Source organism: Girardinichthys multiradiatus, chromosome 6 (assembly GCF_021462225.1).
Source record: "Girardinichthys multiradiatus isolate DD_20200921_A chromosome 6, DD_fGirMul_XY1, whole genome shotgun sequence".
Lineage (NCBI taxonomy): Eukaryota > Metazoa > Chordata > Actinopteri > Cyprinodontiformes > Goodeidae > Girardinichthys > Girardinichthys multiradiatus.
Window position 1 is genome coordinate 32,229,968 of NC_061799.1, and position 56,285 is coordinate 32,286,252.

Consider the following 56,285-nt stretch of genomic DNA (forward strand, 5'->3'; position numbering starts at 1 on the left):
AATAGAATGCAATAAACTATTCACCTGGATACAATAGTCATAGTTAAAACAAATGAACTCCCTCTTATGACGTACAGTTATGTGAAAAAAACGGCAATATATTAAATGTTTAGTTCTTTATCAAGAAATGTTCACATATTGATGTCTAACCTTAATTTTATTAATATAAATCTATTTAAATGCAATTAAAGAGCAAAAAAAATCTGTTTCTACCCATTAAACAAAAGATTTAAAGAAAAATGAGACATCATTAAAGCCTTTACCAGAGTCATAAGATACTGCAGTCGTCTTTTGATCTTACCCTGGTGGTCCTTCTCCTTTAACAGCCAGGAGCGCACCAAACAAAATGTTTGAGGTTTAAACGCAGCTACTATGTTCTCATCAAACACACTGAGTTTGATTTTAAGTCATTTAAAGTGGGAATAATGTGAAGTTATCCTAATTTTATTCCTCACCAAATATTTCAATTTTTTACATGGTATTTTCAAAGTTACAAAAGGTGTTTTTTTCCATTTTAAATATAGTTTAAATAAAATTGATGTTAAAAATCATCAATATTTCCAAATGTTTTTGAAAGACACAGGCTTTTCTTTGACTGTAACTACTATAGGTACTTTAACAGTTAAAATCTGAATCTGTTTCAAGTTTCAAATATACAGAAAATCCTTCTTGTGTGGTATTAATTGTCAGTGTCCAACAACCACATGTAGACATTTACTGCAGAGGCAGATAAAATGAGCAAAATGAGTACATTTATAATATATTCTTATAAAACATGGTGTTTTAAATTAGTAAATCACCTATTCCCATTCACGCTTAATGTTTTTTTTCCCCCACACACACACGTATTAAATATATGTAATTGACTACCTGCCATGATTTCTGAGAGTTTGTGTCATTGGTTTACACACAGAGAGGACTTTGAAGTTTCATGTTGTGTTCAAGGGTCAGACACAAAAAGGAACAAAGGCCTATGGGATCCTGGAAGAAAATGGTGAGTTTGTTGCCAGGTTTTTATCTTGGTTTTGTTGTCAGTTCTGTGCTGTTTTTCTTTTAGCTATGCAGCTACTGAATTCCCTGGCAAACTGTAGTGAGTTTACTATTAGTATGTATTCGATCTGGAAGGGTCTGGTCAGTTCTATTTGACAGATTTAAAATGTATCAAAACACACACAGGGTGAGGTTTTTTGACAATTTAAATAATAAACCTGATACTAGTTATTTACTTTATAACACAATTGTTTGAATCCATGCAGTTTGGAGAGTCAGACTTTACTGACCAACAATTTATGGCTCTTGTTTTTTAAACGAAAATGCACCAGCACCTAATGGCCCTCAATGGTATTGCATATCAATTCACCAGTTACATGGTTGACAGGAGCTGTTGAGGGCATTTCTTTCTTCTGATTAATCCTACCTTTTGCTACCTAATTGGTTTCCATTTTATTTTATTATTTTTCAACAGTGATCATTTGTTTAATAGTCAGGGTCTCTTCTGTCTGACCTCGGGAACATGGAGTTTTTCGCCTAAAAATCAAATGAGGAAAGAAAGACAAGCAACAGACTGTACGCAGTGCATGCTGGATTTAAATGTATCCCATTGATACAAAAATGTTTTTCCTTTAGGGATGTCCGATCCAATCCCAGGTACTGACTTGGGGTCCCACTCAGGTCATTTTTAAATAAAAATCATTATCATTATCATTATCAGAAACCTTGACAAAACCCAACTGCAGCTACCTTTCATTGGTGTGTGATTTAATGCTTAGTTTTTAAAAATTATTGTAAATATTTATGTGTACAGTCTACAAAACTGTTATCTAACAATCAAGCAATTACGTACCCAGTAAAAGAGACTGTATTGGGTGCAGCTCCCAGTCTCTCTGTGTTCTGTAACCTGATCTGCACTATGTGCTTAGATATACGCAGCTGTCCAAGAGAGCTGCATAGATAGAAGCTGAAACACTACACATTTCATTACATGATCAAAATAAAACACTTAGTTTAAGAGTCAGGATGACGGGCGTGGCGTGTGGCGGAGCGGTAGAGAGCGCGACCTTTATACAGAGGCTTCAGTCCTTGACACAGCTGTCCCTGGTTTGAGTCCTGAACCCAGCAACCTGTGCTGCATGTCTTCCCCCTCTCTTCACCCCACTTCCTGTCTGCCGACTTTCAAATAAAAAGAAATAAAGGCCACTAGCGGTGCAAAGAAAAATCTTTACAAAAATCAGTAGCAGGATAACAACCTTTTCTATATATTTTATCCATGTGATGAACCAGAACTGCACTGAAATATGTTATTTCTTGAATAATTATTGTGGTGAATAAAAACACAGATTAAACTTGCTATTGATAGCCTAGCGAAAACATCATCAGATGAAGCATTATTTATTCACTATTCCCCAGGCTGTCAGAGTTTAGTTTTTGGGAAAATAATTTTCTTCATTGAAAACAGCACTAGCAAAGGTAGGTCTGAAACTGAGATGTTTTTGCATTTTCTTTCACAGTCCGAGTTAATCCAATACATGAGTGCCAAAGAAATGCACCAACCAATCAGCTAGAATCAAAATCAGCCAATTTGCCTTTAATTGGTTCTGATCCGGGATGTTTTCCCCATATTCAATAAACTGGTCGGAGTTCTTTCTCACAGTTGTGGTCTGGAAACTCATCAACCAGGAGCATACGCTCTGATGTACACTACTGGTCAACAGTTTTAGATACACTTTCTCACTTAATAGGTGCGTTTCTTTTCATGACTATTTACACTGTAGATTCTCACCATCAAACTATGAATGAACACACATGGAAATGTGTAGTAAACAAAAAGTGTGAAATAACTCTAAACATTTGTATATTTTAGATTCTTCAATATATCCACTCTGCTTTGATTACTGTGTTGCTCTCTTGGCATTCTCTCCATGAACTTCATGAGGTAGTCACCTGAAATGGTTTTCCAAAGAGTCTTGAAAGAACTTCCCAGACGTTCAGTGAGAGAGTCATCACAGCCAATTGCGGCTACTTTAAGGAATCTAAAATTTAAAACACATTTAAAGTTATTTTACTGTTTTTTGTTTGTTACATAAGTGCATATGTGTTCATTCACAGTTTTGATGCCTTCAGTGACAATCTAAGTACAATGTAAACAGGCATATAACTAAAGTAAACCATTTAATGAGAAAGTGTGTCTATAATTTTTGACTGGTAATGTACTTATGAGTTTAATAAAAATAATAATAAATTGGGGATAATATTGTTGTTCCATCTAAACTACATCCACTACAGTGGAACCTGAAGCACATGTTCTTTTAACTTTAATGTTCTTTACTCCTTAGAAGGAAAATCAAAATCAGTCAAGGAACCTCAAGGAAAACCAGAAGTTATCAACCAGGAAAAGCGTGATCGGTGCACCTCTATCTTGTAACTTCTATGGAGCACCTTTAATTTCTGGCATACTCATGTCTTCCTGTGGTTCCTCACAGATCTTTCTGCTGTGGGACTTATTCCAAACATCTCCAACCATCACATGCCCTCTTTGGTTCTTACAGTTCCTGCTGCTCCTCTTCATGTTAGTCTGCATTGGACTGTAAAGAATGCATTATAGCCTTAAGCGAGTTTTGTTCAACATTCTTAGCGTATATTTTCCCAACACCTTTCCTGGTTTTCTTGGCAATACTTCTCCTTCTGTCAGTGGGAATACCCTCATACCTAAATCTGAACATTGCCTGGCTCTGCTTTGTCAACCGCTTCCTGGTAGAGGTGTTTTATGTGCAGTCTGTCAACCCTTGCAGCCATCGTAGGGCTTGGCAGCATCTCTGCAGACAGCTCTTCTGAAAGGTGGTTTTAGTTAATTTTAGCCTGGATGCACAAGAAAAAACGCAGAACTTGAGACAGAAGAAGGAAAGCTGAAATGGAAGTAGCAAATTCTGCTTGGAAAATTGTATTTATAATGTTTTTCTCCCACAAAAAAAAGGAAAGGGGTTAAACTACAAGTAATTTCTGTTTTTTAAATCCACACTACACATGACTGTTCGGCAGTCTTGTGTACCATGAGTTTAGGTTACACTATAAATAAGACATAGGACAACTAGAGTGAATCAGGCACACTACCGTAATACCTGTATAGAGAAATCTAATAAAAGTACAATCCAAAGCCACCTTTTCAAATGCGAGGATTTTCTTTCCCTAAGAGAAGCTAAAGCAGTAAATATTTTTGCCTTGCAGCTTTAAAAAGACACAATCTTTTCTAAAGAGGTATGCAATATACAGAATCAAACAGCTACTCCATAACTATTGATTTGGAAGTTAAGGAATGATTAAAACAGGAAGAAGAATCATACTTCTTCAAGGCCAACTGTGGGAAAATCAGGAGTAAATTAAAATCAATGTCCATGTCCTCCACCTGTCTTAACTGAACAACATCATTATGTTTGAAACTGGCCTCTTAGTGATATCATGTATATACTCCAGGAATTAATGACTACTATTAGTTTGATCACCTTTAAAGTAAAGGATAAAATGCAGAAAATACTTTAGATATTTTTATTTCACTAGAATTGTTAGGGGTGCCAATAATTGGGGCACTGGTGATATTGTTAAAATAGTTCGGAAATTTACATAAAAGCTATGAATTTTCAGTCTTTATGTGATTCTTTTTTTAAAAATAGCTTCAATATGATTGGATGGAGAGCATCTGTGAAAGTAAATTTTCCAGTCTTGCCACAGATTTAGGTATGAACTTTGACTAGGCCATGTAAACATATGAACAAGCAAAACCATTTCAAACCATTTCATAGTAGCTCTGGTTGTGTGTTTGGGTCTGGAAGGTGAACATCTAGCCCAGTCTCAAGTCTTTTATAGTCTGTAACAGGTTTTCTTTCAGGGCTGACCTGCATTTATCCCCATCCAGCTTCCCTGTCTGAGCTGAAGAATCCCAACAGCATTTTGCATCATCATGGAGATTGAGTGGTGAAGGACACCCATTAAAACTTCTCCATAAATGAGTCCTTGACCAATCGAGAGTGTTCTTTGGTCTTCATGATGTTTGTTCACTAATCTTCTTCAACAAATCTCTAAGAAAGCCGCTGTATTGATACAGAGATAAAATCACACAGAGGTGGATTCTGTTCAGTGATTAGGTTACATCTGAAGGAAGGATGGTGGATTTTTTTTAAGAAGATCACAGTAAAAGGGTGCAGGAGTACAAATGCACATCAAACTTTTCCTTATGTTGCACTACTTCATGTTGGTAAATCACATAAAATCCTAATAAAATTGACTAAAGATCATGGTCTTAAAGTGTGAAAATGTGGAAAAAGGTGTATGAAACCCTCTGCAAGGCACTGAATGTTACTACAAGGCACTACAGTTACAGAAAAGTAATTTGGGAGTTAAACCTTTAGCTTCCTTTAATTGTCTGAATTTATTTCTAGTTTCACCTTACAGTAACTGTGAAGATTATAACATAACAGATTCATCTATTTCAATAATTCATTTCACATTTACATCCACCAATTTACATCTAAACCTGTTTCTGCTAAACACAAAGATCCCCACACCATTATGCTGCCACGTTACACTACTGTAAAATAGGTTGTATTTTAACTTTGACGTCACATCATAAAATGAGTCACTTACACTAAACTCTACAGATGTATTAATTTACTAATCAAATAAAAATGTAACTAATAATTTCATAATGTTATAGAAATTAAGAGATAATCTGCAACTCTGGAATGTAGGACAGCAAGTGAATGCATCTTACTTGTATTAAAACTTAATAAACTACAATCTATACTGAAGTTTTTCCAGATTAATTTAAAGTTAACAGTTGGTGTCCGTGTCCGACAAAAATGAACCGAAGACGACGCTAGTTTTGACACTACAGAACTTTACTTGAATTTGATCCAAGTTCATCGTCTATACAGGGTTTATTTACAAGATTTGAAATCAGGGAAGAAAAAAAAAAAAAAAACAAAAAAAAAAACACTAGATACAACTGAGGTATCGGCTAAAAGCATTTACAGGTATGTCATTTAATAATGATGCTCAACAGTTAGAGATGCAGTGTCCTCTGCTTTAAAAAAACATCTTATATCACAACATGAGGTAGGAGAACAGTGTCTCTAATTCATGCAAGAACAAAAAGTCTCATCACACTGTAGTATTGGCATAGTAGTATGAAATGGTCACACACACAGACACAGCGTTTCATGTTTCCAAGCAGCACTGATGAGAAAGCAACAGATTTAGGTTTCTTTTATTCAACCGTTTTTAACATGATGTGTAAATTCCAAAGTCTCCTGCAGTCATTTTGTGGCGCCTCCTTTTTATTTCAATCAGTTTGGCAAACCCCACACCTGTAGAAATCTCATCTAAGCTCTCAGGACGCCGCAAAAAACAAAACAAAAAAAGCCCAGCATGCCATCTTAAAAGGGATTTTTCCATCCGACTTGTTAGTAATAAATTCACACTTAAATAGACTAAACACTTGTTCATAAAAATGCAAACTACTCTGAAAAGTAGAAAAAAAAAACAATTTAGTTTTATTTTCTGCAGCAGAAGCAAATAGAGGAGTAAAAAGTAATACTGCTTAGCATGACGGGTTGATACATGATTTAAATGTGGGGACAGAAAATTAGATTTAAGTAAGACCCAAATATTCTACAGTTTACTAACTTCAATATGATACTCTGGCTTTATATCCTGGCCAGCATCTCAACCACTAGGGAAACTTTGCACATGTTCAATGATTCATGCAAAGGAGAATCAGTGGAGGAAAATCTTCAGTCTTTGTTTTTCTTAGTTTTTTCTAACAAACAGATTAGAACTTGGCGACACAAACTGTAAGGGCAGCAAAACATGCAAACAATTTTTTTCTTCGTTTCTTTTTTTCTCCAAAACGTTTTCTCGGAACAAATTTCTGATTTAGATTAAGGGAGAAGGTTCAAATAGCAAAAACAAAACAGTCTTTCATGATAAAATCCATAAAAACAACAGCGTCGGGTTCTGAAAGTGGAGTAAAAGTGTGTAACAAATATTTTTTTACTTTTTTCTTTTCTAGATTTTTTATTGTTGATGTCTAAGTAAACCATGCACTTCATTCCCCCACATCCACTCCAGAAAATCCATCTGAAAAGTCTTTTTTTTGTTTTTTTTAAATACAAGAAAGCAAAAGCATTTAGGCCCACTGAAGCCTTAGCTGTGGTCCAAATCATATAACCTTTTAAAGATTATCTATATAAGAACAGTTAATATATTAATGACTACTTTATTTACAAAGTGAATATAAACCTTTCGTTAATATGTTAAATATTTTCTTTCATCATCTTAATAAATGTTTTCAATGCAACAACAGTAGAGTGTACATGTGTTCCACCTGCACTCTGTCCGCTCCTTCAGGTCGGTCTCTGTAAAGGGAGGCTGTGTAAGAAAATCTGCATTGAACAGAATGGAGCACAGTGGAATGTCTTATCAATTTGCATTAATAGCAGATGCATAAAAAAAGAAGCTCAGAGTGTCGCCGAGGATGATCCCATTACACAGTTATTTACACACACACACACACACACACACACACTCGCTCACAAGGATCTTTTTATAGTGGCGATAAAAAAGAGCTTCAGCCTGGGCATGATGAGATTCCTCGTCTGCTCGCCCTCCTGGGCATCTGAGGGGATCTGGATGTGGGTCATCCACCAGAGGGTGGCTAGAGGGCCCCAGACATCAGCAGCTGCCTGGAACGGGGGCAGGGAGGGAAAGGGGGGTCCCCCAGTGCAGCCGGCGTCGGGGCCACCCAGCCTGCCATGAGTGAGGAGCGACAGCCTCAATGCTAAATGTCCTGGACACCCCCTCCTCCTCCTCCTCCACCCTGCTATACGCTGTTTGTTCAGCCAAGAAGAATAAGTGCAAAGAGGACCCGAAACTCTACTGAACCATCAGCTTTCACCTGCGACCCACATTCTTAGACGACAAGGGGGATAAAACCGTCCGCTAACAATGAAGTCAAAAAAAAGAGAAAGAGAGGAGCCCAGAGAGCAGTGACAGACTGTAGCTTTGATCATCTGCTGGGAACGCTGGGGCCACCGTTCCGCATGGATGCCCGCAGTGCGCTGACACACCTCGGTGTGTGCAGACGTGCCGGTTTTTCTATGGGTTGTCATGGTGACTCAGAAAAAGCTGCACCTGTGTCCAAACTAGGCACGGGCCGGAGTGAGATCTGAGTAAAAAATACCGCAGGTTAAAGGTCTTTACACATAAATCTAAAATAAACAAATTAAATATGAACTCCCAGCTTTTGTTTAAACTAGAAAAGCAACAATAACTCTTGCTGCTGCTGAAATAACATACCGAATATATTGATTTTGACAGTTCTGGTCATTTCGCCCGTCCTGCCATTTCCTACTTTCGCAGCTTATTCATACCCCATTTATTTTGGACCAAAAAGGAACCGTCTGCCACTAGATGTTTTACAGCTGCTGTGACAAGAGACAACTTAAAAAGTAATTTTCTTTATTCCTTCCAAAGACTACTTTAAGAAAATTTGGTCATATGACTTGAATAAATGTTATGCATTCTCAGTTATCTTGGTTTGATCAGGGGTTTTAATCTGTCATATTTACAGTGGATGAATGACGCCTTGAGAGCTCCTTATTCTGTGCAACCCCTTCTTCTTACACATCTACCCAAAGCTGTACATAACTTATCATTTACTTTGACTAGCCCTACAAGGCAATTGCTTTGCCTGCTGTCGCTACATTCTCTTAATGATTGATGCCTGGATAAACACTGTAAAGTCTGTAAGTTTCCTGGTTGGGTGTGGATTTGTTTTCCCCTCACAGCTTGTGGCGCTCCTTAGAAATTGGCGCCCTGAGCGGGAAGCCATGTTGCCCAAATCAGCAAATGAAGTGCTAATTTTATGTGAATCAACTGGAAATTGGCTGTAATACAAGTTTTTAATTACAAGGTTTTGAGAATTTAATGATTATTAATCTCTAAAATTAACTACAAATAAAAATAAGAAGCAAAGGTATAGGTAAAAATTCCCAAACTGCCGTGCAGCTATATTTACTAAAATATTTATTGTTATATTGATTTAATGCAGAGACTTGAGCAAAAATCTAGAATAATCACCTTCTTACTTTGTTAGTTTTGTTGTTCATTGAGTAGAATATTATACTTTTCATTCCTTCTGCTCTTTATACAGCAACTCATGACTTACAATAGCTGGTTTATTATTAGGGCCGTGACTTTTCAAGTTGGGTGGAACCAGAAATATTTCCAATCAGCCAATGTTGCCTTTCTTGTAAGCGAGGGGGAAAATGCAGTAGCCTACTTTCAGCCAGTTTACTGTCAGTGTGCAGCAACAAGTGGGGAAGGGGCAATGTTTTTTTTTAATCTACACTCTATACAGTTTGAGAAAACTCTGGTCACTTTCCCCTGGATCTCATGAAGGAATTTAATTCCTAGGAACAGTATGAGGGGACATGTTAGCAGTTTTGAAACAGGAACCTTTTAAAACTCCTAGGATACACCTTGATACCAGTAAATGACCCACGCCCAGACCGACTGCTCTTATATTAGATTCTGGATGAAGAAGACCAGTCAAGAAGCTGCGTGCTGCCTTGCTGATGAAACCAATCTGGGCTCCAGGCTGAAATATTTCATAGCAAGGATCTTGTACAAGTGGGATGAAGGGGGGAGGGGAGGACACACTCAGTCACTTCAGCGTCATTACTGGCATATTTTCATGAGCTTCTACAGCATCTGCAAATAACAAACGTCTGTTTTTGTACAGTAAAGGTCTTTTTACCTCCATAAAGACTTAATATTTTAATGTGTTTATATTTATTTATGTTTGTAAGGACTCCAAAAGAAAATATATATTTTTATATATATGTAGAGAGAGAGATGCCATTTTAATCTCCTCCACCCGCTGGTTCATGACGATTTGGGCTTCATGTTTATAAAGTCTGTAGGTACCGGCTGCCGTGCCAGGTAGTAGCATAAAGTGTCATCAGCAAGGAACAGAAAGTCCAAAATCCAGAGTCTTTAGTTCCAGGAACCAGGGAGCAGGAAGGATTATGATCTGGATGGGGACAGATAGTGATGGAACTTCCTGTCTCTAAAGCAGCTGTTAGTTCAGTAAAAACTATAAATTAAATCAAACATACATGCCCAAAAATCTTTAAATACTCTTTAAAGACAGGACTGGGAATAAAAAAAAAACATAAATCATATCATATTTTTTTTTTTTTAAATGGGAGAAGAAGGGGAGCCTGGGGAGGGTCAGGCTGGATTGCTTGTATCTGTTGGCGAGTGATAGGGAGAAAATTTAAGCAGGGATGGCATGTTGCAGTTACTTCAGGCCAGCCACTGCAGCCTCAGGCATGGAGGAAGAGCAGGGTGGAGAGTAGGCGTTCAGGGGTCCTGTGGAGGGGGTGAGAGGAGGAGATGGGCTGCCTCCCATTATACCAGACTGAGCCATCTGCTGTTTGAGCTGGGTGATGGTGTGCTCCAGCTTCTCCCGCGCCTCCCGCTCCCGGTGGAGCTCTTCCTGCAGCCCCTGCCGGTCGGCCTCGGCCTGCTCCAGCCTCTGCCGCAGCTCCGACAACTGGAAGGAGACACGGAGAGGTCGGGTTAGGACTAAACACGTCAAAATACAAGCTGCATACAAGCTCAGTTGCTTAAACCCATTTTAATTTAACAATCAAATGTAACAAACATTGACCATCAAAGGAAAAGTGAGCTGCTGGTGAAACATGGTGGTGGCAGCATCATGCAGCTTTGAGCTACAGTTTCACTGTTATGTCTCATTCATATTCAGAGTGAAGCAACTGGGACTGTTAAACATTAGTGATCACATTTCTCAGAAATGGACAGTGATGTAATCTTGTTTAGTTGGTGCCTCCGTCTCGTAAACAAGACAAATGCTGCATGTCTGTCAACTTGCACATCATAAAGCCAAACTATAAGAAATCTGTTTGATGATATTTCCTCATTTCTTTCTAGAGAGCTTTTTAATAAACCTGCAAGCACAACCTGGTTACTAACGGGCAGAGAAACTGAGTTAAAAGGCGGTGGGAGCGAGACAGGACGAAACTGGAGCCCTGAGTTCAGGCCAACATAACTCAGTCTGTCTCCAGGTTTAATCTTCTGAAAACCCAAACAACGGCCCGACTGTGTTTTTACATTCTTACCCAGCCCTCAGTGCAAATATTACTGGATACACATTACTAATATCTAGCATATGTATAGAAGACTGAGGGAAATATTTTTCTATTCAGCCAACATACAAAAAAGGTTTTCAAGATCAGAAATGGCCCATAAAATAGACACTGTGTATGTGGCTGCCTAAAAATGTCAACGTGACTTTTTTAAAACAAGTGATGCCTTCAGAGTGCATACCTGTGCAGCGTAGTGGGCCTCCTGCTGCCGTTGGGCCCCCGGCTCGCAGGCGCAGGCCTGCTGTCGCAGCTGTTCCAGACGGGTCTCCAGCTCCAGCTGCTCCTGGCGGGCCTGGCCGAGCTGCCGAGCCTGCTCGCTGTGCACCGCCTCCAGCTCGCTGCGAAGCTCCCGCTGCTCGGCGCTCAGCTCCCGTAGCCTCGCTGCTTCACCCCCGCGCAACGCCTCCAGCTCCTGAACACACAGATTTAAAGTCAGGAAAAATCATCATGATGATGATAAAAGTAACAACAGTGATCCATTAGACTGACCCTGTAGGAGAAACATTTTGCATTACAGCTTCTCCACAGGGAGGACAGATTTAATGCTTGTATTGCTGCCCAAAAACTGACAAAATCCAAAACTGTGTTCATACCCTCTGACTTGTATTTGCACATAGTTTTCAGCAATTTGTGCAATAAACACAGAGCTGTTAGCCACTTTTACTCTGATAAGCCTAAATAATTCAAGTATAAGCCTTCATAGTCCATCTACTACTGCTCTGTGAAGCCCTCAATTAGAGAACATTAGTGACAACCTCATCAGGGATGAAGTTGTAAAGATTAAAGCAGGGCGAGATTGCGAAACAATATCCCATTCTTTAAATAACTTACACACTGTTTATTCCCTCACCCTTTTGAAAATGGAAGAAGAACTGAAAACAGACAGGCAGGCCAGCATGCACCATGCCATTTGTGGAGAATAACGGACCCTGCACATCAACCCGAATACACAAGCTATATTGTGAAACGTGGTGGTGGCACCATTATGCTGTGGGGATGCTTTTCTTCAGCAGGGACAGCAAAAGTGGTCCGAGTGGATGAGAAGACAGATGGATTAAACTAAATACAGAACGATTCACATGCATGCCACACTTTTAAGATTTTTAATATTACATAAAATCCCTATTAAAATAAAAAAAGTTTTATATATATAAATATATATATATAGATATAGATAGAGCTTGTGGTTGTGACTTGACAAAATATGGAAAAAGTTCACGGAATATAATACTTTCCAAGGCACTGTCAAATTTGGTAAAAACAAAACAAGGGAAAAATAAATTAGTGGGTTTATATAGAAAAATATTTCCTAATGCATAAAATGTTTAATGTCCCTGGATGGAGAAATGGAGGGGTTGGGGGTGGGTGGAGATCACCTCCACGTCAAGGTTGTTTTTAATGATGGCAACAGTTACAGTCTGGTTTATCTTGTGCTCGTTTCTCTGTTTCCATCCACCAACTCACCATTTCCAGATGCAGCTGCTTCTGCAGGGTGGAGTTGAGCTTCTCATGCTGCCTGCTGTACATCTGCATGATCTCCACAACAATCCTGTCCTTGTCGTCCTCAACCCCCCCCACCATTGCGGCGGCGCTCATGTCCTTAGGCGCTGCTTCCGTTTCTGACGACATCAACGACACAGACCGAGGAAGAGATGCAGGAGGAGGAGTGTGGGAGGGGATGTGGGTGGCTTTCTTGCAGCATGGGCTGATCGTCTCCATGGAAACTGCCTGGGCTTGGCTTTCCCTCTCAGTGGCCAAGGCAGCTGCCGCACTCTGGGATTTGGCCTGATCGGTGCTGTCCATGACAGTAGGCGACGCATGGAGATCTGAGGAAGGGAAGAAGGAGAGCAGGATGAGGACCGGGGGAGAAAAAAAAACAAAAACAAAAGCGGAGGAAGTGGTTAAAAGACAAGACGAAGCGCGAGCTGTGTTGGTGTGCCAATGCTTAGTAACAACCTCACACAACCTCATGAAACCTCACTTATTCCGAGGAACCAAACACTCGCCCACAATTTCTGTGCGTTTGCCCTCAGACAGAAAAAGAAATAAAGGGTCATGTGTAGGAGCACTGCACCGATCCTCTCTGACTTCTCGCTTCTTTAAACTCTGGTTTGTTTCCCTGACTGCGGTCTTTAAGGTGTGCATCATGGGAAACATTAGGTAGAACGCTAATCTGTGGCACAACTCATCATTCAAATTGATTAAAAGCCTCAGAGCTGATATTAAATCCTCTATTCAAACCAGTAGTTTGGTAAAGAGGGAGGCGAGCACTGCACTACAATATGGCAGTTCACAGGTGACTATTTGGAGCATCTTAAAGAAGAAAAATCTAGATTGGTCTGGAAAACAGCAGGGAAGGAGGAGGCGTGGGCGGAGGGATTGACAGCAGACTGAGAGATGAAGGGCGCCAGAGAGGGAAGAGACAATGATGGATAGATAGAGGGAAGAGAAATATGGGAACAGACGGAGAGTTGGCTCAGAGAGGTTGATTTGCCGGCTGCCAGGAAAACAGAAAGAGGTGGAAGATAGAGAGAAAGAGCACAGATTGGTTGGAGAGGAGAAAAAGAAAGAGAGAAACATGCAGCCTGGCAGTCAGACGGCGCATTATTAACGTCAGACGGAAAACGTTCCTGCGATTCATCCTGTTTCTTTTATGTATACGAGAACGCACGGCGTGAAAGAGGAGGTCACTGGTGGTCCAGACATGCAGGAGCCTGCAGTGTCGCAATTCGAAGGTCAATTAATGATTCTGTATATCCGTGTGGGCTGCAGAGTTAAGTGCTGGAAGTTGCTGCTGAGCATGTGTCAGCTCCGAGTGAGCTGCCTGAACTTGATATGCCTGTCATTTATGCTTATGCTGCATGCAAACAGCTGCTGCTTGCTGTATTAATGTCAAGTATTTATAGTAGACGCACGTCAGGCTGTCCAATAGGCATACACAGGAGTACTAATTAAATATGAAGGACTTATTTAATGGGAAAATTGCGCTGGTAATGATTTACCATTAAATTAGACCAAATTAATATTAATGAACCTTCTGTGTTCCACTCTTGTATTTGTTAACCACTATTAAAACAAATGTTCTCTGCTTCATAATTATCATTTATATCAAGTGCATACAGATATGAACATATGGTAAATTCAACATGTATGTATGAGTTTGTGAGTTATGTGACAACACTGTGAACTGTAGAAAAATCTAAATTTTATTTTTATCCCTAACTTTAATAAAGGAAAGTGTTATTTCTACATATCATGGATGTTGCAAACAAAACTAAATATTTGTAAAATATTGTAAGAGAAAGAACTAAATCTACAAATGTTTCTGGTCTTAAAAATGATTCCATAATAATAACTAAACAAACACTATAAACTGCTAGAACTACAATAAAATGAAACTCAAGAAATTGAGTGTAAAAATGGTTTGCCCTATCATCAGGTTTATATTCTGCATTTTTCAGATTTTTTTATTCTTGCATGCCAATTTCTTTGGTGCAGCTAACTCTTTGCCTCAATTTTACCCTTAAAAATGAACAAACTTTGGGTTTAATCTAGCTATGTTTCTGCCAAAGACAGCAATAATAATCTGAAGATGTTCTACTTTTTGTACGCAGTAAATTATTCTCTGACGTAAACACTTTAAAGGCACAAATACACTTTGCATTGCTCACAGCTTGCTTGTTTGTGTCGCTACTGACCCATTGGTGGCTCTTCGTGACCCAGCATCCGGCGGCTATAGTGATGTTTGAGCAGCGCGCCCAGCATCTCGGGGCTCATCTCAGCCTCCCTCCTCAGAGAAACGTTGGGAGCCACCATCTTATCATACGTGTACAGGTAGTAACTAGGAAACAGAGGTACAGAGTTAAAAATTAGGCGTTTAAAAGTCAGAAGACAGATTACTTCTGTTTAACAGGGTCTTCAATTAGATGCCCTACCCTTTGAACTTGTTCTTATTGTGACATGCTTCAACCACAAACCTCTGTATTTGGTCAGGATTATATATGACAGACCAACACAAAGCAGCGCCGAATTGCAGATTCTGGGCAGCTTCCCTTCTCTTTCCAGTTCACAATCATACACCAGTCTGTGTTGTTCGATCACCTGACATTCAAAAATGCACTGAAGTTTGTGGTTTTAACATGACAAAATGTAAAAAAAAAAATAAGTCCAAGAGTTAGGAATTCTTTTGCAGGGTTCTGTGTAACAAGCTTAAAAATATCTCCCATTTTGCTCGGATTTTGCTTTCCTTTCTGTTTCTTTGCCAAAAACTATAAACAGTGAAGAGTTATGGACTGTATTGCTGTTTACAACAAACACGCCTGAAACAAAGAACAATCTCTGTTTGCCATCTCTTTTAGTTCAAAGAAACAGGACAAATCTGACAGCATGAGGTAAAAAAACCAAAAAAAACAAAAACAAAATGTGGAATATGGATATTCCTTATCGTGTGTAACCAGGATCTCAGCCTAAACAGACCTTCGGTTTATCACAGACATCCAGGTAGTGGGACACAACAGGGAGACAGATACTGCCTGGAGATGCTCTGAAGCCACTAAGCCAACACTGCGTCTGCATGGAAGTACATGGAGGAGAGAAGAGGGGCTGCGGCCCCCTCCCCCCACCAGCAGCCCTGCTTCAGACGGCGCTGAGGCTGGAGCAGTGAACTAGGTTAAGCCTGACAGCTCAGTGGGGCTGTGTTTAAAATTCTACCAACCAAGACATACTTCCTCTCCCTCTGGATGGAAACTACGCACTGCCTGTTTGCCTGTGTGGGAATATGAAGTTCCTTTGCTTAAAACAACTCCGACGTGATTGAATAATGCAAAGCAGGCTTGTATTAAGACACGTGGCCTGCTAATGGACCTCTGCGCATCCTAAAGTCAACTCTGTCTGGGTCTAAACGTGGTGCTCTAATCTGACCAGTGCATGACTCAACTGGTTTAAATTTGAAATCTCGTGATGCCACCAGGTGATCACGGCTGTAATCTCTCCTAACCAACCCCACCCCCCCTCTAATTTGTCTGGCCTGACGTCTACAAGAGCCTCATTGAGAAGCAGTCAGACGCTGCAGTGGCTCCATAAACCCTATAATTCCAGGCTTTAATCTGGGAGAGATTAGTGTTAGCTAAAATGGAGCTCAATCTAAACAGACTCTGGAGCAACTAGAGGCTGATGGAAGGAGAAGCAGAGAAGAAGAAACCAAGACCAGACCAGGTCAGACATGGGGCGGCTGTATTATGACATCTGGGGGGAAAATGGCACTGAAGTCACTGCAGAAACTAATTATATGCTTACAGTTTTGACTGTATCGTGTCTTAATAAAAGTAAAATAAGCAATATTATACAGATGGGCAAATATTAGACTTCAGATTGTGTCGCAGGTGAGTTGCAGTACCTGGGATGGACCAGGGTGGGGTGTCCTGGCTCCTCCTTGATGTCCGTGAAGAGACGGTTGAACACCAGGCCAGGTTGGGGTGGTTTCCCCTGTGGGAAAGGGACAAAACAAAAAGACCAGCATAAATATGACAAAAAAACACTGTCTTACTGAAGCACTATTATGGTTACAGATGTTCTACACTAAGTCACTGATCTGTGAAGAAAACTAGTGCAGATCGGATCAACACACAGAGAGAAACAGCAGAGGGAAATGGGAATATGCTATACTGCACATCGCTCTATCGGAGCCATTATCTAGTATGCATGCATACATGTAACACATGAGTGAGGGATTACCCATCAGGCATCACCTGGGCCGATGGGCGTCAGTGGATTTAGTGTGTGGGAGGGAGAGAGGGAGATAGGAGAAGAGGGTGCCGCCACAAATTAGTGAACACAGGGTGTGAAGAAGAGTAGAGGTGAGGGTCATGACCCTTAGAGTGGACCTTAGGGGGTGTGTACTAGATGATGATTGGGGGCAGGGGGCACCAACTGACCTTTCTCATAGGCTCTGCATCAGCTAACTTATCAGAAACGGAGTAAATTTCCATTGAGGACTTCCTCAGCTGGCTCTCCTCTTCCTCTCCCAACTTCTGAAACACATGAAGAGAGAGACGGCGGGTGAATTAACAAACAAACATGATCCAGTGCTGCCATAAAACGACGAACAAGCACTGAATAGACTCCTCGTGCTTTCATTAATAAAAGGAAAACACTGAATGCTCAGATTTAAAAGTGAGCAGCGGTCAAAGAAGCAGGATACAGCCGATTTAAAAAGACAGTTTTCCATCATACTGTTCCTAAAGTTTAAATTCCTTAATGAGATACCAAGGAAAGAGCCAGAGTGACTGGAGTTTTCCTCAGCTGTATAATAATGCCTCGCCTGACGCTGTGCACAGCCAGTCAGCTGGCTGAATTATCCTCCAACACTTTTTCCTCACCCACTTTGTGCAAGACTAAACAAGTCTAGAGGCTCACAGGCAGCGGTTGGTACTTCTTATAGCCCTCTTCCTCCAGAAGCTCGTGGAGGATCGGTTGGTCTAGACTAGGAGGGTGCCAGTTTTTATAAAGCTAGGGTTTCAAAAACGTTAAAATCTTTAGTCGGGCCATTCTACGGCTAAAATTCCTTTATGGGGCCCAAGATAGAGCCAGAATGAACAGAGTTTTCTCTGGCTGAATGGAACATAAAGTAAGTTACTGCTCCCTCCCCCACATGTTGCTGTGTTACTGCAGTCAGCTAACTGAAAGAACTGTTTTTACTCACAAGAAAGAAAAATGTGTCCGTCTTCTTGGTAGGAAGAGACTGACGGTATGGTGGAAAGTCTGGCACTTAAAAACTAGCCCTAAATTAAGCCTCTGTCAAAATAAATATAAATACATGATTAATATGTTATATTATTTTAGCAGCAATAGGAATAAGTGTAGCTTGCTCTCTTAAATATAACCAAAGGGACAATGTTAAACATTATTGTTTTGAAGTTTTGCGTAAATACTACAAAACTGTAGCATTTTTATGAAAGAAGTTCTAGCCTCGCTGTGATACAGCGCATTGGAATGGATAAAGTAAGGGAAAGCCTATAAATAAAACACAAGCAAAAGCCTTGCAGACAGGCGACATGTCTTGTTGTCAGGTGCTTCTGTGCAGACATGCGGCACAGCTGGAGTCAACCTCTCGCTTCAAAGCACAGACATACATTAGCCCTGCAGATGTATTCTGGAAATGCTCCCATCTCTGGTTGTGTCTTCACCTTTCTGCTTCTGCGTGTGTTTTTCAGCGAGAGGCCGCGAACTGACACAGTTGATGCTTATCTGCGGCAGCCTCACAACACACAAGCACTCTGAAGCAAATGGGCCGGTAGCTCGGATACACCAGAGGAGCGAGGAGCTCTGGCAGCGAGACAAGGATGAAGTGGGGAGGAGGAGGAAAATAAAACACGGTTGTGGAAAGCATCAATAATTGACTTCTTAGCCTTTTAAAGCCATTTACGATGAAGAGACAGCTTTTCAACAGCTGGAGTAAAAGATTTTCCTCCACATTGATGCAGTCATTACAGAAGCTGGGAAGAATACGTGCAAATGAATGTGGCACCCAGGTCCTGGCTGCTTTTCATTTATACGAGCTGCAGTCTAGCAGCTACAGTAGCAGCATCCGGCAGCATTCCTCTCAGACATTATCATAATTCTCTCTTGTCTGTTTTATCCAATTTGGAAAACACTATCATTTACTACCTGCTATGCACATCCAGGAGCTCAAACCTTGTTCAACATCTATCAAACAGAAACCCTGCCTCGTAAAACGGAAGCTGATTTCCTTGTTTCATTTCACTGTAAATTGAGCTCCTCTACAGAGATTTTAAACAGCTTTATATCTGAACACGTCTATGTTAAAACGCGAAGAAACAAACAACTAGTACTAATTTGTGTGTGGTCTCTAGTGCAGGCCAAGCAGGGGATTGTCCCTTATTTACAAGGCCATGGCTGAATGAAAATGCAAATGCAAGAAGGCTGGAGCTGGATGTGTAGCCAGGTGCCTCTGTGCGTGCATAAAGGAGGGGGCTCGTCCGTTCCCGAGCGCATATGGTTGGTGGTTTTTCCTTTTTTCCCTGCTCAGAAGGAAGCACTGTAGCACTGAAGGGAGGGGGTGAGTGAAGGGGTTTGGAGAGGGAGGATGGGATGACGGGATACCGAAAAGATGGAGGGAAGGAGGGAGTAAAGATGGAGAGTTGAGCAAAAAAAAAAAAAAAAAAACAAGGAAAAAACGCTGCAGTGGTGGATGTGCCTTCTCGCTGACAGGGGGGAGGTGAGTAGAGGGGGGACATTGGACTGAACATTAACTCCAGGTCTCTCAGGGGTCTTTCATCTGCTTCACCCCACAACAGGAGAGGCTCCATTACTGAGACTACTTATCTACTTTGTGCTACATCGGTGCGGACCAATTAGAAAGAGTTGACTGTGATAGATGTTGGGAAACGTTGGGATTAAGTTTCATGCTTTGGACATACAGTGCCATGAAAAAACATCTGCATCTTACAGATTCTTCTGCTTTTAATTCATCTTTGGCGGCAACGACTGGCAATCAATCGTTCACATTTTTAATGAGCAAGCTTTGCAGAATTGTTTCAATTCAGGCTCATTTGCAGGGGCTTCAGAGCCTTAATGTCCTGTTTTAGGTCATGTCACAGATTGACTTTCTGGTGTGCTTTGTATGATTTTCCAGCCGCCTAAACTTAAGTGTACGGTTTAAAGCTGATGGCTTGGACCTTCAGGATTTTCTGCTTCCGAGCTGAACTAATGGTTCCCATACAGACGGATAGATATCAATCTCATCTGTTCTTGAATTTCTTTAAACCTGGTCATGAGGTGTTGCTTTTTGAGATCTTATGGTCTACTTCATGTTCTTCATGTTCAGGTTCTATTTAATTGATTTCTTGATTCTACCTGTCTGGCGGTAATCAGGCCTGGGCATGGCTAATAAGATATGCTGTTAATCACAGTTATTCACTTAGGGTCAGGCTGGTTTGGATAGCTCGTTCTCCGCTGAGTGAAATCATCATTTAAAAACTTGAGGTATCTTTGTTGATTTTAACACAGTACACATTTACTCATTTGTCTCCACTGCTCGTCTCTCAGTAATTTCCACTCACCTGACAGCTTCACACGCACCACCCACACAAGCACACACCCAGGCTCATTATCACTGCTGCTTTCTGTTCCTTAATGAACGTGCGTGTGTGCCAACGTTCTCACATGTCAACACAACTCCACATTACTTAAGTCGCACAGATATCCGGCTACTCCTTGGTGTTAGTCTGCACTAATGAAGCACCTCTCTTATTTGAGACGTTCCTGTGACCCAGGCGCACACAGAGGCAGACTTGCTCACAAACAACCCTTTGTCAGGCCGTGGCTCGCCTTATGACAATGTGGATTAGCATTCCACGCACTCGCTCAGCTGAACTCTGCCCTGTTGTTCCTAATCACCAGCAGTCTGCCTGCTGCTGCAGCTACGCTCACACAGCACCTCGGAGCACTCCGCTCTAGACACAAACAGCCATGTGAACTCCCCACAGTGACCCACTTCCAACGCCTCAGTTCAGTCCTCCGACCGTTGGCGTCAACATGTGACATTTCTGCAGCAGATGCACTAATGTGTCAAAAAAATGCTGTTTTTGGAGTGCTGTTAGATCAGACAATAACAGTGCCAGGGTACTACACACATCCACGACTCTACATCACTGTGAACAGAGTAAAAGCGACATCTGTGCTTCTTCCATCAAAGCGCAGAGGTTTAACTTGCACCAGCAACACTAACAGCATCTGGGTTTTCTCTCTCTTTAACCTGAATTTTGTAGCTAAAAGCATTTTAAATCAAGGGAACATTTTAGTGTATGCTATAACCTTAAAAAAGCTGTTTCTAGCTCGGTTTGTTGTAGCTTTAGACAATTTAAAGGATAGATATGCAAACCTGCCACACGGATAGGATTGCGTAATTAATTGTTCTGCTTCTGCACAAGCATTATCATCTCAACATATCAACTGATTTCTGCATGAGGTGAAGGATTTTAACTTTAAGAAAAAAATGGCTGCCCTTGTTTCTTTGCTGCAGAGCATACAAGCGTGATCGACGGACAACCAGAAGGGGAAGATGAGTTTCTACTCTGTCATGAGTCTATTCTTAGAGTCCTGTTCGTCCGTTAAAGGTGCCATCGACACAGACTGCTACACTGCCATACAGAGAGCGCAGCCAGGTCTGAGGTCAGGCTCTTCTCAGAGAGTCACGTGGAGCCTCCAGATGACTGCCGTCTAAGTGCAACAGACATACTTCAAGTTGACTCTTGGCTATAAATACACATGACGTCTCCTTACATGCATAATGAACACACATGCATGCTGTAAAGTGCTGTGTGCGCCATTTTAAATAATTTAACATAGTCGCTCCTAGTTGGAGCATTCATTTCAGACATTAGTAATGTCAGAGGAAGCTTTCCAACTCATTCATAGTACCTTGTATAGGTACGCATAAACTATTTCAATTTTCGCCAGGCTACAGCCACAAACCAGTATATTTTACTGGGATTTTAAGTGATAGACCAACACAAAATAACATGTATGTGAAGCAGAAGCAAAAACAAGTTTTGCACACCCAGAGACTGAAATTCTTTCCCATCATTCTTTGAAAAATCGCAAATCAGTCAGTTTGGATGGAGTGTGTTTGTGAATACTGAGTTTAAAATGCTACCACAGCTTCTCAGTTAGATTTAGGTCTAGACTTTGACTAGGTCATTGTAACATTAACATTTTTTCATCTTTGTAGCTCTGGCTGCAGATTTAAACCAGTTTTGAACCAGTCTCAAGTCACGTTTGCAGCCTCCAACAGGTTTTCTTCCAGGATCGTTATGCATGTAGCTCCATCCACTCTATTCCTGTCCCTGCTGAAGAAAACCATCCTCAGAGCACGATGCAGCCACCACCATGTTTAACCATCGGGATGTAGTTAGGGTCATGTTGAGAACACGCAGAGCATTTCGTACTTTGGCCGAAACGTGTCATTTTGATCTCATCTGTCCAGAGCACCACATTATAAAAGCTTGCAGCGCCCTCCTACATGGTTTTCACCAAAATACAAACAATCCTTCTTATGGCTTTCTGAAAACTTGTATCATTTCCTTCTACTCTATTATGTTGGACTTCCTGTTGGTCTATCACACAAAAAGCCCAAAAACACATTAAAGTTTGTGACTTCGATGTGCCAAATGTAATGAACTTTAGGAGTACGAATACTGTATAAACAAAGAGGCTGAAACCAAGTAATGAATAACAGAGAAAACTGTTCATAGACAATTTTCTGTTCTCATTATTCTCCGTTTATTACCAGCAATCAGGCCACTGACCGTACAGTAAGCAATAAAACCTTGACCATAAATATAAAACACACAGACAAACGCAACAAGTCTTGACAAGCCAGGCAGTAAGTCTAATCAAGGGTGTAATAAAGGTTAGGTCTGACCTTTCATCCCAAACCAGTAGACCTGTTTATGTTTGTAGTTTAAATCCCTCAAAAACTGTTAGGCTGAATCATTTTCACCTCTATTCATACCTACACATCGGCGGTTGGGGTATTAAAACTGATACAAATTCCTAGAAGGAACCACAAACCCAACCATGCCACTATAAACCCCTCTGACCACTTAGAGCGCCAGCCGTTAGCCTGCTCTTCGTTGTTTCTTTCCCCCTCTGGCAGGAGGAAGTGAATAGTCTTTATTTGGGTGCCTATCTGCTTCAGTCAGTCGGGGAGGAGGGGTTGCACAAGTACTGAGACAGTCACACCCTGTCTGTCTGTTTCTAAACCACATCCTGTACTGCTGCAGTTATTAGTGGTGTCAAGGATCAAACTGGTGATACGCACTTACATCTACTTCCTGGTTTTATTTCGCAAAAAACACAAACACAGTGACATTTTGGGGGATGATGCACACATTTACGCCTCTGCTGGTCTCTTTGAGAAATTAAGTGCTCAGATTTTGGGGGTGGCTACGCTGGAGGGGTCCCACTTGACACACCGCACAGGGAGGACACTAGAGACCTTTATGTGAAGGGTTTTAATCCAGTAAGCCGTTTATCCACAGACTGAGAGCCACACTTTGTTTCAGCAGCCAAATCGATAAAAAGCCACAGGGGAAGCGGGCCGTAAAGTGGGGCAATCAAACCAGTATACCTTTTTTTCTGTTTTTGCTGTTTGTTTGCTTGTGTTTGTACTGCAGGTTCTCAGATGAGCTCTGCGAAATTAAACAAGTGGACTTTATTTTAGGTCTTTGTGTTCAGATCTTGACTCATTCCTGGAAGAATGGAAAAGAGGTCACTTGTCAATCGCGGTCTCTGGTGTTGGTGCACAGGACGTGATTGCTCAACTTGTTTTTCTTTTGGTTCAGTCTAGCATGGACAGATAAGAGGCATGGAAACAAAGGAGATATCTGACAGGTGGATGGTTGCACAAACAGGAGACAGAAATTGGAACTATAAATTAATAATAATTTTAAAAAAGGCAGAGCCAAGACAAACAGCCAGCATGTGACTTTCTGTCTGTCCTTTCATTCAGACACACATATCTGTTCCACCTTTTTTCCACATACAAAGTGAAAGATCAGAGCCAGATGAACACACTGATAAGCATCAGTCGGGTTATTCATGAACAAGCTTTACTTTCACACACATTCAAACAGAGAGCAGCTGAGGACAGGTACATTCCCAACTTGTTTTGGCTTCCGGCCCGAGGACGTTTTCTGCAACACATGGCCCCTGCGTCTAGACGGTCAGACAGGCACATGTGGGTTTTCCCCCACCCTCCTTTCCTCCCTTCTGCACGGCCAGAGTTCCAGTCGGCCATTTTACAATGTGCACAACCAGGGTTTGATGGCTAAAACTAATGGGATACAATCATGGGAGTCTTTGCCGGAAAATGAGCAATCTACGCCTAACAGTTTACCCAATCCAGCTGCTGCCGCAACATGGCACACAGAGGTTTGATTTACAAACCCACACTGAGTTTTTTTGGAGGATAATTATACTTTTATCAATTTTTCTATCCTTCTATTCATCTTCATTGCATTTCACAACTGGATCCCAGGCGAAGGCTAGTCCATGGCCTAACCCAATTCTTTTCCCCTCCTTCAACGGACTACAACCCAAAAAAAAGAGAAAATTGTGCCGCAGGTTCTTCAATAGGGTCAGTAGTTTTAAATGCAACATAAAATGAAGAAATTACACTAATATTCCCTTTATGCATCAGAGTACATGTCCCCAACCTTTACCTGAATTTTTATTAGTCCATTAAAGTACATCCTGGTGGTTGATGCGTTTTAAGACCAATTCTGGTGGCAGGTCTTAGTTTTAATCAAAATTCTCAGTGTGTGACCTGCCGATTATGGGTCAGACTCGATCATATTTGTTTATGCAAATATTTTTAAAACACTAAACATTTGAGAACAAATCATTTACCCTTAAAATCATTGTACATTAGACAGGTCTTATATATTGTTCATCGTCCACAAACTGTGGAACGTTGTTTACAATGTAAGGGAAACAGGATATTTTCTTTCTTATTTCTGATTTTTGGCATCTGCTCATTATAAACACTTTGATTTTATAGACTATAGTTTATAGTACAAGCTCTTAGCTTTGATGCAGATCTTATCTAGGGACAATTGGTTGATTCTGTCCGATGTATTGGTGCTTCCACAAGTCCAGTTAAAAATGTTGATTTAAAGAGCTCTTGAGGCTAAAAAAAGGCAGTGAAATGGCCCATTTTGGGTTTCTGAATGAGCGCGCATTTGATAGTGGGTTCTCACTCCATCCATTCATTGGCTTATACAGGTCCTTCTCAAAATATTAGCATATTGTGATTAAGTTCATTATTTTCCATAATGTCATGATGAAAATTTAACATTCATATATTTTAGATTCATTGCACACTAACTGAAATATTTCAGGTCTTTTATTGTCTTAATACAGATGATTTTGGCATACAGCTCATGAAAACCCAAAATTCCTATCTCACAAAATTAGCATATTTCATCCGACCAATAAAAGAAAAGTGTTTTTAATACAAAAAACGTCAACCTTCAAATAATCATGTACAGTTATGCACTCAATACTTGGTCGGGAATCCTTTTGCAGAAATGACTGCTTCAATGCGGCGTGGCATGGAGGCAATCAGCCTGTGGCACTGCTGAGGTCTTATGGAGGCCCAGGATGCTTCGATAGCGGCCTTTAGCTCATCCAGAGTGTTGGGTCTTGAGCATTTGGGAATGCGGCACCTGTAGCCCATTTCCTGCACACGCCTGTGCACGGTGGCTCTGGATGTTTCTACTCCAGACTCAGTCCACTGCTTCCGCAGGTCCCCCAAGGTCTGGAATCGGCCCTTCTCCACAATCTTCCTCAGGGTCCGGTCACCTCTTCTCGTTGTGCAGCGTTTTCTGCCACACTTTTTCCTTCCCACAGACTTCCCACTGAGGTGCCTTGATACAGCACTCTGGGAACAGCCTATTCGTTCAGAAATTTCTTTCTGTGTCTTACCCTCTTGCTTGAGGGTGTCAATAGTGGCCTTCTGGACAGCAGTCAGGTCGGCAGTCTTACCCATGATTGGGGTTTTGAGTGATGAACCAGGCTGGGAGTTTTAAAGGCCTCAGGAATCTTTTGCAGGTGTTTAGAGTTAACTCGTTGATTCAGATGATTAGGTTCATAGCTCGTTTAGAGACCCTTTTAATGATATGCTAATTTTGTGAGATAGGAATTTTGGGTTTTCATGAGCTGTATGCCAAAATCATCCGTATTAAGACAATAAAAGACCTGAAATATTTCAGTTAGTGTGCAATGAATCTAAAATATATGAATGTTAAATTTTAATCATGACATTATGGAAAATAATGAACTTTATCACAATATGCTAATATTTTGAGAAGGACCTGTACTTATCTCAGACTGGATTGTTGGAGCAAACCGGTCCAGTAAGGAAGCCCAGATGACACTTTCCAGTTCATTCTGGGGGATCGCAAAGAACATCCCGAGTCTCTACTCAGCTCTTATAAAACATATGCTGCAATGTTGCCATACAGAAATAAAATAGAAATTCACTTTTTTTTTTATCTTTCAGAATGCTTAAATTAAATTAGGTATACTACTGTACTTTCTACGCTTAGTCAAAATGAATTAAAAAGTCCAGATTTTGCCTAGACAGCTTGAAAAAGTCAGTTTAGGATATTGCTTTAAAAAGCAGAGAATTGAGCATAAATACAATCCAAATTTTCAAATCTCCCCGTTCTTTAGTCACTGGGCAGTGATGACATTGTGTTTGATGTACATTCCCTGCAGACATCACCTCATAGGCAAGAAATACAACTGAATTATGTCACACTTCAAATCATGTGTCTTCGGCGCTGTGACTAATAGCCCTGTGCAGACAGCATATATTGCTCATAATACTCTTATAGCCTCAGTTAGAAAGCAAAAATGATTCAGAGTTGTGAAATTGTATGCAACGTTAGTTTTGGTGATATTAACACTTTATTCAGTACCTCTGATTGCCACATTATTAGAAAACAATTAGTCCAATTTCTCTACCCAGGTCTAATTATTAGCACCACTGATGACGATTATTAAAAAGTTTTAAACTAATTGCAGTAATGTTATCTCACTTTGAAAAATCTAATCTTCAATTTGAAAACATCTTGGTTGTGGAATAATTATACTTTCTTGTGACCCATTTCTTTTAGATACCCATCAAAATGGGAAAGACAGGAGTGCCTCCCATTCATGTAAGTGAGATGGGTCCCAAGAAGTAGACCACATTTTCAGATTGAGATTAAATTAAAGGCACTGAAACATTTTTTATAGATCTTTACCAGGGGTGACAATAAGCATGGAGGGAAGTGATATAATTAAGCACAAGCCTTAAATCAACACTGACAGCCTGGGTCACATGCATATGTACTCAACATGAATATCTGAGTCAGTCAGAGCCATTAAAGAAGCATCAACCATGCAGTATAGAGGATAGTCTTAGACCGCACTGCTCATGTGCAGAAATGTGCAAGCACCACTTTTCCTTCTCCAGTGCCCCAGTGCAGAGATCATTAATTACCAAAGCAGTCAGGGCTCACCTGCGTGATCAAACTGGCCCCAAAGACAGAAGGAGATGCATGCACACACATGAGTAAACAGACATCCTATCAAACAATGGCTCCATCAAACAGCAACGTGGGAGGATGACGCAGTTTACTGCAAGCAAACAAATACAGACACGAGTAGACACACTTTCATGCTCCCAGGAGGACACATGGACTCAGAATGAGGCTAGTGGGCCCTTGTCTTGTCTGCCGATGACTGTACTCATCATCCAAGCTGTAAGTGGGACACTGTGCACACAGCTTGTATGTTTCTGAAAGAGATGCCAGATCTTTACAAACCAACTGGAATAATTCCCCACAAATGCTTGCAGTTGTGCTCGTCGAAGGTAGGGTGCTGGTTTAACAATCGCATTCGAAATTGGTTGTCTGGTTTTCTGCGCAAGGGAGCCTGGCTTACTATTCGAACGGATGAAAAAACTCCGGGCGCTTGGAGACAAGAGGCGAGCGAGGGAGCCGTGGAGAGGATGAGCGTTGCTAAGCAGACTGAAAGCTGAGAGAGGCTGTCAGCAAGCCAGCAATGTACTGCTATCACTACAGAAAGAGAAAAACACAAAATGGAGACACAGCCCGATTTGCTTTCAAGGCAAAACAAAATTTACACAGCATCCACTAAAAAAGGCCTGAAAAAGTCTAATTCAAAGAGCTGCTCAGTTGTTAAACATGCTTTCCATAATCTCTAATTACATGTAATTAATGCCGAATTATTGCAGAGGAATCAGTTCATCATTTTTCAGCTTCATCTTCCCTGACTGGTGGCCGACTGGTTGGAAAATCAAACATCAAATCTTTTTCCAATCAGTGAACAAACATTAAGAATTTCCAGGTCACAACAAGAACGTTCTTCATGGTGGAAGCGGTTACTGAGGGAGGAATATTCAAAGTGTCAAAGAGATACTTAAAATGAAGTCAAAGGAGGTACAGAGATGTAAGGAGCTACTTAGAACAAAACTATTTAGCCAAGATGCATTACTGGAGAGCAGGAGTTACAGGAGATAACAGGAAGGCTGAATAAAGTACAGCCAAGTTGCTTTGTTTAATACATTTGAGCTTTTAACCTGTGTCTGCTATGGAACATAATGGATTTGGAAATGCTGGCAGCTTTTGTAAATCTTATTGCCCTTTTAGTGATGTTAGTTGCAATAACCAAGTAATTGCTAATATAGGGGACAGCTTAAGAATAACTTTGTGGGTAAAAACCTGTTTTACAGTAACTGCCTTTGAACACATGTCACATCAAGTCACCTTTGCTCCATAGTTCTTAAAGAGAAATGAGCTGGCTAGCATCTGTATCGGTAAATCAAAGCTTTACAAAAACTAGAGACTGGTAACAACATTCTAATTGGTGCATCTCCAATTATATTGATCCTTGGATAAATATAGAGATTTTAGCGCGGGTTTCCTAACTGGAGCTTGTTTATGGCAATCAATCAGCAGTTTGGTAACAGTTCTGCTGTAACGTGGAAAGCTGCATTAATGTCCAAGCTGTCACAGCCAGAGATGAGGCCGCAGGAGAGTAAAAGGAGGGGTGAGCGGAAAAATGTAGAGTTTAAGGAGATATAGACCCAAAATACAGTCACAGTGCTACAAAGAGAAGTTCCCACCTGGCAAACATGCCCCGCAGGGTGATATCGATCACAGCCACATGGGAAGAAAGGCTGTTGAATTCAAACAGGCTCTGGGTTCTGTGGCTGTTCTGCCAGGAGCTCGGGGCTCATACATATTACATGCAGCGGCTTGTTGAAGCCTCCACTGCTGCTCCTTGGATGGGCAACATGGCTTCGGCGTCCAGATCTTTGTGGCTTAACTGTCTGTCTCTCCCTCAGACACACACACAAACACCCAGCTACCACAATAAAAACCCATCACTTACTATGTCATGAGCTAAACAACATTTCTGAAAGGGTTTTTTTCTCAGTGCTTCGCATTAAAATTGAAACACGCACAGCTGATTTAATCCTCCATTAACAGTCTGGAAAGCACAACAGACAGAGCAGGAGAAGCCCGTTCGCCTTTGGAAAAATCTCGTTATGGCCTGAGTCAGAGCACTAAGTGAATACACCTGGGCAAAGATCAAACGGACTGAGTGAGAGACCAGCGCGGTAATAAATCTTTCTCCTGGCTCCACCGTGACGCTGATGAGTAGAGCGCAGACCGCAGCACGGATGGGGCGCCGTGACTCACGCAGCAGGACAGCGCTGGAGTGGTGGGTGATCGGGTGAAGGAGGGGGAGGAAGTATCTGCTGGAGGCTGCATTTTATGTTTGCTTGTCTGACTGCGTGAACCTTTGATTGCCTTTAGGAAGAGAATCGGTTTGTGACATCTGCAGCGTTCCTGCAAGACTGTGACAACCGGTGGGCCATCTCGCTTGGGAAGAAACATCTTGGCATTTAAACGTCACGTTAATGACGAGAACATTTCATCTCCCATAAGGTGCACACCCTTACTGAACAAAAAACGAGGCGGCGATGGCTGTCTTCCAGAGCAGCTGACAAAAAAAGGCAACCCTGCCAAAAAAATCTGCATCGTTAGACTGACTGCTAGATCCCCTTCAACATGAGTCACTCTTATGAAGAAATGGCCTCATCAGGGATCAGGATGTGTCTCAGCCGGGTAATTTTGATAGCAATGACGAATTAGATGTCTGGCGTTACAATGTGCACATGTCACAGGAACTGGTTAAACTGTAACCAGATTGTAAAAATTACAAGGCGACACTGCACTTTCTGAAGGATAAAGTCAAGGGTAATAAGACTCTGTTGAGGGCCAAGTCTTCCTAGCAGCAAGGCTGTTTTAATTCCTGCTGCAGCGAAGGCAACAAACAACAAATGTTGCTTACTCTACAGTGCTTTGCAACTTTTTCACATTTTGTCTCGAGTGTATTTTACTTTGTTGGTCTATGTGATAGACCAACAGAAAGCAGCACATGATTATGATGTTGAAGGAGAAGGATACATGTTTTCCTAACAGTTCTATTCCATACTGAGCCCCCTTTACTCTGATGCCCCTAAATAGAATCCATTGCTACCTTCAGATGGCACCATTAGTAAACCTCTGTGTAATTTAAGATCACTATGGCTGGCGGAAAACTAACACAAAACATCAGAACTCAATATCTATTAGTGGCTCCAAAACACTTGACTGGGGCAGACGTTCACCTTCCAGCAGGACACCAACCCTGAACACAGCCACGGCTACAATGAGATGGTTTAGATCAAAGCATGTTCATGTCTAACAATTGCCTGGATTTCCTCCAATCTGCCTGAGCTGGGGCTACTTTAAAAAGAAGAATATTAAAACATGTCAGTCTCTAGACGTGCAAAGCTGGCAGCAACATACTCAAAAAGACTTGGAGCTGTCATTGCAATGTCAGTTTGCGGAACAATTCCCACTAGGTTTGCATAAGCCATTACCATTTACATGGATGCATGCAGAGGTCAAAAACCTTTTAGTTGAGTGTGCAAAGTTGATCTAGAGGGAGATGCAGAACCAAGCCTCTAATTACAGCAACTAGTTGAGCTGCTTCGAGCTCCGGAGGGATATGAGGCGAAAGAAAACAGTGCATATCCGTGTACGTTCCCGAGTCTGCCTAAAGACATATCAGTGAGACAGATGATTCCCATGCATAGATGCAGGTGGGATTAACAGTGAGATAAACACATCAGCATTTGGCAACAGGAGGGACTGAAAGTAATAAAAGAGTGGGCCAAAAGTGCAAAATGTCCCTTTTTTCAGCCTCACTCATCCAGCCTGCTTCCTCGTTGTTAACTTTACAGTTTCGCCTCGAGCAACTCACTCAGAGCCCCTTGTGAGATAAGGATCTATGGGGTAAAGACACTTATGGCGGTGGAAGGGGAAGAAAACAGTTGGGAGGTGTTTGAAGTTAGTGGAGCAAAGGTGAGACTCACAGGCACACAAACCAGGTTTAGCAGGTTCGAGCTGGGCTGTGCTTTCTCTTTTGATTTGCCGTCTAGACTTGAGGTTGAAACGAACAACAGATCATGGCAACACTTAACTCGGCTGCCACTGTGGGTTATTAAAACATGTGTGGGCGTCTGACTAGAAGACTGCGACCAACTAATCTCAAACATTGCAAGCTGAATTATTTCCATGATGAGATCACAAGGCATTACCACACAGGTTAATAAATTAGCGGCAAAGTGGATGGATGCGGATTCATTTTAATAAAGCGGCCGTCTCTTTCCCCTGATTTACCAGGGTTTGCAACATGCATAATTGATCAGTGTGGTGGCTGGTCTTAATGTGTTATGGATGTGCAGCGCGGCAGCCCAGCGGGGCTCATGATATCCTGTTTATCTGCTTGTCTGGGAGATGGGAGGTAAAACACGACAGGGAGTTGGAAAGCTGTATAGGTGTATGAGTGAGTGCTGGGTGCTGTACATATGGGTTTTCCATATGTATAGCTTTGGCTTTCTCAGTTTATTAATCACTGTTCCCACAGGGAGGAGCCTTTCAAATGCAAACGCACCCACTCTGCTTGCACACAACACCCGCATTCTGACAGCCTCCCACAGGCCCTTTACACTACATTTCCCTATGCTGCTGCACACACCGACCTGCTCCTATGGCTGTCTCCCATGGAAACCAGACAGTGGACGGCTAATCTCCTCATCAACGCGTCGATTAATTAATACGGAGAGTCATTACTCCGGTCTCATGGAAAACAACCGAGGCGAGCCAGTTAGATGCATTTCAGTCTTGTTTGGGCATGTAGCTCATTACATAGAACTGCTGATTTCACTTGTTATCAGCCTGGTTTTCCTTAGAAGCAACAGACTGGTCTGGTGCCCCGAGGGGAAGAGAGACGGAGCGAGGCAAACATGCAAACAAGCTGTCAGTCTGGGACACTTTTAAAGCCTGAAGGACGACTGGGAGGAGCTTGGCAGGTTTGTTTAGTCTATGACTGTTGGTGGACCTGGCAGAGGCTCCTGTGTACAGACAGAGCCATCTCTGCTGCTCAGAAGTAAACTCACTTCTGTCTAAGCAGTGACCGCTATGAGACTCTGACGGTATAACCGTTAGTAAACATGCCACACTACAAAACATTTAAAACAAAGATGTATAACATGATCTAACTATAAAGATATCATTTTTCTTTTGGTGCAGTGCTGCTAGTGTAGGGGTTAAGCATGCGACCATGTGGTGAGGCTATAGTCCTCGATGCGGCTGCCCCGGGTTTGAGTCCCAGACCCAGTGACGTTTGCAGAATGGGTCCTCTTCTCTTTGCCCTCTTTCCTGTCTACCTACTGTCGGAAAATGGAAAATAAAGGAGGCCACTAGTGCTGCAAAAAAAAAAAAAGTTTAAAAAAAAGATTTTTTTTATACTTATTTTGACTTTGATACATACATTTAAATAAAGATGCATTAACCAATCAGACAGGGATCAGACTATTGTTCTGAAAATTCTGATTTTTTTACCACTTAGTAAATACATCAAAACTTCCAGCGTATTAAGTCTACAAACTCCTCAATGAAAAGCATGTACTTTGATGCATAATTGAGGAAACTTTTGCAATTCTTTCATTGTCTGTTGCATATAAAAATGCTACATCTATCATAGAACCACCTGGTACATTCTCCCTCCATAATGTGGTACAGTCCTTGGACAAAAAGCTCCGACATCAATGAAAATCAGTAAGATTGGTCTCAGCCAAGACAATCGGTGCATCTTTAATTAAAACCGCTTTTTTATTCATATTTCCCAAAGTATTAGTAAAGTACAAACTACACTTTACAGTTTGTTTTTAGTGCAGGGCTATATAGTTCTGACCTGACAACTCAAAAGTGTTATGAAATCTTAAATGGAGCTGGTCTAAAGTTGGTCCAGATGCCAAAAATAAGCAATAAAATTGCCAATTTCAGCCAAATCTGAAGCCCACTTCATTTTTTTGTTATATGAACATGCACCTAAAAAGACCTGGATGCTGTACAAGGATGTCTTAGTTAAATGTTTAGCACTCAAATGCCTAGAATTAATAAAAATGAGAACTATGAGTCTTGAAAGCTTTGGAATTTCATAATAGAAAATATAATTATGTAAAATGTGGAGGGATAACTTTCACTTTTTGCTGAACCTAATTCCTGTCAGACAATTGGTCCACATGGGGTAAAATCATTGCGAGTAGAGATGCGACAACCAATCAGCATGATTGATTTGTTGGTCAAAGATCAGAACCAAATACATTAAATTCTGATTTATTTTGTATTGATTCAGTTTAGGTCTAGAAACAGACAGATAACATTGGTTGGTGCACATTTGTGAGATTAGTAAATATCTGATCAAATTGCGATAATCTTGCAATTCCTTCATTTTTGGATTCACACCTCCATACCGAAAACCTCCTGCACAGAAAAATAAATACTGGCGCATCAGACTATCAAGACAACTGGAAATCTGTCTCAGTCAAGAAAAGCCTGATTAGTGCATCCATACCTTCTGTACAGTTTAAACATTTAGAGGCTTAGAACCCATAACTTTCTAAAACCTGTGTGTACTTTGATACTGGTAACTGCTCCATGTCCACTTTGGTACCAAGTGATCGTCCTCTTCAGCTGGGGAGGTGGGAAAGAGTAAAACCCGAACTTGCTGTGCCCGAGGTGTGCTCCATTTTTTGTGTAATGTAGAGACTGTTAGTTGATGCAGGACTAATCCATGTAAAGACATGAACTGTGGCTGAGGCCCCTGAGCATGTGAAACCTAAAACCCTAGAATATTATTGTCTATTTAAGACAAAGACTCAGAAATAATGACTTTGGCATTCCTCCAGCGAAATGCAGTCCAATTACAGCTCTGTAATACTGGCGCTGACCTGATGGTGACACACCAGAGGGCCCCTCATCTCAGCTCCTCCCACCTTGAGTGGCCCCACTCAGTCCTTTACAATAGGCAGCATGGTTATACACACCAACCATGAACACTCCTACCCAGCGAACTACAGTCGGTTCAGATTATAGGTTTCTCTGCAGCAACATTCAAAAAAAGCAGCTCCGTGTTTAGTATGAGTTAGGGATATTTCTCTTAACCCTGACTCTTTCCCTCCATTCTTTTACATTTTATTCAACTTTTCTTATGTCATCCCCACACCACTGTAACCATATCTTGACATTTCACTCCTCTTCTCTACTTCCTTCTTTATTTCGTGTCATCTGCACATTGCCACATCCATCAGAGCTGCAGACATGATCAATAACCGCCGGCCTTTTCTCCCATCCGCCTCGCAGACGCACACAAGTGGTCTTATTGCTTATGTAACGATCAACTTATCAGGTGGTTTGACCGCTTACTGTTAGCTGATTGGGGCCTGGGAGGATTCAGTGATACGATGTGGACTAGGGAGGAAGGTGAGCGAATGTTTGCAAACAATGTTGGCAGACAAAATCTTTCAGGGTATGAACTCAAAGAAAAGGACCAACACGACTTGACTTTAAGCCTGCTCAGGCCCAGACAGTGATAAGGTCTAAAACCCAAAAAGCCCATGTTTTACCAGTCAGGTTATGAACTATAGCTTGCACTACCAACTCGGGTTTAGTCAGTTTTAGAGAAAAAAACAAAAAAGACAAATTCGTCTGTCTGGAAATATTTCTGGTCACAAAGAAAGAAAAAAAAAGAGACAGTCAAGGTGTGGAAGCAAACAAGCGCCAACCTGTCACTCTAAGGTTTTAAAACCAAAGGTGGCACGCTATAAGTGTCTGTTAAGCTGCTAACTCCATGGTGTCCACTCAAAGACATATACTGACTACTTAAAGGGAATACTTTTTGGAGCAGCAAGACCAACTGAAGCTTTAATGCTGAGAAAAAATTTATTTGATAATTTTATACATTTTAGTCTTCAATCTTTGTGTAAATACTGTGATATTTTAGTCAAGGTTATCATACCGTGAGAGTCTCATTGCGACCCTTGCCCTAATTAGCATGTTTGCAAGAATCCAATTAGATATGAGCATGACAGACAGAGCAGGCTGCAGAGGATCCAGCCAGGGAGTACAGCTGCGCTGCTCTGTGATAATGAAGTCACTGGTTTCCAAATAGCAAACAGAGGAAGCCAGAGAGAGATGCAGCTGTCTGCCGTCTGTGCCGCAGCCTCTTTGTCAGCCCGGCTGGGGGAGACAGACAGAGGGAAGGCTGTTCCCTCCGTCTGAGTCCTCTGACTCTGGGCCAGCTAGACGCTGCAAAACAAGGCCGGGGCAAATATGCAACACATGTTAGGGGTTGTGTTTGCAGACGATGTAAAGATACGCCTCACGTATCAGGGTTAAAACTGAAAATATGGGAACTTTTTTAAAAAATTTTTTTATATAGCTTGATTACTTTTAAACTGTAAAATAAAGCTGTGCAGAATGCGTGTCGTTTTATTTTTAGATGTTTTGAATCCCGCAACTCGGCTAAAACCGATGACTGATGTAGCAAAGTTTCACAAGGTGGGAAAAAGCTATCATCGAATCTCGACTTGTTTTGTTACTTCCCGTCTTCTTTGGAAACCAAATAAAGGAAAGAAAAACAAATATGAAGGCACCTGATGTCTGACTGTGGAGTACAAGCGACTGTCACAGACTCATGGGCCCATTGTTTGTGGAGCACCTAAATAATCTGTTTAAAAAAACTTCAGCTTGCTGTTGCCGTCTGTTCGTGGCGTCCGTCAAGCAAATTTTATTTACACAGCAGAGATCTGCAGACAGGGCAGCCGGGCCTCCAAACACAGGGCGCCATTTACGGAGCGCAGGTCCTGGAGTTTTTAAATGCACCAACTTAAACCAAACACTCCCAACAGGATGTGGGACTTTGTAGCCAGAGGAGAAAGAAAAACCTTCCAGAGGGCTGTTCTCGTCTGGGTCTCTTCTGGTCACCCTCTGGTGAGAGCCAAACTGCTAGTAAATGTGCACATTGACGCTGTGTCAATAGCGGCTCAAGGGAAAAGGTGCTCCATGACAGAGGTCAGGACCAACATGCAGAGATGCGAGCCAATTTTTCCATTTAAAAAGCATGCGTTGCTGTGCGCGCTGCCTTGCTGGCCTTCTGCTCACATCCACTAGGATGTGGAAAAAATGAGTCACGCAGCCAGTGAAGTGGAGGCGGCTGGACACCAAGAGTCTGGAGGATGTTCGGGGTTGAGAGACATGTCCTCCTCGCTTCCTCTACGGGCTCACATGCTCTCATTTACGCACATACACAAACAGAAACCTGACTGTACTTGCAGGGGAAGGCCTGTGTTGTAACTCAGTGAAACAGGACGATGCAAGGTCACCTTGTTCTCAAACTATTGACCTTTTATGCATTCATACATCCGCTCTCAGAGGCGGGTGACGTGTCATGATCCGTTATTGCGAAAAATCACCTGCTTCCTGCACTATTTCCAAGCAGGGATCTCTCTAGGAACATGTTCACTTGTACATAAGAGTTTTTTTTGGCATCTCTGGTAATGACATGTAAAAAGCATAAAATAAACTATTTATTGCAGCAGTATATTCTCACTGAAAAATCCAACCCAGTACAATGTTGACAGTGTACGGGGAACCATTTCTGTGTTGCTTTGGATCATTATCCTACTAATGGATGATGGTACATTTTAGGTTTTCTAGTCCACCAGCATTTTTATTTAAAATATCAAGGGATTTCAAATAGTTGATGCCATTTGTTGTAAAAAGGTTTCCAGGGTGTTTGTAGGAGAAACAGACCCACACTACCACAGGTCCACCACCATACCTAACAATGGGTATTGGGTGTTTTTCACATATACAGCATGTGTTTTATGCCACACCCAGCTGGAGTGATTGTTCCTGAAAAGCTCAAACTGTGTCTCTGATCTAGTAAAAAAGATGAAATGACCCTTTAATGTGGCACCGAATTTGCAGCCATGAATCCCATTTTCAATTTTCTGGTCGAGTCTCTGGGAACCTTGCTTGAGTTAGAGTTAAGAGAGGCCCACAGCAACATGGGTCCTACACCATACTTAACAGTGGGCATGAAGTTCCTTTCCACATATCCACCATTGGTTTTCCCCCAAAGCAAGCCTAAGTGGTTGTTGCCAAAAAGCTTAGTCTCAGTCTAATCTAACCAAAGCACGCAGCGATAGTTTTGAATCCCAGTAGCTGGCAGTAGTAATGTTTATTATGGAGACTTGGTGACCCCAAGATGCCACTCTTTGCCTTCATTACCATCTTGGTCACTGTGTGCTGGAGAAAGATAAATACAGGTCTTCTTCCAGCCTAGTGGCCAAAAGAAATGGACTTCGGTCTGATGTTCTCGGTAAAACCGAATGGAAAAGAGTAGGAATACATTTAAAAATGCTTCAGTTACCTTAATTTAAAACAGACTGTTAGGGTACCTACAATTACGCCACATATGATTTAGATGAAAACAATTCTCTCTTAAAATTGGATTTTTTACCAACTGAATAAATGTACTCAAACTGAAAACTACATTTTTATTATTTCTTCTTTTTTCTATTTAAATGTTATGTTACTGCAATAGACCTTGATATTTCTTTAAAGGCTTTTTTCAGCATCGTTGCCAGGAGCGGCAACAAATGATCCTGTGGGTTTCTAACGAAACTAAAGTGTGCAAAAGGCTCGGTTGGGTAAAACATCGTCACCAGCATTGACGTTAAGGAGAAAGAGAGTGGAAATCACCTCAGAGACAAGACAGCACAGCGAACTGTGGTGAGACGCTGGCTCCAGAGAGACTGACAAAGTGTGAGACAGAGAGACGAAAAGTGTGTCACACTGGCCTCCAATTATCTGCTCTTTACACACACACACACGAATATAGAGCGACAACGTCTGATAAATTTAAAAAAAACTGACACACACCAAGATGTTAGGACCTATTATCCAACATGACATTACAGATGCTTTGGTGCTCTTGTCGTCTGGGTCCATTGTTGTTCGCTGTGTGCATTTCCGCTGCGGTCAAACGTCTCCTTTCCTCTGAGAAGTTACGGCTGTAACCTCCAAGTCGGAGGATTCGGGAAGGGGCAAGACAGGAATGCGGTCAGAATGCGAGACGAGACAGCAGACAGCGCTTCCGCCACATCCACACGCTCCAAGTCAACCAGACACGGAAGAGGATAATCATTTGTCTATTTCACATACACAAACACTTGTGTGTTTGCTTTGGAGTCCATCTCTATACTCCAGTCATGCAAATAAGCCGCTGCTTTGTTAGGAAAAGTGACAAATAAACCATGTTATTGAGGTTTGTTGGTTTTGCTTTTACTCAAAGGGGAAAAAATATCTGCATTTGTGCATCAAAGCGTGAATAAAGCTCAGCAAACAGACAGAAACAATACAAGGGGGGGTCCCACCGTGGTCAAAGGCAGGTCAGGAGACATAAACCAATTTATGGCAGGGAGAGAAAATCTACAGCTTTTCCCTCAGCGGCTGTTGACTTTTTTATAGACTTGCTGGCCTTGTGGCTTTGATCATATATTGACGTGTTTTTTCCCCCACAGCAAGAAGACAGAGAATAAGGAAAACTATCAAGCAATTCAGAGCCTCATAGCTGAGCTGAAGAAATTCAATTTCAGTTTCAGGTTGGCCTCCAGGTGAAGGGGCACTGCCCACAAAAGCTATTTTCCTTTTCCAAGAAACAATTATTCCCTGGTTGCTAAACAACAGAAAAATTGGATATAAAATCTCTAAATTGTTTTTTTACACTGCAAAGGCATGTGTGAAATGAGAAATTCTAGTTATCTGAAAGCAAACTCGAACAGCATTTTTATTCAGCTGCTGGCATGTATGTAATATCCCTGAACGTCCTACACCAAACCTTTTGTTGAGTGCCATTCACCCTGACCTCCAGGTGACCCCTGAAGGGACAAATGATGCACTTCCTCCTCAGCTGTGGCCTGCAGGACTAACGAAGGTCTGATCAGACCTGGTGAGGCAGATGTCACCACGTGTCCCAGGACTCAGATGCACTCTAGGTCAATACTGGTTTAAAGAACACCCACCATAAGGCAGTGTGCTTCAGCCTAGTAAATAAGCAACAAATAGTCCACACTGCAGAAAAACATACCAGCCAGAAAAGAAAATTAATTGCCTATTGGTAGAGATAATCTGAGAAGTAGGTTAGTTACCAGAACCTGATCCTTTTCACCTTGACCGACCCGATCAGATATTCTAAGGCCCAACCGTTTTTTGGTCATCGATCAGGTGTCATCTAACCAGGTTGCAGTAACAACTACACTCTTCGGTGCGGACGTTGGTACTCATGGAAGAAGACTGGATTTAGCCATTTTAGGTAAACATCCACATTCTCTAGGGAACACACATGCATACGGCTAAAATAAGATACCAAAGACAGCCAGAAATATTCACTCCGATCAATTAACTATACCAAATCCCCGTAACAAAAAGTCTTTAGTGTAGATGCTGCTTCAGAGTGAAGAAGATGCAATGTGACCCTATTTATAGCGCTACTCAGTACTTCATTACTGTTACTTAAAACTAACCACTACTTAGTTCTTACAAATATGTAAGAAGCTATGTTTAAGAGAAGTATACTTTTATAATGTTTCAAGACATATCTGCAGCATACTCTGGCTGCAGCAAGTTAACAGAGTGAGACTCACAGCAGAAAACAGGAAGGCTAAGTGTAATGTAGCAAAGTTGGTGGTGCCTTATGTTTTGAGCTTCTAATCTGTCTGATAGGTGGATTTGGGAAGGTTGACGCCCTTTTGGAGTCGATATATACATTCCCACACATAAAAACAGCTGTTTTAGCAATACAATCTTCACAGTGGAAGATTTTACTGAGTAAAAAAGCCTCAAAGTAACAATTGTACAGTGTCAGTTTTAAAATGAAACCTTAAGAGGAGCCAAAGAGATGTTAAAACCTATTTCTTAAAGAGAAATCAGACAAAGAAATCTGATTGGTACATCTCTACTTATTAGCAGTCATATAGATTGCATTGCATGCAACACAAACAATGCCACAAACAACTGACACCAGGGGTTACAAAGAAGTACACTTACTTTGTCAAGGGAACTCTTCAGCTGATAGTGGAACTTCTCTTTGACCTCATTCAGGAGCTGCTTCAGTCTGGGCTCCTCAGGGGTCCCCTGGTACTTCCTGGCTAGCTGTAGGTAGCAGGGCCATTTGGCCGAATCAAAGCCCCAGTGGCAGGTCCTCTTATCAGGTGACTTGTGTGAATGCATGACGAACTTCTGTGGCGAAAACAGCAGCTGGCATTCAACACACTGGATGCAGTGGGCCTCGGGCTGGGTGTAGAACTGGGGCACGAAGAGGCCCTGACACTTGCCCAGACACTGGTGCTCCACCTGGAAGCTAGCCTCATTCTCCTTCAGCAGGCCCGGGGCCAACAGCTTTCCACTGGGATCAGTGGGCAGGGTGGCCCCTGGACGCAGGAGGGCGTTGCACAGCCGCTGTGCATCCGTCAGCGTGATGAGGCCGCAGGAAGGTGCATTAAACGGCAGAATGCCCAGCACCTTGAGGATGTGCAGCTGCTCGGCATCACAGCGAGAGCAGTAGACGTAGAGCTCGTCACACACAGTATTGATCTGCTGCAGTGAGAAGTCCCGGAGCACCGAGTTTAACACCTGAGGCAGGCAGAGCCGCTTCTCGCCCCCAACGACAAAGCAGGAGATGGACTCTCCTTCCAACAGAGAGTGGGTGAGTTCAGTGGAGCTGTCGCAGGGAACCAGAAGGGGGCCCCCTCCCAAAACAGGCGGGGAGGGCAGGGGGGGCATCCCAATAGGGGAATGCTCATGCCCCGTACGGGCTGAGAATGCAGCCGGGCCTCCGAGGGAGCTCTGGCTGCTGAGGGTAAACTGGGCCAGCGTGTGTTTGAGACCAGGACTCAGGTCCAGCGCTTTAGCCGAGCCCACAATGTGCAGTTCGCTCCGGCTCTCCATGTCCATCTCAGCCTCACGGTTCAGATCTTCCGTCTGCTCCTTCTTTACTTTAGGAGTTTTCGGGAGGCAGTCCAAGCCGCGCCTCTTCAGATTGATCTCCGCCATCACTCGCTTCTTGATGGGCGCATCCTCCATTCGCTCCCTGTACAGCCTCTTCATGTTACCCTTAAATGAGATCAAGTCTTTAAAAGGGGTTTTCAGACTGGTCTGGGTGCTGGCCATGTCCAAGTCCGGGAATTCTTGTCCTCCGCTTTCTCTTCTGTTGTCTGTTCCTTGTTTTCCTTTTTCCCACCTCAAGTCTTTTCTAAATGACACAAGTCTCCTGGTAGCTTGACACATGCATGATGGTTCCGTACGTTTTGTAGGTTCTTGATCCGCTGTCTAAACAGGAAAAAAATTTTTTTAAATGGAATTTAGAAAACAAAAAACTTTAATCTATGCACTGCCTTCCAAAGTTTTTATATACCTTAAGCGTTTTATGTTAAAACCATAAACTTTAATGTAGTTTACTGGGATTTTATGTGATAGACTAACACAGTAAGCTTAGTCATGTTTTCCTGTCCAAGGTCAAGAAACATATGCCCAAAGGAAGATGCTACCACCACCACTTACTCTACCTAACCACTGGTGGTCTTCACAAAAAAGCTGTAATAATACTGACATTAAAATACACACATTTGGACTCTAATTAGGTGACTTCTGAGGAAAATTAATCACACCAGATTTAATTTAAGGGTATCAGAGCAAAAGGGGCTAAATAGATATGCAAGCCACACTTTTCAAAATTTCAATGGTAAAAGTATTTGATTAACAACATATCATTTTCCTTTCGCCTCACAGTTGCCCCATTTTGTTTTGGCCTCCAACATAAAATTCTAATAAATACACTGAGGTTTGTAGATGTCAATATACAACATTTCAAAACGTTTACGGGGCGTTTTATGCCTCCGAGGCACTGTACATTCTCCTCCTGAAGTAAAAGATCATTAAAAAAAAGTAATTAAAACTGTTACAGAGCATGAAACACCCATTAAGAATGTAATGTTTTATGCAGCCCCCGCTTTGGGTTGCAGAGGTCAGAGGCCGCCAGCATGGTCCACTGAACCAAAAGGCCATCAACACACTTCACACAGGAGAAACTTCCACCAAAGGGTGGGCTGCCTGATGTAAACTCTAAAGCGCAAAGTGAGAATTTTAACAAACCAGTTTGCCAAGACGTGACTGGGTGAAATCCTCCGTCTCCCTGCGTCTTTCGCTCATTACATTGTTCATGTGGAAGGCTGACACACAATGGCTGAGAAAAACATCTCATTTTGCAAATGAAAGAGCCGCTTCCCATGCGGTCACACTTTGGTCAGCAATCCCATGAAAAACAATTGATAAAAGCAGCCTGACTCTTCTCTCTCTTTGCTCCTCCAACCCAGACATGCAGCATTATATGGAGTACCAACAAGTCCCCCAAAACTATTTTTTTATATCAGTATCAAGGTAAACAATAGCAATCTGGGTTCCACAAATTAACTTATGGAAACTGCAGCAACATAGAGGACAAGGCATTACACCTTTATTGTTTTTAAAATCAGTAACGATCCAAATTCAATTAATTTCCCACAAGTTATGGGTTTACATCTGTTATTTCTCCCCCGCTTTGTCTTAGCTGGTTGATTTGTGGGCTACATTGAGCCACCTACTCAGGATTCCTTTGATGACACTGAAGTTGGCATCCGATTTGCAGCTTTCAAGTAGGTACTTGACTGAAGGGCTCTTTGAAAGCTTCAAATTTATCTGGGCAAACCTGAGCTGGAAGAGAGCAATTTTTTGCTTCTTCATCTCCATGCTTTTGGGCTGGTCTTCACCTAATGGGGTCAAGAGGCGTAGAAAAGCCTTCAATTAAAAAAAATTTTTTTTTTGAGTTTTCCCAAAAATGAAGGATTTAAACATCACAAACTGTATTTTAAAGAATCTGCTAATCTTGTTATTACATTTGTCCAGGTTGGATCCGTCTAATGTGAATTAAAAAATTGGCTTTTTGATTTTTTTTTACGGACAGAACCGAGGTTTCACAAACAACAATCTTTATTTTTTAAGAATAATTTTTTTAGTGGGAGTATTTCTGTCCAGGTTTGACCTGTCTAGGTATTGTAGTTTTCAAAAATAAAATCTTAAAACTGCCAATTTTTGTTTTTATTTATTTTTTTAGACACATGATAGAGGTTTTGCAACCCAAAAACTGTACTTTATAGTGTCTGTCTGGGGATGCAAAAAAATGACTCAAATTTGCAAGGTTTTTTTTTTTTTTTTACTTTTACTTAGAGGTTTTGAATAGAAACGAGGTTTAGCAAATCACAAACTGTATTTTATAGAGTATCTCATTTGAGCAGATCTCTTAAAATAGCCTGATAATCGCCACTTTTTGGTTTTGATTAAATGACTAAAGCAGGGGTGCCCAGCTCCAGTCCTTAGGGCCCGGTGACCTTCATGTTTTAGATGTAGCCCTGCTCCAACTAAACTGATTGAAATGGCTGCTTAGCTCCTCAGCATGTCATCAAGACCTGGTTTTAAACCTTTCATTTGATTCAGGTGTGTTGAACCAAGGAGACATCTAAACCATGTAGGACATTGGCCCTTGAAGACCGATCTTGAACAGCATTGGAAACAAGTTTTTCAAACTGTATTTTAGATCATCTGTGATTAGCGTCATATAATCCCTTCCAAATTTGACCTGTCTGGGGAATTGGATTATATTTCCAAAACTGTAATCCACCTGAGAAGACAGGCAGCATCTAAACAAGAAGCCTTAAAATCGCCCCTTTCAGGTTCAAGCTTGACCAGATTCGTTTAATGCGGTGAAATAAGTCCTGTAGTCGAGCTGCGAATCGGATGCCAGCTTCAGCCTTGTCGTTTTTATTTATGACAGAAATCGCAGAGGGAGGCAGAGCTTCATTAAATAACGTGCAACGTCACAAAAAAAAAAAAAACAACAAAAAAAAACGTAAACTTGATCTCCTTAATGTCATCCCTCCACTTCCAGTATGATTTTTTTGCTGCAAGGACACCGCGTAATGCCCCTGCTCTTCCCCCTCCTCCTCCCCAGTCTGTAGCTCCCCTCTGCTGGCTCGGCTCTGGTATGCAGACAGTGCTGATAATGACATTCACTGTCTACGCTACAGTCTGGTCTGGCACACGCCGATCTGCTGAGGAGACGTTTGGGTTTCCGACCGCGGCGTTTATTGGACGCAGCTGCGGTCGGAAATCAGACTGTTAATATTACACATTTTGAGCGTGAAGTTGTGTTTTAAAAACCACATCCATTAATAAAATGTCTTTTAAAGCAGTAAGGAGAAATGAATGAGTGGAGAAAAAAAAAGTCTGATTGGGAATGAGTAAAAATCCCGATTATTCCTACTGGAGCCTGGACAGGCTGAATTAAACTGGATGTACCCGAAGCTGATTGACTGGGATTCCGTTCAGCCACCGGCTGACTGACCGGTGCCCGCTTCGACCGACTCACACAGGGAGTTTTTTTTTAGGACGAGCTACCTCGGCATAATGACCGATAAGAAGGTGAACCCAGCGCTAATATTCCAGCGGGCTAAACCCCCCGATGGAGAGCGATACAGCAGGCTAAAGGAGATTAGCTTCACCGTCTCCGTTCGCAGCGGCTCAACGGAACAATTTAACCGTTAATCACAAACTGTCATCCGCCACAACAGCCCCGTCTTTAACCGATATGTTGAAAAAACAAAAACATTTTCTTTTATTATTGCTATTTTTAGTAAGCAACACTTGCCTGAACGACGTCCGCGTCGTCCTCTCCGCTCCGGGGTCTTCTCAGCACTGGAAAAGCCTGGCGAACCGTCAACAAGATGCAGATAGAGGCTCCACTACAGCCCGTAACGTCACACTGCACACGGGCTGAGAGGCGGAGACGTCACCCGGCTGACGGAAACTATGCGGGGGTGTCTCTAGTCTGTCGGTCCTCTTGTCTGTCTGCACGGTCTGAGACAAGGGATTTTTTTTCCCCCCCTCCAGCAACAGCGGAGGAGAGAAAATCACCAGGGGCGCTTCCAGAAAGTTTTTTTTTTGGGGGGGCACCATACAAACACACACAAAAAAAAAAACGTCAAGTCATTTAAGAATTTCAGGAGTTTCATTTTGCTTTGTTGCTGTAGCCAAAGTTAAAATGTGTGGTTTGATTTGAAAACAAACAAACAAAAATCTGCAAAAAAAAAAAAAAAAAAAAAAAAAAAAGAACATAGTCTCTGGTAAAATAAAATAACACCAAAAAGAAGAGCATGAAGCTAATGTAAAATGCTGCATACAAAATGCTGAAAAGATGTTGATTCCACACCAATGTTTGTTAGGAAATCGTTTTTTTTTTTTTTATGTTTTTCCTAAAGAAAAGAAAATTTAAAAATAGGGTGCTAGAAAGTTATTCACTGCAAAGACATCAGTGATTAGCAAAATTGTGGAAAACCTCAGATCACAGTTGCATCCGACAGACTTATTTTTTTTTATACATATTTTCATTTGTTTAATAATTATGTACTTAGCTGTGAAGCAGCCCCCTGTCCAGAGCATGTGGAGTTGGTTGGGGACATTAACTATCTGTGTGTGTTATTAATATTTAAAATAGGATATGAAATCCACTCAGGTAATCTTCAAATCAGACAATTTTCTATTTTTTTAGCTGAAGCGAACAGTAATTATAAATCCTGGTCACTATAACTAGAAGTAGTTTATATAGCTTTTGCTAGGTGTAGCTATAGCTTTAAACATATTCATTCATGTGTCACAGCAATTCTTACAGCTCAGACAAAAAATAATTATAATATCCGACGTATCCATATTCAGAGTGTCCTGTGTATAAAGTCATGTGTTGTGGATTAAATAATGAAATGTCCTTTTTTTAACATATATTCTCAGAACTTACCCTCTTTGCAAATGTATTAGGAAACGTGCTGTACAGTAGCTTATTTCTAACATTTGATTTTTGCAAAGAAATGCTTTCTAAAGGCAGTATTTAGCAGTTCTTAGTTCTGATTTTACAGTTGTCTCCTGGTTTCTGCCAACCAGTGCGCATGCATCTCCCAGCAAGCCTAAGTTCAGTTTTTATATGGGTACTGATGTTCATATAAGTATATATATGTAGTAAGTAGCAATAATATTATTAACAATAATAATAATTATTATATTATTATCAGTTCCTCCAAGTCCGAGGCCATGGTACTCGACCGGAAAAGGGTGGCTTGTCCTCTTCAGGTTGGAGGGGAGTTCCTGCCTCAAGTGGAGGAGTTTAAGTATCTCGGGGTCTTGTTCACGAGTGAGGGAAGAATGGAGCGGGAGATCGACAGACGGATCGGTGCGGCTGCCACAGTAATGGGGGCGCTGGGCCGGTCCGTTGTGGTGAAGAGAGAGCTGAGCCGAAAAGCAAAGCTCTCGATTTACCGGTCGGTCTACGTTCCTACCCTCACCTATGGTCATGAACTTTGGGTCATGACTGAAAGAACGAGATCCCGGATACAAGCGGCTGAAATGAGCTTCCTCCGTAGGGTGACCGGGCACTCCCTTAGAGATAGGGTGAGGAGCTCGGCCATCCGGGAGGAGCTCGGAGTAGAGCCGCTGCTCCTCCACATCGAGAGGAGCCAGTTGAGGTGGCTCGGGCATCTATACCGGATGCCTCCTGGACGCCTTCCTCGGGAGGTGTTCCAGGCACGTCCCACCGGGAGGAGGCCCAGGGGACGGCCCAGGACACGCTGGAGGGAGTATGTTTCTTGGCTGGCCTGGGAACGCCTTGGGCTCCACCCGGAGGAGCTGGAAGAGGTGTCTGGAGAGAGGGACGTCTGGGCGTCTCTGCTGAGTCTGCTGCCCCCACGACCCGGTCCCGGATAAGCGGAAGACGACGAGTACGAGTACGAGCTATTAGATTGTATTGTTAATAGAAGTTAGCACCACAAGAATTAGCAAATCCAACTGGTTTTCCAACTTGCATCTGGAAGGAGCTAAAACCCAACTCAGGTGTGAGATAATTCCCAGCATCTAGGTGTGATTTCCAAGGCAATTCAGATGCAGCATATGTTGCCACAGTTTTGTGTGGGTTCTAATCCTCGTACTCGTACTCGTCGTCTTCTGCTTCTCCGGGACCGGGTCACGGGGGCAGCAGACTCAGCAGACGTCCAGACGTCCCTCTCCCCAGACACCTCCTCCAGCTCCTCCGGGTGGAGCCCAAGGCGTTCCCAGGCCAGTCGAGAGACATAGTCCCTCCAGCGTGTCCTGGGCCGTCCCCTGGGACTCCTCCCGGTGGGACGTGCTTGGAACACCTCCCGAGGAAGGCGTCCAGGAGGCATCCGGTATAGATGCCCGAGCCACCTCTACTGGCTCCTCTCGATGTGGAGGAGCAGCGGCTCTACTCCGAGCCCCTCCCGGATGGCCGAGCTCCTCACCCTATCTCTAAGGGAGTGCCCAGCCACCCTACGGAGGAAGCTTATTTCAGCCGCTTATATCCAGGATCTCGTTCTTTCAGTCATGACCCAAAGTTCATGACCATAGGTGAGGGTAGGAACGTAAACCGAACGGTAAATCGAGAGCTTTGCTTTTCGGCTCAGCTCTCTCTTCACCACAACGGACCGGCACAGCGCCCCCATTACTGTGGCAGCCGCACCGATCCATCTGTTGATCTCCCGCTCCATTCTTTCCTCACTCGTGAACAAGACCCCGAGATACTTAAACTCCTCCACTTGAGGCAGGAACTCCCCTCCAACCTGAAGAGGACAAGCCACCCTTTTCCGGTCGAGAAACATGGCCTCGGACTTGGAGGAGCTGATCCTCATCCCAGCCGCTCTAATCCAAAAAGGTTTATTTTATTATTATTTATTTTAGTGTTTTAGCCTCAGTGAGACCCAGTCTGTTTAAATTTGATGGACAGTGTCTTGACAAAGAATTCCCATGACTTAAAATTTTTAATTTTTTTTCATATTTACATTCTTAAACATCAATGTATTTTATTATGATTCAATGTAAAACACCAATAAATAACATGTTTTATGTTGTTGCATGAATATATAGATATATATATATATGCAGTTGGTAGCACTGTTGCCTTGCAGCAAGAAGGTCCTGGGTTCGATTCCCAGCTGGGGCTCTTTCTGCATGGAGTTTGCATGTTCTCCCTGTGCATGCGTGGGTTCTCACCGGGTGCTCCGGCTTCCTCCCACAGCCCAAAGACATGCCTGTTAGGTTAATTGGTCTCTCAAAATTGCCCTTAGGTGTATGAATGAGTGTGTGCGTGGTTGTTTGTGTGTTGCCCTGCGATGGACTGGCGACCTGTCCAGGGTGTACCCTGCCTCTCGCCCATAGACTGCTGGAGATAGGCACCAGCTCCCCCGAGACCCACTATGGAATCAGCGGTAGAAAATGACTGACTGACTGAACGACTGACTATATAATATATATATATATATATATATATATATATGTATATATATATATATAAAGTCCCTTTTAGTCTGATTGCCCTCTGCAACAAATTGTCTTCAGAAGATGCCATATTAGCTCATAGAGTTCCCTTGTGTTTAATTAAATTTTCCTATAAAATACAGCTGTTTTTTTTTTTGTTTGTTTGACGGAAATGTTTAATCCATAATCCAAAAAAAGTAAAAAGTATGGCCCAATTGCAAACCTACCAAGACATGACCATCCACAAAAAGTAGCTGACATGGCAAAGAGTGTATTATTCAGAGAAGAGAATAAGCCAAGAGCCCCTTGGTAACTCTGGAGGAGCTGCAGAGATCCACAGCTTAGGGGGGAGGTGTTGTCGACAAGACAACTATTAATACTGCACTCCACAAATCTGACCTTTATGAGCAAGTGGTGAGAAGAAAGCCATTGCTTCTTGGGCTTCTTGCAGTTTGCCAGAGGCTCATTTTTGAAGGCATGGATGAGAACGTGGATTGAGCAAAACGCAAGGCAATCCTGAAGGGCGAAAGCTGGTTGGAATCTGCAAAAGATCTGATGATGGGGTAAAGGTTTAATCTGCAGCTGTAACTGGAGCAAAAGTTGGTTCTACAAAGAATGAACTCAGTTGGGCTGAACACAAATCCCAGCCACACTTTACAGATTTTTATTTGCAAACAAAAAATAAATCCTCCTGGTGAACAATTATGGATTTATTTTGTGTTGGTAACATGTAACATGACAAAATGGGAAAAAAAAGTTCAAGGGGTATGATTACTTTTCCAAGTCTTTTCAAACAGATAGACCAAAAACAAGGGCTAAACACAAATGTCAAAAATACAGAACAGATAAAGTATTCTGAATATCATATATCATTTAACATGAAGCCTAAATGAAAAGAAATTTGTTCTAAAATCTTGATAAATTTGGATTTTACATATTTGCAATGGATTTCTTGCATTTTTAAACAGGATGTCATACCATTTCTTCCCTCTACATGTTTTTGGTAAGCATTTGCTCTCTGTTTTCTTGACTTCCCATTGAGTTCACAGAAAAACGAGAGGACAAAAGAGGACACGCTCACTAGGTTAAAGGGAGTCTTTCTGTCCCAGAGCTCCTCCTCCCCCACCCAACATATGGACATGTCCTCCACCAGAGGTCAAAAGGTCACCCAGGAGGTCTATTGTAATTTCAGAGATGAAAGAAATTAATGAAAATCTGTGTGTGAAGGGGATAGAAATACATTTTAGTTATTATATTGGATATTTTGTTCTTTGAAGAGGAGGTAAGTACAACATTGCACTCTTAAAACTAAGAAAACACTGTAATCTTAGAAGGTTGTCATCCTCCGTCGACATGTGCCGACGTTTTTTCAGCTGAGGTGCACCCTGGCTGGCTGGTTGACCCACAGTCTGGTGTCACAAGTCTGCAAGTGGGCCGAGCGGCTTGATAAAGCTTTGATAAACAACGCAGCCAATGGGTCGGTCAGCTTTTTCACCGCAATCTCTCTTTGCCTCACTCCCTGACAGCAAGGTCAGCAGTTGTATTATGAGAGCAGATGTGCATACACCCTGTCCAGCCCCAGAGAACAACAAGAGGGACATTGATTTTCCTGTAATAACATCACTCTGTGTTCTGCAGGGAGTAAATTAATCTCATATGTGCAATAATGTAAACTGTGCTGATTGTTCATTGAGGGTTTAAAGCAAAAAAAAAAAGGCTGAGGGATGAGGAGGATGGAAGTGGGGGAGCTGGGACTTGTAGACAAAGTGTGGCAGACTGGTGCATTCACAAGACTCTCCATTAGCCGAGAGTCGTCCTAAATGTTATTGGACTTAGTACTAAATGGTCCCAGGAGACGCTGGTCGTTTTCATACATCTTGTATTAGATCAATGGTAGATATTGAAATGTGTCTTGGGTCATTCGGTGGATCTATGCATGATTTCGAGGTAATGATGCTTGCTGAACTGATTGTCTGAGGTCACACACCTTCACCACAGACCCTGAAGCATCAGTCGGTTTGGGGCAGTCAACGGGATGCTTCTGGTTTGATCTTGAAGAAGTGTCAGATTCTTCATTAAGTAGCTCTCCTAATGTGACGGAGCGCAGAATCCAAAAAAAGATTAAAAAAAGGTCTGTGAGCATACATTTTCATTTGCCATAGATTCTCAGTTGGACTTAGGTCTGCACTTTCGCTAGGCCATTCGAGCACATTGGTATGCTTTGATTTAATCCATTCCAATGTAGCTCTGGCTGTACATTTAGGGTTGTTGTCCTGCTGGAGGACAACGAACACCTTCTCATCAGCTTTGATGACCTTCGCTGTCCCCGCTGAAGAAAAGCTTCCCCACAGCATGATGTTGCCACCACTATGTTTTAGGACTGGAAGAGTGTGTTCAGGGTGATGCGTATGCTAAGTTTTCCTCCATATATAGTATTTTGCATATAGGCTAGAGAGCTTAATTTAATGTCTGCTGTGTCCTTTTCATGGCTTATTGCACAATGTCCTGAACCCTGGTCCTCTGGGCCAACTGTCTCACCTGTTTTAGGTATTTCCCTGCTGCCACACTAAATGAATGTGGGATTACCAGCTTCTGTAGGACTTAATGGCATTCAGAGAAGGTAATGCAATCATTTTAAAGCATGCAGGACATTTGTCCCTGAAGACTAGGGTTGGGAACCACTGGTATGGCACATTAAAAACCGGACTTCCTATGGCTTTCTTTCAACAATTGTTTTTCCTTCTGTCGAATTTTCATAAAGGCCAGATTTATGGAGTGCACTACTAATAATTGTCCCATTAACAGATTATACCACCTGAGCTGTGGATGTCTGTAGCTCCTCCACAGTTTACATGAGCCTCTTGGCTGATTAAAGCTCTCCTGTCCAGCCTGTCAGTTTAAATCGAAGGTCATGTATTGGTAGGTTTGCGGTAAATTTGGAAGGTTATTCTCATTTTCTATGACACAGAGTCAGTATTGACTGAAGAAACAGTTACGGTTTAACTGATACCAAACCAGCTAATGCTTCTGTTTGTTACTTATAGTGACATCTGGTGGCACAAATAGCAAACTGCAACCGACTAAATATTCGTGCATTGCACGCAAATTATTTCAACACCAAATAAATAAATAAGAAAGAAAAAGCATTTTGCAAAATGATTGTTGTAAATGTTGCTTACCGTTTTCCAACAACCAAAAGCAATGTTTTCACATGAAATGCACAATAGATTTTTTGTGTTTCTCAGAATGAAACAATAAAATAAAATAAAAAAATTTAATTAACATTTTGGATTAAAATTATTTGCCAATTTTATTTAACTTTTTTTTCTTTTTTTTTTAAGTGAGTCATCTATCAGGCTTGAAAAAAAGTAAGCATCTAATAGTGTTTTATCATCATAAACAACAAACTTTATTTCTTTAAATACAGCTGCATTATGGTGGGGTTAAACATGTCTCTATTGCACATCTGGGTGCCAGTCTTATAGAATACAATTAGCACTTAAGACAGACTTAAGACAGAGGTGTGATAAAGTTCACAAAGGAAATTGCTTCATTTAAAACATTACATTTGCTCACTTCCTGAAGACAGCATGTTTTGTTTCTCATCTCTAGCCGTCGATTTGTCCTGTTTTTCTGTTATCTGTCTGATATACTAGAGCTTATTGAAACCCTGTGGCACCATTTGACTTAAATGACCTACATTACATTTAGATTCTATATCTAAAAGGTCAGCGCTACCACTGTGTGTGACCCTGGAACAACATATTGTTCTATTTATTGTTTGAAGCTACACATCCTGTGAGAAAACAAAACCCCAGGAGTCAGAGTCTTTATACTAAAACCATCTATGGTTACTGACATCTCTTACAGAAAATGACTAACTGAGCTGGGTGAGAGGAGTGTTGCTGAGAGCAGACAGAAATGAGACAAGCGGGGTTTCCAACATGCTGCAACATACAGTTTGACCTAATTGTTTTTAGCTGATTACAGAATATATTCAAGGATACGTTTTTTGACAAATTTTTCCATTTAATTCCTTAATGCTAAATAAAAATTAAACTACTAGAGTGTCCTCCTTACTTGTAAAGGTGTGCAAAAACACTTAAAATAAACCAATATTTTACTGCAATGCCATATTCTCACAGTAATGTCTGTACAACCATCTCAAGGTTGACCGATGCCTCAGGATCAGTAGTTCATCAACATTTTAGCTTCAGACCCAGAGAATAACAGTTCTAGGTTCAGTTTTTTGTCCTGTTATACCATTTCGCCATGAACGCCTGATTTCTGACCCTACACTTCTTTGTTTACTGCCCCAAGAGGTTAAAATCCTCAATGAAATTTGAAAACATTATTAACCAAGTCATGTTGTGTTGTTTTTGCTGACTTTTTAGAATAAAAACAGATCACAACAACAACAACTTTTGGAGCTGCTGTTCTAGATTCTCCAGAGTCCTGGATCTCTCCTCTTCACCTCACCACACACGTTTTTAACAGGATTTAGGTCTTGGGATCAAGATGATCATGGCCGAAGGTTGATTTTATGTTTAATATATCTTCCATCAGAAGTTTACATAACATGAAACAGTGATCTGGTTTTAAAATTCTGTATGATGGTGTTTTTTCTATTCAGGTGTGCTGCTGTTACTCAATTTCTATATATTTTCCTTAGCCTTTATTTCTTTATATTCTGATAAACTTCCCATATGTTTTGGCTAATTTCTGTCTAAGCTACACTTTGTGTCATGCAGAGATCCGTGCTTGAAACTGTGTATAATATTGTCAGTTGTGTAGCATCTGTTGTAAAGTGTGAATATTTGATGTTCAATTGATTGATGTTGTAATTGATGTGATGCAGAGGCTGTAACCAAATTTCCTCTGTGGAACAATAAAGTACACCTTACCTTAGGTCATGGATTACATATTTAAAGCATCAGTTTAGAAAAATCACCCCCAAAACACATACACTTAAATGCTCAATTACTGCAAGACCTGTAGAATCATTAGAACCTTACTGACAATATGACGTAGGCCAAAAGATCTTAAAAAAACAACACATCATGGCCTAATCTAAAGAAATTTAAGAACAGATGACAAAGAACCAAAAGCAACTTATAAAGTAGTGTAGTCCTCACTTATTTCAGTAAAGTCAATAGGAAAAAGTCTGGGCAAAAATGACCTCCATGGGAGAGCTTTAAGGTGAAAACCACCACTAACCAAAAAGAACATTAAGGCCCGTCTCAAGTTTGACAGAAAGTATACATACCCAAAACTTTTGGGTAAATATCTTCTGGACCGATGAGGCAAAAGTGGACGTCGGTAAAAAACCCACAGCACTGTATCCGTCAGGTGTCTTTATGTTTCTCAACACTGAGCCCTCATTGATCCCTGTTTTTGTCAGCACCACTCATTTGTACACACTGCAGAGGTGTTCTGTAAGTGGTGCTCATGAAACGAAGGTTTCTCTTCAGCTTTTAGCCAAGGCGCCTCCATTGCATCACAGATACTGCAGCTACCTTACAGGGAGGCTGGAGTGGACAGCAGATGTTTGAGATCTCTCAGTAACTCTACAGTCAAGAGCAGCCCTAAAACGCAGAGCCATGGCTGTGCCAAGCAGAGCACCATGTGACACTGCAGCATGTGTGTTTTACTAAGGGATGGCATTTAACTCTGAGTTTGTGTCTTCTGCTGGTTAATTAATCCCTTTTGGGACCGACTAAAACACCCAACAAGATACGTGAAATTAGGGCAGGATGTTTTTTCCTCAGTCCCTCCTCCGTTTTACATCATTAATTAAACAAGGTTTGTCTTGCCTGTGTCTTCCACAGGGTGATGTGGAGCCCCCCGTGCCTGGGGGAGGCACTTCCTTGTTCTCAACCGGAGAGGGCACAGCAGCAAAGTCAAACACGGTGTCGAGGGAATACAGAATTATGCCGAGGCATTTATCCTCGTCCCTGCATGCAGCAGTGCTTGGTCTCATTTAGTCGGTACAAAGAAGGGGTCATTACCTGCGAAATCTGGTTCAGTCAAGACGACATGCAGCAGGTCACTGGAAGCAGAACGAGGGATCAAGCCTCTCGAATGGGGTTGTAGCGAGTTAGTTATTGCATCTCACAAATCAGTTGGGTTTATTACTTCTGACATGTATTATCACTTCCATGGCACCCTTTTCACCTTTTAACACTCAGCATGGAGTCAGGGCAGAGTGAAGCAGCACTGCATCACTGACCTTTTCACCCTAGCAAGACGAAAAGGCCTCTGGAAAAAAAAAACAACCTGGCAGAAGTCATGTGAGCGGAGGAAATACAGGGAGCCCCAGAGGAACAGCTCCGGCTTAACACATCCAGTCTAATTCCTGTCACTCCAGGACGGCCACACAGGGGAGAGCTTAGGTTCTATCTTTGCACTGGGACTGATGTCTAATTTTAGCACAGCTAGCTTGTAAAGCTTGTCCTCTACGGTATGTCAATAGATAACTGATGCAACCTGAGTTATTACAAAAATTAAGTAAAAAATCTTTACAAATAAAGCTACATTTCAGTATATTTCTACATATGTACAGTATCTCAAAAGAAACAAAGGTCAAGCCTTTACTAACCATCTTTTTGCTATTGTAGTGAAAATGTCTCAACACCTAATAAATGAAGTGACATTACAGAGGGCATTTATTTTCTTCCTGAGTTGACCTCTACACATTTTGCAGTGGTCGATGCATTGTTTGGGAATGGTATGTGATCATCACGAAGCATATTTGCATAGTGTGTTGAGGACCCACGGTGTTCATTTTTTCCCCCAAATAATAATATAAATGTTTGGCATGCATTTTTAATGTAGTCAATACTTAGAAGGACCTCATGTAGCTGTAATTACAGCTGCAAGTGTTTTGTGGCATGTCCCCACCAGCTTTGCACAACTACAGACTGAAATATATGCCTATTCCTCTGCGTAAAGCAGCACAAGCTCAGTCAGCTTTGAAGGAGAACATCTGTGAGCATTTTCTATTTCCACAGATTTTTATTTGGATTTAGGCCTGGGTCTTAGATGCCACTGTCCCGTTGGAAGGTGAACTTCTGGCCCAGTTGCAGCTGTAGCCTCTAAAATGTTATATTCCAGGACTGCCCTGTTTTAGCTTCATCCAGCTTCCTTGCATCCCCATAGCATGATGCTGCCATCACCTTGTTACATCACAGGAATGCTGTGTTCAGGGTGATGTGCACATTTGGTCTACAAATTTTGCATAAAGGCTAAAAAGATTAATCTACGTCTTTGTGTCTACATGACTTTCTTTCAACAAAGGGTTTTTTTTACTTTCATGAAAGTTAGATAACTATAAGTTATCCTGAGGACATATTCTCCCACCTGAGCTATGGCTCCCTGCAGCTTCTCCAGAGGTACCTTGCGGCTTTCTAAATAATGCTCGCCAGGCCTGTGGGCGGGTCGGTATTTGGGTTGGGGACTAACCTTTGCTCTGAATTTGTTCAGGGTCCTTTATGTCCCTCAGGAATGTGTCAGTTAGTTAGCTAATACAATTCGTAACAAACTCAAGCATCAGAAGAACTTAAAAATAGCCTTCGAGTTTTTAAAATGCTCTCTTCACCTG

At 41.8% G+C, this 56,285-nt stretch overlaps 1 protein-coding gene across 1 annotated transcript; it reads right to left on the bottom strand.

Annotated features, from left to right (window-relative positions):
- Positions 1–5,867: 5,867 nt before the first annotated feature.
- On the bottom strand, positions 5,868–45,274 carry skila (SKI-like proto-oncogene a). Its single transcript, XM_047367948.1, has 8 exons — positions 45,021–45,274; positions 40,331–41,611; positions 17,156–17,251; positions 16,618–16,706; positions 14,921–15,063; positions 12,687–13,048; positions 11,404–11,634; positions 5,868–10,609 (listed from the first exon to the last, which is right to left on the bottom strand). Exons 2-8 carry the CDS (start codon positions 41,567–41,569, stop codon positions 10,355–10,357), a joined length of 2,415 nt encoding a protein of 804 aa, XP_047223904.1. The 5' UTR covers positions 41,570–41,611; positions 45,021–45,274; the 3' UTR covers positions 5,868–10,354.
- Between the last annotated feature and the right edge of the window lie 11,011 nt (positions 45,275–56,285).

Excerpts from the sequence above, each read along its gene's own strand:
- skila (XM_047367948.1), bottom strand. The coding sequence starts at position 41,569 with ATGTGTCAAGCTACCAGGAGACTTGTGTCATTTAGAAAAGACTTGAGG. Across the intron at positions 15,064-16,617 it reads CCCACCCTGGTCCATCCCAG|TTACTACCTGTACACGTATG; the intron begins GTACTGCAACTC and ends TCTGTTTCCTAG. Across the intron at positions 10,610-11,403 it reads AGGCCCACTACGCTGCACAG|TTGTCGGAGCTGCGGCAGAG; the intron begins GTATGCACTCTG and ends GTCTCCTTCCAG.